The 71,910-nt window shown below is 45.6% G+C and overlaps 1 protein-coding gene across 1 annotated transcript; it reads right to left on the reverse strand.

Annotated features, from left to right (window-relative positions):
- Positions 1–4,980: 4,980 nt before the first annotated feature.
- Positions 4,981–31,815, reverse strand: LOC146400264 (uncharacterized). Its single transcript, XM_084978583.1, has 4 exons — positions 31,682–31,815; positions 14,689–16,437; positions 9,449–9,522; positions 4,981–7,888 (listed from the first exon to the last, which is right to left on the reverse strand). Exons 2-4 carry the CDS (start codon positions 15,186–15,188, stop codon positions 7,860–7,862), a joined length of 603 nt encoding a protein of 200 aa, XP_084834709.1. The 5' UTR covers positions 15,189–16,437; positions 31,682–31,815; the 3' UTR covers positions 4,981–7,859.
- Positions 31,816–71,910: the final 40,095 nt, after the last annotated feature.

Here is a 71,910-nt window from a genome sequence, read left to right on the forward strand (position 1 = left end):
ATTCCAGGGCATGGAAGTTCCGCAATGCATTTAACCGTGCAGCTGTGGATTGGTATTTAATTTGTTTTTTCTATGGCAAATAATATTACAGCGAACATTCTTGTGCATATTTCATTTTACACAAGTTATGATGTATGCAGAAATATATCCTAAAATGTAAATATTAATTACATTTGATAGGGTCTTCCAAACTGGTTCCAGAAGGTTTCTCTCTCTCTCTCTCTCTCCTTTTTTTTCTTTTTTTTTTTTTGCTTTTTAGGGCCACACCCACAGCATATGGAGGTTCCCAGGATAGGGGTCCAATTGGAGCTATAGCTGCCAGCCTACACCACAACCACAGCAATGCCAGATCCAAGCCTCATCTGCGACCTACACCACAGCTCACGGCAACGCTGGATCCTTCACCCACTGAGCGAGGCCAGGGATCGAACCCACCACCTCATGGTTCCTGGTCAGATTGGTTTCCCCTGCGCCGCGACGGGACCTCCCTGGTTCCAGAAGGTTTCTATCGATCTACACTCACGCCAACGACGGATGAGGGTCATCTTTTTCCCACATTATCCTCAAGGCAGCTTATTTTAACTCGTCTTCATTTTTCTCAACTGATGGACAAGAACAACGTCCACTTTTGTTAATTTGCATTCCCATGCTTCCTGTGTAGGAGACTTTTTCTTTTTAGATTCGTATTGCTTATTCACATTTCATCTTCCGTATATTGTGCTTTGAACTCGTTTGAAGTTTCCATGTCTATTTGTCTGTCTTTTGTTGAAGATTAAAATCTTTGCTCTGCTTTATTAAGGGCAGGTACTTTCACCAGATTTTTGTTGCTTTTTGTCTTTTGTTTACAAGTTTTTTTTTTTTTCACCTTTTCTGTAGTCCTAGTTCTCAATGTCATGACTTGCTTGAGTCCCTGTATGCGTGAGATATAAATGCATCCCTACATACTTTTATCCAGGATTCTAAAATTCTGTAATTTGAGTTTAGATATTGCACCAGGTTGAACATGCCTCTGTGCCACGTGTGCACCGGTCATCAGCGAGCTTCTGATTGCCTGTCCCCAGCCCTTCATGAGTTTGCACACCTGTCAGTTTTTTCGCCCACCAGCTTCCACCGAGACCTCCCCACTTCCAAACCCCGGGGCCACACTTGAGTCTCCACGTTCAGCCCGCTGGCTGCCTCTGTTGCGGGCGCCCGTCTCTTTTCCTTGGAGCCTCTGCTCCACTTTGCTGGCTCTCTGGTGCCTCCTATGCCGGAAGGTCCCGGGCTCGTGCTTGGACCTTTTCTCCGTGGGGCCAGTCTCTTCCCATGTGATTTCATCAAGCAAACTGACTCGCCTTGGCTCTGCCCCAAAATATGTTTCTTTTGCCCTCAGGTTTAGACGTAGTGTTCTCTACATCAACGCGTTTCCCTCAAGCCCGACCGCAGCATGGACGCTGGAGCCAGGCTGTCGCTTCGAATCCCTTTGCACCTCTTACCAGGTGTGTGGCCTTAAACAGCGACTGAACTCCCTTCTCCGAAAGGGGGACAGTAACGGGGGCCCACCTCCTCCTCCGAAGATTCCCGGAGAAAAAGCGCAAGACCTTGGACCACAGCCTGTGCCACGTGCATGAACCGTCACTTCTCTTCGATAACCTCGTGCGGCCAAAGAGCCGGCGCTGTTCTCTCTGCATCCGGTTCGTCTGCGACCTTCGCAAGGCCGTCCACTCTGAAGAAGGGGGGGGTCTTCTCTTGGAGCAGGGACCCCACAAGGCTGGCTCCAGGTGACTCTCTCTCCCTCGGCTCTTTCCATCAAAAAGCAGGCGTCTCCTCCGTTCTTGAAAGTTTCCACCCATCAACTCTTTGATTTTTGCATTTTTTTCCATTCTGAAGGCTCTTCCTCCAGAGCTCTTACTAGGGAGAAATTGAAACTTCATGATCAATCTTCCATGTCACTTGTCTCAATTTTCCGTCTCTATCCTTTGTCTTTTCAAACTGTGGTTCAGCTTAATCACCTGAGTCCCTAGTTCTCTGTCAGTGTAGAGGCTGCCTTTGAATCGCATCCCTTTGGCACCTGTCCTTTTCTAAGTAACTTTGGGTTCTTCTTCACATGGCATCCTGCTCATATATCATCTGGAAGGACACTTCTCAAGGATACGAATTATACTGTCATTAAAGTCTTCTCTTTGCTTTTGTCAGAGATAAAGTGCGGCAGACAGTTAGGAAGCCTTTATGTGGGCTGTCGTGATAGGAGAACGGTCGCTAACGACGAGCGTCCCAGGGACAGGACGGGGATCAGGCCGTGGTTCTCTCAGAAGACCAGGTGATCCTCTGAGGGTCAGCCCTTCCTCAGAGCTCAGCCGATGGGCAGGCGAGAGGGTCCTCGGTCTTGGCGGCTCTCCAGGAGCGAGGGACTCAGCTGACCCTCCACGTCGTTCGTCCCATCTAGCGGTTGAATTTAGCACATTGCTTGCACAATTGAGTTGCCACAAATGTAGCGGTGATGCTTTGCTTTATGTCCGTATGTACATGAAAGAAGTACTTCTAGCACTATGCCCTTCAGCTGTTTTCATCAGCCACATAAACCTCCAAAGAGTCTGTCCCACTTTTTCACCCAAGGAATCCGGGAGCAGTGATATCCACCTGTGTTACCGTCTCCTTACGTATTTCCATGGCTCCTCTTGCGGAACCTATTCTGGTGTTTCTGGAACTAGCAGCCCGGGTGGTTCCTCGCTTGCTCTTTCTTTTCATCTGAGTGACTACACGCTGCTAGTGAAGCGGCACCAACACCAAGAACAAAAGGACAACTACTTCCAATGTATGTCCATTTTTTTATGGCCACACCCTCCACATCTGGAAGTTCCCAGGCTAGGGGTCGAATCAGAGCTGCAGCTGCTGGCGTACACCACAGCCACAGCAACATGGGATCCAAGCCACGTCTGTGACCTATACCACAACTCATGGCAATGCCGGATCCTTAACCCACTGAGTGAGGCCGGGTCTCAAACCTGTGTCCTCAGGGATACTATTCAGATTTGTTTCTGCTGCACCACGGTGGGAACTCCCAATGTAAGTTTTTAAAATGCAGTGGAAGGCCATCTGCAGAGCCTTGGTAACACACATCATCAAGAGAGTTGTGGGAACTGAGCTTTGTAATTAACAGTCCAGTTTGGTTCCTGGATTTTTTTTTTTTTTTTTTGGCTGTGCCCACTCCAGGGCCAAGGGTCAACACCTGAGCCACACCAGTGACAATGCCTACCCCTTATCCCACTGTGCCACCAGGGAACTCCTCCAGATCATTTTAATAGGCTAGGAAAGGATACTCAAAGAAATGGAAGTTCCCCTTGTGGCTCATTGGTAATGAAGCCAGCTAGTATCCGTGAGAACACAGGCTCGATCCCTGGCCTCGCTCAGGGGGTTAAGGATCTGCGGTTGCTGTGGCTGTGGTACAGGCCGGCAGCTGCAACTCTGATTCAGCCCCTAGCCTGGGAACCTCCATAGGCCACAGGCGCAGCCCTAAAAAGACAGGAAAGAAAGAAAGGAAAGAAAGGAAGGAAGGAAGAGAAAAAGAAAGGAAATGCAGTTTCTGGGGTCTCATCCTGCCCCTTCCCACACGCTTTCCCTCATGTCAGCATGTGGGCTGCAGAGCGCTCCCGGCGAGGCTCACCCATCGCGGTGCGAGAGCACAGCTTGTCCAAACCACCGTGAGCAGAGCGCTCCGGGGTCCGCGTCCACGGGAGGCGTCCCCAGAGCCAACTTCCACAAGCGAGTTTCAGGAATTACCCGGTTCTCACAGGCCAGCATCTGAGAACCTCCAGGATCAGACCAGCCGTATTTATTTTCAGTCGTGGCAGTCCACTAATCCTGTTAAAAGTCACTTTAAAATACGCAGCAAATACAGAGCGAAGACCTGTTTGAGGGTGTTGGGAAGGTACTGGGGTGCCTGGCAATTAGCAGCACCTGAAGACGGCCCGAGGTGAGCAGACAGCCCTCAGACCTCTTGCCAAGTTCAGGCCAACAGCACAGCGCTGAGAGCTGTGCCGACAGCGAGCACAAAGATCAGAAGAATCAGGCAGGTTTTTTGCAGGCTCCAGACAGGGGCAAAAGATCCAGAGCCCCAGAGCTCTGCCTCAACACTGCAATCTCGCCATCCCTTCCCCAAGTCACACCAGACTCTGACTCTGCCTGGGACGGAAGAGTTAGAAGCCAAAGCAAATGCCCGAGGGTCTCAGGATCTAAAAATCTACAAGGATCTGTATTCGGGACCCAGCTCCTGTCTCCGAGAAAGCAGAATCCAGGCCTCGTCTTCTCTCTCAGAATACCCGAGGGGGCATTAAAAACACTGCTCCATAAAGTGAGGACATCTGAAGACCAGAGGAACTCCTCATTCATGAGCTTTTTCCAACAATTTTTTGAAGTTGCACAGGATCTTATGAAAATGAAATGAAGGAGAACTTTGCATTCCATGAAGGTGGAATAAACTTGACACCGAAAATTAACGAGAACGTAGAAGGAAAGAAGCAGCCCAAGTCAATCTCCCTTATGAACACAGAAGCAAAATAAATATGTGTGACATATCAGAAGTGAAATTCAGAGTAACGCGTCATGAATTAGTTGGGTTTGTTCCAGGAACGCAAATGCTGGCTTCACAGAATGCGAACGTATTCCCTCTGCCTCCAGCTTCTGGAGGAAAATGTAGAGAACTGACATAATTTCGTCGTTAAGAGTTCGGTACAATTAACCAGGAAACACATTTGATGCTGGTGCTTTCTGTTTGGGAAGGTAATTATTGACACATAGCTTGAATCAATATTATGTAACAGATAGAGGGCTACTCAGATTGCCTGTGGCTTCTGTGAGGGTTTTGGCAAGTTATCTTTTAAGGAACTAGTCCATTTCACCTACGCTATCAAATTTGTGGGTATGGAGTTGTTTGCAGTGCTCCTTATTGCCACTTCATAACGTCCCTGGGACCTAGAGCGATGACTCCTTCTTCATTTCTGATTTTAGGAATTGGCGTCTTCTCTTTTTTTTTCTTAGCCTGGCTAGAGGTTTAGCTATTCTGTTGATTGTTTCCAAGGAGCAGCTTTGGGTTTCACTGATGCTCTCTATTGATTTCCTATTGTCAGTTGCATTGATTTCTACTCTAATTCTTATTTCTTTTTTTCTGCTTACTTGGAATTTATTTACTCCTCCTTTTCTAGTGGAAAGGTTTCCTACTGGAAACTTAGATAATTGATTTTAGAGCTTTCTTCTTTCTTCACGTATGCATTTAATGCCATAAATTTCCCTCTAAGTGTTGCTTGAAAGCATTCCACAAATTTTAAATTGGGTTTTCATTTTTAATTCAAATATATTTTAATTTCTCATGAGATTTATTTTTGACCTGTGTATTATTTAGAAGCTTGTTGTTTAATATTCATGTAATTTGGGATTTCTGAATCATCTTTCCGTTATTGATTTCTACTTTATGTTCACTAAGGCCTGAGAGCAGATAATATACAATTTCTATTCTTGTAAATGTGTTGAGGTTAATTTTATGACCCCGACTATGGTCTGTCATGGTGAACATTCTGTGTGAGCTTGAGAATAATGCATATTTTGCTGTTGTTGGATGAAGAGGTCTATAGATTGCTATCATATCCAGGAATTAATGAAGCTGTTGAGTTTCTGATTTTCTGCCTGCTGGATCTGCCCATTTCTTATAGAGAAATGTTGACCTCTCCAGCTGTAACAGTAGATTTATCTATTTCTTCTCGCAGTTCTGTTTGGGCCTCACATATGTTGATGCCCTGTTTGTAGACGTGCACCTGTTCCAGACTGCTGTGTCTTTTTGGAGAATTCACCCCTTTATCACTGTGTAATGCCCCTCTTTACCTCAGAGAACTCCTTGCTCTGGAGTCTGCTCTGTCTGAAATTAATAGAAGCTACTCTTGTTTTGCTTTGATTAATGTTAGCATACCATTTTTCCCCCATCCATTTACTTTTAATCTCCATGAGTCTTTATTTTAATATGGGTTTCCTGTAGACAACATAGAGTCAGTTCTTTGTTTTTGATCCAGTCAGGCAGTCTCTGTCTTCCGACTGCTGCCTTTAGACCATGAATGTTCAAAGTGAGTATTTAGATTGATATCTGCTATATCTGTAAATTTATTTTTTGGTCTTGTTTTGTTCCTTTATTTGTCTTCTACATTTTTTCTGCCTACTGTGGTTTTAATTGAGCATTTTTATATGATTCCTTCTCCCTCTTTTCTTAGCATATCAGTTTTAATTTTCCAGCTTTATTGAGACATAGTGGGGAAACAGAGATGTAATATATTTAAGGTATACATCCTGGTGTTTTAATGTATGTACACATTCTCGAACGATCGCCACAGTCAAGCCAATTAGCATATCCTTCACGTAGGTTATTTACCTTGTGTGTGTGTGTGTGTGTGTGTGATGAGAATGCTTAAGACGAATTTCAAGTACATGATACAAAACTGTTCACTGTAGTCAGCATGCTCTACATTTGATCTCCAGAGCCTATCCATCCTGCATAAGTGAATCTTTGTACCCCTTAGCCGATATCTCCCCATTTCCTCTTCTTTTCCACTGCTGGTAACCACCATTATACTCTCTGCTTCAATGAGTCTGACTATTTTAGATTCCACATAAAGGCGAGATTAGGCAGTACTTGTCTGTCGGTGTCCAGCTTATTTCATTTAAGGTAATGTCCTACATGGTTATCCATTTTTTTGCAAATGACAGGAGTTCCTTCTTTTTCAAGGCTGCATAATATTCCATTGTGTATATATGTACTGTGTGCACATGCAGATTTTCTTTATCAATTCATTTGTTGACAGGCATCTGGGTTGTTTCCATATCTTGGCTGTTGTGACTAATGTTGCAAAAACATAGAGGTGCATATGTCTTTTCTCATTAGTGTTTCTGTTCTCTGCAGCCTTAAGAGCCTAGTGGGCAATATCAGTCCTCAGAAACAAGTCAAAATTCAGAAGCTTCTACAGCAGTTTGAAAAGTTGGCAGTGGTGGCGGGCCAGATGGGTAGCCCAGCCCTTACAGGGAGACTTGGTTTTACTGCTAGGAGAGGAGCCACAGAAAATCTCCACACACCCTTCAAAACCTTTTCTCCACCCTCTGTAGTTCCCAGGGACTAGTGAATGCTGGCCCTGCCACCTCCTGGGGACGGACAATTAGGATCCAGACCCACAGGCAGCCACCGGAGAAGTCAGTGTGCAGTCTGACTTCTTTCATGGAGAAGCTAGAAGCTGGCCTTTATGCCCTGCTTAGTCTGTTTTTAGCGAGGGGCTGAGCCACGGGATTCGCCCACATGCTGATTAAAACGTCTCCTTTGTTCTCTGGAGTCCTTAAGGGACTAGACTTCCAGGCCCAGCAAGTTCCAGAGACGGGGCAGTTTGGAGCCAGTCCTCTGGGAAGTGGCTGGTAAGGCTGGGGTGCAAGATGTGGGCTCCAAGTCCTTTCTCCTCAGGGAGAAGCTGGTAGTTTGGGGTTGATACTGATTTTATGATGTGGTTCAGGGTCAGTTTCTAGCAAAAGGATACCTCAGCTCTTCCTCCCAGTTTCAGTGTGGGTAGTTTCTCACCCACCCAGAATTGTGGAATCTCTCAACCAGTTTCTGGACGTCTCACAAGGAGAACTGCCAGTGTGCAGCTGATGCAGCGGGGCACAGCGAGGGCAGGGAGCAGCAGAGCCTTCCACCCACAGCGTGTCACCTCCCTGATGGCTGCCTCTCAGTCACACTTCCTTGGAACGTTTCCAGCGGTTTCCCTGGAGATGTGACATCCACTAGTTTACAACAGACATTCGTTTCCCCGGTGGCCTGCAGCCTAAGTACGTGGCATTGTCACTGCTTCAGCTCTGGTTCAGTTCCTGGCCCTGGAGCTGCTGCATGCTGTGAGGGAGGCCAACCAAATTTTAGGAAAGATAAAAACTAATTCGAGGTCACTTTCAAATAATGCTACTACACCACTTCACAGGTACTCTACGGATCTTATGGTAACAAACCATCACTAATTCCTCCCTCCTGCTTCTTACATCACTGCTCTCACTCATTAACTTAAACATAAGTATACATAGATACATATATACACACATTATATATAACGAATAATACACAAGTTACATAGAGTGAATAATATGTAACTGTATACATATCTTTGTATAAATACATATGTATGTACTCAAGTGTAAATAATTAAAAACCGTGTCGGTATTATTTTACAAAAACCTATAATCTGTCAGATCAGTTAAGAACAGGAAAAGTAAATACCAGTACCACCAACTCCAGAGACAGGGGGGTTTGAATCCAGGCCCTGGTTTTTGGTTTGACTGTCATTTCCTCCTTCTCTGACCACCTTCCTTCCTTTACATCTGAGTTTGTGGCTTGGCTATTTTTCCTTCTGAGGAACGTCGAAGATTTCTTGTAAGGCAGGCCTACTGGCAAGAGTCTCCTCCATTTTTGTTTGTCTGAGAAAGTTCCTACATCTCCTTCCCATTGCACAGGACACAGAATTCTGGACCGGTGGGTTTTCTCTCTCAACTTTTAAAGTGTTTCGCTCCACTCTCTTCTTGCTCCCATGACGCTTCCTGAGCAGTCAGGGGTAATTCATGTCTTTGCTTTTCTACAGGCAAAGTGTTTGGGGGGAGATTCTCAGTCATTGTAATTTCCAATGTTTCTTCTGTTTAGTCCTCTTTCTTTTCCATCTCATAGTCCTATCACATATATTTTGTCTTTTATAGTTTTCTCACAGTTCTTGGAGATTCTGTTCTACTCTGTTGCCTTTTTCTCTTCTAGTTTCGGAGTTTCTACTGAGACATCGTCAAGCTCAAGATTCTCTCCTCAGCTACTTACAGGCCCATCAAGGCTTTGCTCTTCGTTATGATGGTGTTTTTGATTTCTAGCCTTTCTTCTTGGTTCTTGTTTGGAATTTCCATCTCTCCCCTTACGTTTTCCATGTGTCCCTGCATGCAGTCTACCTTACTCATCAGGGCCCTATCATATTAATCATAGTTGTTTGAAATTCCCAACCTGAGCATTCCAACATTCCTGCCACAACTGAGTTTGGTTCTGAGTCTGAATCTAATGTTTACTCTGTCTCTTCAGACGATGTTTTTTGCCTTTTAGTTGCCTTGCAATTTTTTTTCTGTTTTTCTTTTTTTCATTTAAAGTTTTATTGAAGTATAAAACATTTACAATGTTGTGATAGTTTTTTTCTGTACAACAAATGATTCAGTTATACATGTACACACACATCCATTCTCTTTCAGATTCTTTTCCCGGCCATTTCCAGTGGAAGTTCCTCTTGTGGAGTTCTATTCTGTTAAGTTGTGAGTCTCTGTATGGGCATGTCTGTCTCTCCAATTTCTGGGGCAATCAAATTGCCCGGTGACCTCATGTTCCTTATGGCTATAAGAAGTGTTGATTTTTCTGTTTGTTCAGATTTTTACTTACCAGTGATGATGATCAAATTCCTTACATGCCAGATGGGAAACTGAAGTTCTACACTTTTTATTTTTAAACTTTCTCTACAAAGAAAGATGAAGAATACAAGTTGAATATCAAGCTTACCATTTTTGTAGGGCAATATCAATTTTTATGCAGATTAAAACTAAAAGATTTTATTCTCCTTAATTTTTTTTTTTTTCAACCCTTAGCACATACTTAGAATTTATTTTCTGGGCCTTGTTATTATAGGTCAGCCCCACTCTTTGTGAAAAAGGACAACTTCACTATTCCACCTGGTTAATTACATTATGCCCTGAGTTTGCTTCAGAATTTTACCAGGAAGACTAAATCGAATACTCATGGGCCTTCTATAATTATACCCAGATACCAATTTTTTGTCCATCAGATAAATGCACTTCTAATTAGATATGCAGAGGAGAAAACTAAAAATGTGCACCAATCTTTTTTGCATTTACTGAAAATTTCTTCTGTCTATTCGGAGCACATCATTGTTCTGCAAATGAGCATCCATCTGTTATCGTGGGAAGAAAATGTAATCCTTTGCTCTTTAGTTTCTATTTTCCCATTAGGCCATACAAGGAAAGGAAATGAGTTCTAGGCTATACTTTTGATTGATTGCATAATGGAACACATTTACACAGAGAAAAGTGCTATTTTTATTTTACACACTTCAATAAACACACATACATATGTTCAACCTTTAGATGGAGGCATAAAAGTGACTAACTGAGGATTCTGGAAATAGAGTGAAAACATACATAAAAGTTTTACTTTTAATAGCATTGTTCAGAATCCTATTATCCAAAATTAAGGATAGGTTTCTAGTCTTCTTTTAAGTGCACAGTTTTAAATTTAGTCTTCCAGAACTATTTACCTATTATGTTGTATTATGTAATATCCATTACAGTATGTTCACACTTCTCACACTAGAACATTATGTATGGATTTTTAAAACTTGCTGGTAGTCCTCTGATGCTTTGGAATATGCCTTCATCATTTTTCCTTGTAGTCGTATCTTCGATGTCACTAAGTTTTCCAAATAAATCGTTTTTTCATGAATGCTTTACTTCAGGAAGTGCTGAGTCTTACCATCACAGATGTTTAAGTATATTTTCATGTAATTTATCTCTCGTATTTACCAATTTCTTACGGTTTCAGCTAACACATACATTTTGAGTGATAATTTCCTTATCTGCCCCCCTTCCCACCCCCACCAAGGGACCAAGGTGCGTGTCTAGGTTTGGGTCTCTGAATGTAGTAAGGCGACCGTTGGTGCAGGCCTTCTGAATTTCGGGCTCATAACTCTACCCTTCCTCTGACTTAGTGATATTTTCTTCTCTTGCTGCCTCAAATTCTGATTATCCTCTACCTTTCCTTTCTACCCCTGGGTCACTTTCCATGGCCATTGTGGAGCTCTTGTTCATTGTTTCAGTGACTTGTCTGCTTGCCTATATTTCTTTATTTTTACAGACAAGTTCCCCAATCTATTATCGACTATTATTGCTTTCCATTGCACCCAGCATTCTCTTAAACAACTCCATTACGCTTGCTATTTGTTTGAAAGTAGTATTTTCTAATCTTAGGTTGTCTCCTTAAACTACTGAAAAGTCTGCTTTGATGTGATAGTTGAGGAATGTTCTGTACATGGAAAACTCTGCTTATTTGCATGGACCTCAGAAGCAACGAACGGGAAATCACTTCTGGAATAGCACAGGCCAAACCAATACATATGCCGCCCTCCACCTCTACCGATCACCTTCTGAAAGGGCCCAGGGAGCTGCCGTGTGGACAGCGACTGGGAGGTAGGAGGCAACTGTGCCATCATCAAAGTCCTCCAGGCAGGAGGAGATGGGGCATGCAGTGGGTATGGAATGACCTCCTGGGAACCAGGCACACAGAACTGGAAGACCTGGTGATGGGCTGGACGAGGCCGAAAGAAAAACCCTGTGAGGAATCAGCTTCTTGGATCTTAACCCTGGTTACCTTTTAGTGAAATGTAGAAAAGTGAAAGGGGGAGCAGGTGGGTGAGAGACCAGGGGTTCAATTATGAGCATTTTTTCTTAGGCCCACACCTGCAGCATGTGGAAGCTCCGAGGCTAGGGGGCTGAATCGCAGCTGCAGCTGCAGCCTACACCACAGCCACCGCAATGTGGGATCCAAGTCACGTCTGTGACCTACTCCACAGCTCACGGCAACACCAGATCCTTACCCCCCTGAGCGAGGCCACATCCTCATGGATACTAGGCAGGTGCATTTCTGCTGAGCCACAGTGGGAGCTCCCCGAACAACTTGTGCTTGAGGAGCACACAGAGATGAATTGGATGTGTCAAGGTGGGAGTGAGACAGGAGAGTTCAGATCTCAAAAAATGAAATTTGGGCAGGAGTTATAAAACTTCAAGTTATTAGTATATGGAGGACAGAGAGTAATAAAAATAATTGCTAAAATTTATGGAGTACTAAGTCACCTTGCTAAGCATTTATGTGTTATCCCAATTAATATTCAAAACACCCTTTAACCTAAATATCATCAACCCTGTTTCACAGGTGATGAATCTGAGACACAGAAAATGAAGCAACTTGCCAAAGAGTATAAAACCTGTGAGTGTCAGAATCCAAAACCTTACAGTCTCCTAAAGACCACGCACTCATAACCAGGATGTCACATTCATGACAGACTATGAGGGAGGGAGAAACACAGAACAAGACGTAATGCAAAGTAACTGGATTTTAGAAGACAGGTAAATAAAAATACGGGGTGAAGGCAACGAAGAATTCCTGACCAGGAGTGCAGGCTGGAAACCAGCCTAACATATCATGGACACCAAGGGAAAATAACTTCACGAAGGAGGAGACAGTTGAGCTATTTCCAGCAGGGCTGTGCTGAGGGGTCAGATGAGGTGAACTTGTGCATAGGACCCTGCAGTCAGGACACCCGTCTTTGTCCTTGCAAGAAGCGTGCGGGTGTGCCGGCAGAATCCAGAATGAAGGGGACCAGAGTCAACAAAGCTGACTGTGTCCACTTCCCCAACACAGTCTTCAAGCAACAAGGACAGCAGCAGAACCAGAAAACAGTGTCGTGCGCAGGAGCAAGACTAGAACAGAAATGCAAACCTCAGTGCGAAAGCTGTGAGCCTTCTGTTTTCTCATCTCTGGGACCCAAACTCTCGCCCTGAGATGGAGAAAAAACAGGAGCAAGACTTGAAACCAGGGCTTGGGGTTTCCCTGCCTGCCTGCTCTCAGAGCGAGAGAAATGTCTGCATCCAGTCTAGACCAGGAGCTAAAGGACCTCGAAAGTGAGCCTTAGGAAGAGGGCAGCCCTCACCGGGAGCTCCGCTGGCTCCAGGGCTGGACCTGCACGGGCAACACTCACGTCTGCTTTGAAGACACGGTCGACGGGGACCTGGCAGAAGAGGCCCTGAAAACACAGTTAGGAAGAGATGAGCCCAAAGTGAACCGAAAGAGAGAGGAGAAATTAAAGACAGGTTCTACAAATAACCAATCCCAGAGAGGGTGTGGAGAAAAGGGAACTCTCCTACACTTTTGGTGGGAATGTAAGTTGGTAAAACCACTGTGGAAAACAGTATGGAGTTTTTTGAAACCTGACACAGAACCACCGTACGATCCAGTAAGCCCATTCCTTGGCATACATCCAGAGAAAACTCTAATTTGAAAAGACGCGTGCACCCCTATGTTCACAGCAGCACTATATCCACAGCAGCAAAGGCATGGACGCCGCCGAAATGACCATCGACAGACAGATGGATTAAGAAGATGTGGTGCATGTACACAGGGCAATACGACTCAGCCATGAAAAGGAACGGAAGACTCTGCCATTGGCAGCAACGCGGATGGACCTGGAAACGTCCCACTAAGCGAAGTTAGTCACACAGTGACAGGCTAATGTCATATGATGTTATTTACACGTGGAATCTAAAGAATCAAACTCGAGACAAATGAATTTGTATCTTAGCAATTGCTCTTGCACTTTTCTCTCATTCCATCCTCCCACTTAGCAATTATGTTATGTTCACTCAAGTTTGCTGTTTATTTTTGCCTGAACAGTTTGGCAGGGAATGAACGTCGTGTTAAATAATTTCATATATATTATCTTTCCTTCCAGTCCTTTGTATATTGTAAGTTTTTATGTTTTATAATGTTACACAGGTAAATCATTATTAAAGATTTTGTAGGAGGTTAAACTTTTTAAAAACGTACAGAGAAAAACAGAATGATCCTCCTTAAATATTCAAAAATCATTTCCCTTCTGGGAAGCGATTACCTTCCAGAGGTCGTTTGCAGATGCTGTCTTCATTATATGTTTCTTTGCTACGTATTTACACAACCTATATGCCTACGTATAAAGACATGTTTTAAAAATATATGTAAGTGTTCTTCCGATGAAAAGTATAGGTGGGGGCTTGTTTCATACTAAAATATTTCTCACTCTATTTAGGGACACACCTCATAAACATCCCTCTTAAACTGTGTTCTCCCACAACAGACACGCCAAAGCTTCAGGAACAATTTTCCTATTGATGTGTGTGTAACAGTAACTCCAATGTTTTGCTATTACAATAAATTCTTAAAAGAATATTCCAGTTCATGCCTCTTTTCAAATATCTATGCGGAACGTAGTTTCTATAAGACGGAAACCTAAAAGCAGAAGTTTTATTCCAGTTAGAATGAGAACTTATTCATGTAAACGTTACTCCTTGTACTTCTAATTCTGGGCATTGCAATTTGTTTACGTGACAACATTGGCTTTCTTTGTTTTGTCTTACTAACCCCGGAAGTTCTTCATACCTTCTGCGTGTTAATCTTGTCCAGAAGGAGCTTCAATTTCTATGCTGTCACAACTTTTTCATTTGTTAGTGCTATCTTTTTGCTATTGCAGTGTCAATTTTCTTATTACTTCTGAGCTTTGTTGTGTTTAAAATAAGCCTTCTGGCAGTTCCCGTCATGGCTCAGCAGAAACAAATCCGACGAGGAACCATGGGGTTGCAGGTTCACTCCCTGGCCTAGCTCAGTGGGTTAAGGATCCGGCATTGCCACAAACTGTGGTGCAGGTTCGCAGATGCAGCTCAGATCTGGCGATGCTGTGGCTCCAATTTGACGCCTCGCCTGGGAACCTCCATACGCTGCCAGTGTGGCCCTAGAAAGATAATAAACAAATAAATAAGCCTCCATTCCTCAAGACTGAATCCATCTCTCCCGTGTTTTCTTACCGTAAGTTTCCTTGCAATGTAGTCATTCTCCCTCGGTCATTGTTACTGATGTGTTTGGACCTCACTGCTTTCATTTGTCTCTGGACCTTCCTGCGCTTCCTTCCTGCTGCCTGTTTATTGCTCACTTGGACTTTCATCTGGTTCATTAAGCGTCTGGCCAGTTCCTCTTGCCTGGGACTGAAGAGTCCCCCACACTGTCTCATCACGCCCACGGGCTGTGGCTCCGAAGGCGGCTCCGGAGCAACTCTCCCTCGCGTGTCCGAGCCGCGTACCTCTGCCTGCAGGACGGCCCGGACCTGGGCCTGCTTTCCCCAGGCTGCTGCTTCTGGGGCTGCGGCTTTGGCAACCTGACAGGCGTCTGCTCTGCATCTCGGTCTCTCTCGCCATCCGCCTCTTCTCCCTTGCAGCAGGTGCTCGAGCCTTGGGGAGAAGAGGGCCGGCCAGCCCCACAGGCCCCGCTGCTGCGGGTGCTGCTGACACTCCATCCCTCGAAAGCGCATCAAAGCGGTGGACGGCGCCTCCCTGGTTGCAGAGGTGATACGCGGGAAACACCCCCCACCTCCTGTGTCCCCAGCAGGCGGTTCTTTCAGGTGGAACGTCGGTCCTCACACAGCCACGTGCCTCGCAGATCCTCTCGGGTGCTTTTTATAATATTGCCTCGTTTTCACACTGCGTGCAGGAGAATGCCATCACAGAGACGGACGCTGGAACTCTTCCTTCAGACTCACACACGTATTAGTCTCAACGTGTTATTGCTGCACTTCATTCTCAACGTCTATGTAGTCATTGACACGTTTAATGGTGGACTCTTCGGCTTCTTTCTGCACAAAATGGGAAAGCGGCCGGTGCCTAAATAGGACCAAGTGATTTTTAGAAGGATTTACTCATCTACAAAGAAGGATATGGAAATTGCTTTTCTAAGTGGGTTCCAGGAAGCCATCAGCGTCCAGGTGTGGGAGAAAAGAAACACGGAAACAATCACAGGAAGCCTTTCTTTCCACGCGGAAGTTCCCAGGCCAGAGGTCAAATCTGCGTCACGCGGTGACCCGAGCCTCTGCAGTGACACCGTGGATCCATAACTTGCTGTGCCCCCAGGGAACTCAGAAGTATTGTTGAAAAACAGAAGTTGCAAGAGTTTTTACTTCCTCTGTGTTTTGCTTTCTTTGTTGGAATTTTGTTTTAGATTCCAACTGTCCTTTAAATGTTGTGCTAAATGTTAACACACAGTTTCAAGATAAACAAAGTATCAGGTCCGCTGGTGGATGACATGCTGAGGCAGAAAAGAAAAGAAAGGGCTGGAAGTACGACACGAGCTATGCAAGCCAAGGGCAGTCTGAGAGCACCTGCTCTAAGATGATGGAAGGAAGGCAGAGGGCCCAGGCCCCGGAAGACAGACCCCGCGCTTGGAATGTCTGCGAAGTGACAGGCAGGTGAAAAATTGGGGTTTTCCTGGCTTGATTTCAATTTCCATGTGCAGTCTGTGAGGCTTATTTAACCACATGTTAGAGTTTGAATGACGAGACAGTGCTTGCATTCTTTATCCCCCTTTCTGTAATTCTGTCTCCAGGTGGCACTCGCGGGAGGATCGTGTGATTTCAATCCACTGGGCATTCCTGGGCGTCGGTGCCAACTGAGGACAAGAGGCGAGGGTTCGTCATACCCAGATCACTGGGCTCCATGACGGAGCGTTGCTGCCAGCAGAGCCCAGTCTTGGCTCAAATGCTCAGACGTCTTATGTACCTGCTCCTGCTGGGCAAGGAAAGAAAGCACTGAGAGATCTGAGCCGGTGCTCCAGAGGAGAGCCGTGAGTGGTAGCACCACATTCGTTATTTCTAAGCGAATAGCTATGCATGTGGAATCAATACGAGATAGTTTCATATCATGAGGAGTAAAGATTTGCAGTGGCAAAGGAAAATAAAAATGCAAACTCAAAGCAATTAAGTAAATTTCCTACAATCTTAACTTTGAGTCAAACTATTGATACAAATTCAAATTTATTTTTGTTTCCAAAATAATGCATGTATTTAGCTCTGTGCCCTGAACATGGTTAGAAGAAATGACAGCCTGGAGCAGTAAACACCCGCAACACCCCAAGTGTGGACTTCAAACGCGGACCCCAGGAAAGAGACCCAGGGGCAGCAGCAGCATTCCGACAGCCTGAGTCGTCCTTTCTCCTGCCCTTTGATTTTCAACTAACTGGACTCCATAACCAAACAAAAGCATCTCTACACGGCCTACCAGCTCACCCTCGAGATCCATCCATCCTCGCCCTTGGGCCTCGGGGGCTGGGCAGTGAGGGGAGCAGTGCAGAGAAGGTACTGGCTCAGGCAGAGGAGGAGGAGGGAGGGAAGGGGAGGGTCTGTGCTGCAGGCGGAGGGACCTGCTGTCTGGGGGAGCCTCACTGATGGAGGGAAAGGGGAGGGACGACAGACGAAGATCTGAGGAAGCTTCCCCGCCTCCTCGTCTCCCCGGATTCTGGCCCGCAGACCCCCAGGACCCCTCACGAGGGTCCCTGACCAGCTGTGGGACCCCCTGGAGCCCCACATGCTAAGCACAGACCTCCCGTCGCGCCACCACCAAGCTTTCCTTTTACCCTGTCCTGGCCTTAGTTTCAAGTCGGCTCCTGTAAGAGAAACCAAAAGCTTTTGGTCTGTACCACCTTCTGGAAAACAAAAGGAAGCCTCCTAACCATCAGCCTGTGAACTGTGAGAATCAAGTAAACAAATCTTTGCCCAAATAAGAAAGACTTTCGTCACTTCAAATGCAGCAGTAAAGAAAAACTCATCAAACACCATGAAAAATCATGGTAATATGGTTTCATAAGAAAATAACTTTTCAGCAACCAATCACAAAGACATGGACTATTGGGATTTAACTGATAAAGAATTCAAAAAAGAAAGCTGTTATGACAAAATTCAGTGAGCTACAGGAAAACTCATAAAATTAATACAATGACCTCAGGCATGAAATTCAGGAAGAGGCGCACCTACCAAAGAGACTGAACCTCTAGAGAAGACCAAATAGAAAGTCTGGGGTTGAAGAACTCAACACATGAGATGAAGAAGGCACTAGAACACATCCGAAAAATCAGATCCAGTGGAGGAGAGTTAGTGAGCTGGAAGGTGGAGCTGAGAAAATTCAGGTGAAAGAGGAGAAAGAACTAATATTTTTAAAAGTGAAAAACCCTAAGAGAATTATCTGACTCCATTAGATAAGCCAATGTAAAATAACAGGTATTCCAGGAGAGGAAGAGAGGAGAAGGGAGCAGAGGGTGTAGTTTAAGAAAGAATAGCAGGACTTCCCCACCCTGAGCAAGGAACAGAGCAGACAGTCCATGAAGCCAATAGAAAACTTTATTATTTCAATTCAAAAAACCTTCTCCAAGACGCATTATATTAAAACTGTCAAAGTCAGTGATAAAGAAATAGTTTTAAAGGAGGCTGGGGGATGAAAGAGAGTAAGCTCCAAGGGACCCCCATGAGGCTATCAGTAGATTTCCAACAGGCCAGGAGAGAGTAGAATGACATATTCAAAATACTGAAATGTAAAAACCATCAGCCAAGAATACTCTACCCAGCAAAGATGTCCATCATATATGAAGGAGAAATAAAGGCTTTCCCATCAAACAAAAGTGAGAGAGTTCACCACTGCCTGACCTGCTGAACAAGAAATGTTGAAAGAAGCTCTTCAAGCTGAAACAAAACTCTATTCAAGTTTTGAATATCAAGGTGATAAATAGACAGTCAGAATTAGAAGACTATAACTCTTTTTTAGAGTGTATATTAAACTCAACTACGGCATCAAGTTTAAAGGAAAAGGATCATTAAATAAAACTGTAGTAGTATTTTAGCTACTACAACTTGGTAATGAAATCACAGCATAAAAAGAGAATCTGTGACATCAAAAATATAAAGAGGTAGGAGTAAAATGATGGGACTTTTATAGGTAAATGAAGACAAGTTGCTACCAGCAAATTTTATCTATGAGGTAATTTATGTAAAACTCACGGTAACAAGGAAGCAAAAATCAAGAGCAGCAATAAGAAACATAAAAACGGAGGATGGAGCAAATCCCCGTGGAAACCCACCACCTCCCAAAGGCTGATAGAAACAGAAGGAAAAAGAAACCATGGGGACAAAATAACGAGCAGGCAAAAGCTTCAATGGCAGCACCTCATCCACAATCCCCTGAAATGTAAATGGATCGGACTCGCCTATCAAAAGGCACAAGGTGGCTGGATGGATTGGAAGAAAACGAGACTCAACTGTGCACTGCCCAGGGCAGACTCAGCTCCGCTCTAAAGACACACATGTGCTCAAAGTGAAGGGCGGGAAAGCGAGAGTCCAAGAAAGTGGAAAACAAAGCAAGCAGCATAGACTTCAAACCAAAAAGGGTAACAGGAGAGAAAGAAGGTCGTTATGCAACACAAGCGGTCAGTACGTCAAGGAGATGGAACAACAGTAGATATGTACACGCACCCAACACCTGCACCAAAACACGCTGACTCGGTTCAAGGCACAAACTTTGTAATCAGTAAACAAGGCATGGAGCTGGATTGCACAGCATAATGGATGCAGACAACAATATTGTCCTATAATTGTGTAATATGATCGACTTCACCATATCGGCCTTAATTGCAAGAGAGAAGGTATCACAGTAACACACCGTACACACCTTCAACCCACACGATGTTCTGAGGCAGAGTCACTCAATAAAAATAAACTTTTACAGATCGTAAGACGAAAAGCACTGAATAAAAGCCTTTGATGCCATTATCTTCCCCAATCTAGCTTGACTACTATGCATTTCATTGTAGGTTTGTTGAGAGAAACAAAAGTGAGACCCCTCCAAAGCAAAATGTTTTCCTGAAAAAAAAAGTAGAGCTCTCAGATCATGTTTGATTCTAAGGCTGAAAAATAAATACATAAGACGATGGGAAAAAGGGGGACGATCAGATGGACAGACAGACAGGTCCAGGAGACATGGCAGACTCTCCCACTTTCTGGTCCAACATGAAGAGAGCCTGGAAGAGTCGTCAGGACAAGGAACGCGCTGTCTAGACAGCACAGGTGGGATTCACGCGTAAGAGGGAGGAATGGCTGGAGGCTTAGCGTGAACCATCTGTGAGTTAAACGCACAGGGGTGGTCTTCGGGACCCTCGGGAAGCTCTTCAAGGCTCCCAGGGTGAAGACTGCAGAAAAGTCCCCTGTGCTTGTGCTTCCAGCAGGAAAAGGGAAAAAAGAACCCTCTGAAACGTCGCCAGAGCTCTCTGTTCTCCTAAACAAATAACTGCCTTCCAAAGAAAATTTCACCAGAGCCCAACTGACCTGGAGGAAAGAAATACCTGAATCAAACCCCTGGAGACTTTAATATTGGGGAGGGGGATGTCCTCAACTCCAGCCCTGGCCTTGGGTCCCACCTACCGAGGAGGGGCTCTGAAAAGCATTTGCGGAGTCACAGCCCATGGGCACAGCCTCACTAACACATCAAAACCTGTTAGAACCTCAGAGGCCAATAAAACCTTGTAAGAGTTTTATCTGCGCAAACATCAGCAGTGGATATGAGTTCCCCGGGGATCTGAGAGAGAAAAGGAGAGCAAAGGAGTGAAATAATTGACTGGCTCTCGCTTAAAGCCTCATTGGCTGTTGGTGACCATTTGTCCTTAGGTTTCATTCTATCACCCCCAGGCTCAGGTTCTGGTTTGCTGCCTCAGCCCTGGGGCATCAGAGCCTCTTCAGTCTAAGGGCCTCATTGTTTACTGAATTGAATAAACCTGATCGCAGCAGTTGTGTGTAAATGCATGCAAATCCACACACGCTCATAGTTGGCAGAAAAAAAATCCGTAAGCTACTATTTGTTGTCTCAAGATGCTCATTGTAAAAAAAATCATTCCGTTGCTTTTTCTTTTTTAACGGCCACACTTGCAGCATGTGGAAGATCCCAGGTCAGGGATGGAATCTGAGCCACACCTGTGGCCTACCCTGCAGCTGCAGCAGAACCAGAACCTTTAACCCACTGGGCTGGGCTGGGGACCAAACTCTCGTCCTTCTGCAGGCAACCGAGCTGCTGCAGTTGGAGTCTTAACCCACTGTGCCATAGTGGAAACTCCTTCATTTCTTAATTTTTTCCTGTGTGTGTCTAGACCAAAGCGGCCGTTTGAAGTAACAGCCCCAGATTAGGCAGGCGAGGAGGAGCCGTCAGCATCGCAGCCCTGACTCTGCGGTATAACGCGGGTTAAATATCAGAGGCTGCTGAGGAGGGGATTTTCTCATCTGTAGTGAGGATACAATGCCAGTATCTTCATGGGATTTTTATTCGTTTCCTCTGGCTGCTGTAAAAAAAATTGCTACAAACTTGGTGGTTTAAAATAACACAAACGCATTACCTTACAGTTTGGAAGGTCAGAAGCTCAAAATAGTTCTCAATGGGCTAAAAACCAAGGGGTCCAGGGCTGCGTTCATTCTGGAGTCTCCGTGGAGAACCCACTTCGGTGTTTTCCAGCCTCTGGGGGCTGCTGTGTTCCTTGGCGGGTGGCCCTTCCCGCATCTCCGAGCCAGCCCGTCAGGCCAAGTCCTTCTCACACTGTGCGGCTCTGACCTGGCCCTCCTCCCTGGCTCGTTGCCTTTAAGGACCCTGGCGACCCCGCTGGGTCCGCTCAGGTAACCCAGCATCATCTCAAGATCGCTAACTCAACTATATCTGCAAATTCCCGTCTGCCGTATAATCCACCATAAATCCGGGTCCCTAAAATCAGACTGCGGTCACCTTGGAGGCCAGCAGTCTATCCTCCCCGCCACAGCATCGCCAGCAGCTGCGAGGAGGAATGCGCAAACGAGGTTTGAATGACGATGATGAAACGTTCTGTTTTGTTCTCACTCCCTCCCCCCCTCCCCCGCTTCCCCCTTCTCCCCCCTCCTCCCCCCTCCCTCCCTCCCCCTTCCTCCTCCCCCCTCCCTCCCCCCTTCCTCCTCCCCCCCTCTCCCTCCCCCCTTCCTCCTCCCCCCTCCCTCCCCCCTTCCTCCTCCCCCCCTCTCCCTCCCCCCTTCCTCCTCCCCCCTCCCTCCCCTCCTCCTCCCCCCTTTCCTGAGGCTATGTGTGGTCACACTGACTTTTTCTGTCTCTTTCATTTGAGAATGTAACCTTCACTGCATTTTCCCCTCATGTGATCTTCTGCGCTCTCCTTTTCAGTGTTTATTTCCGCATCCTTGAGTCTCACACCAAGTAATCCTCCCCGACAGCCAGCTCCCGCCTGCCTCCCCCTGTGACGGGCGATCCGCGTGTCTTCTGTGGTCTCACCTCCGCTGCATGCTTGCTCTCGGCCGCTGCTAGGTCACCCCTCAGGATGCATCATTTATGAACCGTTTTCTCAATGGTTTGACGGCTATGTTTCCACCAGATGAGCCGTTCTTCTCTTAAGGTACTACCTGCTTTGACACTTCACGCTTGTGCAAAACTCAGGACACCACCTTGGTTTTCAGTTTTTTTTTTTTTTTTTTTTTTTTTTGGTCTTTTTGCCATTTCTTGGGCTGCTCCCGCGGCATATGGAGGTTCCCAGGCCAGGGGTCCAATCGGAGCTGCAGCCACCAGCCTGCACCAGAGCCACAGCAACGCGGGATCCAAGCCGCGTCTGCAACCTACACCACAGCTCACGGCAACGCCAGATCGTTAACCCACTGAGCAAGGCCAGGGACCGAACCCGCAACCTCATGGTTCCTAATCGGATTCATTAACCACTGCGCCACGACGGGAACTCCGGTTTTCAGTTTTAAGGGAAGCGCTTCATGGTAGGTTTTCATCTTCTGAAGTTTCCCACACCTCCGAAGGACTGTTAACGGGGGAGAAACGTCGTCACTGCGTCTGAGCAATAGAGCAAAGTCGAACTTGAGGGAGTGTCTCATCTGCAGGAGCCATGCAGACAAGCAACACAATTACCCACGACACAAAGGGACAGTGACGCAAAACCGAGTTTTAGAAGGGCACGCAGTGTGCAACCAAGTGACGCGGAGGTGGGCAATCGCCTAGAGCACTGGATGGCCCCAGGATGCCAGAGTGAGTGGTCTGAGGTTGAAAACACATGTTTTGAGGCAGGAATCATCTTGGTGTACACTCCTGTGTGTTCACATCATTAAATGATGTGCTTTGGGGTTTTTTCTTTTTAAAAAATTTTATTGGAGTATAGTTGCCTTACGTTGCTGTGTTAGTTACAGGTGTACAGCAAAGTGGACCAGCCATCCATTTGAACACATCCATTCCATTTCCCATGTAGCTCAGTGCAAACCACTGAGTAGATTTTGCTGAGCTGTGCAGTGAGGCCTTGTGGATCATCCGTTTTGTACAGCCGTGTGTGTGTGTGTTATTCCCGCCCTCGCAATTAACCGCTTAATGTAATGTTGCTTTCATGGATGCAAAACAAAGAATTGACTCTTATTAATCATTAATGGTAATAGTAATAACTGAAGTGTATGCTTGATCTAAAGATATTCCGGAGCATATACTAGTTACCAAAAATGTTTCAAATGACCGGTAATATGTTATGCTATAATATAAACACAATCTATGTCTAAATAATGACAAGAATCCAGAAGAAACCAGAAAATGTCCAATGTGACCAACAACTGGTTGAATAAGTATTTGAAACTATCTGGTTAACATACGGAATGTTTTCTATTTTATCTCCGTATTTGTCATTATAGAAAGACATTTTCCAGAAAATGAGTTGTTTTTGTCCCTTTGCACCTGTCGTTTGCTGACTAGACAGTATTCTGCTCAGATAGAACACCATAGCTACCTCATGAAAATGTGTATTTTCTTGGTAAAGACAGGGCACATCAACCCTCCATTCGCCGTGAGGGAATATCAATGATAGTCAAAATTCCATGCATACTTTGCATAATATTATGAAAGAGTAGAATTAGGATAAAACTGATTTTGTTTGACCAGAACTCAAAAATATCACTGCTGTTCATGTGTAAGGCCCTGAATTCAATCTCCGTGCCCTGGACCAAAAATAGCTTTAGTAACATGGTTTTAAATTTTCAATGTTCTACTTGAAATTTGAGCCTCATTGATTGGAGCTTCTGTCACCTGGACCAAGTTGAGCCAAGACTGGGCCATACAAAATATACTGACAACAGCAATCTATGGTTCTAATAGCCAATATAAGGCCTGACTTAGGTTACAGCATCTAGCTGAACCTGAGGACATGTGGCTTGCCAAGGTGTGAGAAAATGTTGGCTTGTGAGAAATGTTGGCTGAGGTTTGCTAGGAGAAGCTGGACAATATGGAGAAAATGAGGTACTCTGAAGTCACGGAAGAGACGAGTGGGTATGAAAACACTGGGTGCTACACTGCCTGGCACCTGAAGCAAACAGGTGACATCTGGAAGGGGTTGTGGCAGAATGAGTTGAAAGCCGGGAACGAACGTCACCACATCTCCCCCCGGACTTAGACGGTGGTGTCCAGGCAACAGTGTACACTGGCTCTAGACGAATGTGGCGGTGATCACACCGGCCAGTTCAAGGTGGCATCACTGACTCAGGATGACAGAATGGGGCTGTGCAGAAAGCGACAACGGGCTGGTTGTATGTCTGTGGTCTATGAGACCAAGAAATAAAAGAGAAAATACAGAGAAAAATGGCTCTCAGGGAAATACATTTGCAACCCCTTTGACTCTAGAGACACAGAAGGTGCAAACAACATTCCAAGAACCTCGCTGCAACCCCATTAAAGGCTGGCCTCTGGAATCAATCACAGGAGCACCCCCGGCTTACACGGAGAACTGCACCTCCAAATGCAGCAAGCACGATGCAAAACACCTTGTGTCTTTACATCATGCGAATGACTCCACATTGTCGAACGTAATGCCGCAATCCTAAAAAAGAATACTCTTTCAGCTCTACAGATGAGAAAACTGAGGCATTGTACAAACTTACTCCTTCAATAAGCAGCTAAGCAGGAAGTCAAACCAAATACATCCATTTCCATCACTGCTCTATTAAACACATCGATTCAATTTTTGAGGAACCTCCATACTGTTTTCCATAGTGGTTACACCAATTTACATTCCCACCAACAGTCTCAGAGGGTTCCCTTTTCGCTACACCCTCTCCAGCATTTATTGTTTCTAGAAAGTTTGATGATGGTCATTCTGGCTGCTGTAAAGTGGTACCTCACTGTAGTTTTGATTTGCATTTCTCTAACAATTAATGATGTTAAGCATCTTTTCATCGGTTTTTTGGCCAGCTGTATGCCTTCTTTGGAGAAATGTCTATTTAGATCTTCGGTCCATTTTTTAATTGGGTCTTTTTTTTGATATTGAGTTGTACGAGTTATTTGTATGTTTTGGAGATTAATCCCTTGTCAGTCACTTCATTTGCAAATATTTTCTCCCACTCTATGGGTTGTCTTTTTGTTATGATTGAGCAATCCCACTCCTGGGCATATATCCAGAAAAAAAACATAATTCAAAAAGATACATGCACTCCAGTGTTTATTGCAGCACTATTTATGAGAGCCAAGACATGGACACATCCTAAACGTCCATCAACAGAGGAATGTATAAAGAAAATATGGTACATATATACCATGGAATATTACTCAGCCATAAAACAGAATGAAATGATGCCATTTGCAGCAATATGGATGGACTTGGAAATCATCATACTACGTGAAGGGAGACAGTGGAAGACAAACATCATATGATGTCACTTATATGTGGAATCTAAAAAAAAGTGTAAAAATGAATTCATTTGCATAACAGAACAGACTCGAAGACTTTTTGAAAATCTGTGGTTACCAAGGAGGGCAACTGGGCAGGGGAGGAAGGACTGGGGTTTGGGATGGGCATATGCACACTGAGGTATATGGAATGCTTGGCCAGCGGAGACCTGATGTATAGCACAGAGAATTCTACCTAATATTCCATGATCATGTATGTGGGAAAAGGATCTGAAAGAGACTGGACGTGTGAACATGTATAACTGAATCACTTTGTTGTACAGCAGAAATTATCACAACATTGTAAATCAACTAGACTTCAATAAAACTTTAAAAATGAAAAAAAAAGAAATAACATGAAAAAAAATACCAACTCACAACACATAGAGTAAGCTGAGTGATAAATATACAGCAGGACTTCTTTAAAAGTCCTCCAGGAAGTTCCCAGCATGGCTCAGCAGAAACAAATCTGACCAGTAATCGTGAGGACGCAGGTGCACTCAGTGGGTTCAGATCCCACGGCCCTGCCGTGAGCTGTGGCGTAGGTCACAGACAGGCTCGGATCTGGCGTCGATGTGGCTGTGGCACAGGCCAGCAGCTACAGCTCTGATTGAGCCCCTAGCCTGGGAATCTCCATATGTCACAGGTGCGGCCCTAAAAAGACAAAAACGTAAAAGTCTCCTCCAGTGTTTTGAGAATACATATCGCCAGTAAATAAATGTGTACTAATTCTTGGTTTCAGTAGTAGCCATGAAAAGTAGTAGAATACCTTTCTAATCAAGGTACCTCTAATCAAGCTTACGTCTTCTGTAGCACACTTGGAGTTGAAGAGCAGGTAATGCATTCTATTTGTTTTATCTGATTTTGGCAAAACTTAATCCCAATAAGATGAAAGATGACGTATTACAAGGTACAACTTTTCACGTGAATTCTACTTATGTGTAAAATCATGCAGAAGAGGACTTGAGTCATAAAGAGCGTGTGTGTGTGTGCGTGTGTGTGTCTGTGTGTGTGTGTGTGTGTGTGTGTACCAGTAGCTGGGGGCGAGAAGGGAGACAGACTTCAGGATAGGACAGTGTTCTATCTTTTTCTCCTTCTGTGGGTGAATTTATCCTCCTTCTGATTCTATGAGGATCAGTCATAGGGTCCTTCTACCTTATCTCTCTTTTTCCCCTAATTTCCTTAAATGTAACTGTTCTATCTTCACTCGCCCGTTTAGCCTCTCTTGCTTCCCCCAAAAGAGGAAGTGCATAGAGTTAGCAAAGCTGGAGGAGAATAGATATATTGCAGTTCTTTATTTTTCCTCTTCAAGCCTTGGTGGAGACAAGTAATGACTTAGTCAAATTGCAAATTATTGCATTTGGCGTAAATAGTATTTTAAAATGTTGAGTTACTACTGTAATTTGTTTTTTATTTCATTCTTTTATATATTTTGGATGAAATACCTACTGAAATATGTAAAAATTATAGTGCGTCAACTTTGTATTTTGTAGAGTGAATTATTTAGTCTAACAAATTTAATTGTCTTAGTTGATTTAATTTCATTAAGTAATAGTCTCGAGACATCTAAATAAATGTATTGACTTTAAAAGAGTTTTATAAGGAGTTCCCGTCATGGCGCAGTGGTTGACGAATCCGACTAGGAACCACGAGGTTGCCGGTTCAGTCCCTGCCCTTGCTCAGTGGGTTAACGATCCGCGTTGCCGTGAGCTGTGGTGTAGGTTGCAGACACGGCTCGGATCCCGCGTTGCTGTGGCTCTGGTGTAGGCCGGCGGCTACAGCTCCGATTGGACCCCTAGCCTGGGAACCTCCATATGCCGCAGGAGTGGCCCAAGAAATGGCAAAAAGACAAAAAAAAAAAAAGAGTTTTATAAATTAAAGGATGATTGTCAATTGACGTAAAATGGAGCAATTGGTTAATCCATGGAAATTAACTGTTTAAGTTAACGAATTGTGAAATTATAATACAGTTGTCTTGGTCATCACAAATGAATTTTTTTGGCATCTGTTAAAGCCTACAAGGAAAGCAATTATAAATGTCTTCCCAACACTATTTAGTAAACCAAGGCTCGCTTTTCCTTCCTAGTGCACTTAATTTGTATGTTTAAAAAAAAAAAAAACCCGTCTATAGAGGCTGAAGTGCTGGGAGGGTCAGTTCCGCACCAAGGGTGGTGTTTTTCAGCATTTTCTTTAGTTGATGATTTATAAGGTGCCAGAAACGCTAATGGAATCTTTAACTCTTTGTCAGGTTTCTATTTGCTCTAATTATCCACATTTTAATTATGGCCAAGTCTTATACAAATTAAATAATGCCTCTGGAAATTTTGTAAACGTATTCTCAACTGAATTACGGTGTCCAGGACCTCATTCTAGCCAGTCTAGAAGGGAGTAAAGATTACAGAGAAATAGTTACCAAATTTAATGGCTATTCACATTTAAATCATTTTATGTATACCATTTCACAGAACTTACCAAACTATAGTATAAAATAAAATTTCAAAATTTAAAAAACCTCCTGAATGGTGTTAAAGAATTCAAACACTCTACTTAATTTAAGTTGTTTTAATAACCAATGAGAAAAATGCTAAAACAACATAAAGTCATCATTTTCCACATCTGAACAAATACAAGTGCCGTATGATGCCAATATTTAAACTAAGTAGTAGAACACATCATTCCAAAAACCACAGCGGCAAAAGTGAAAGTGGGCACAGTGCATCAAGCCACTCAACTGTACAAATTAAATGTGACATGATTCCGATACGTTTTGTATTCATCAAGATGAATGGAGTCAGAAAAATAATTCCCTGTGGGAAAAATCAATTTGATTCTGAACGCACTCCATTCAACAAAACACTAAGCCAAAGAGTATTTTGAGCAACAAACGTCTGAATTATCAAAGATTTAATATTTCATTAGAATTAATTTCTGTGACACAATCTGTTTAGAAATAAAAGACGGTGATGAAAATACACTACTGACTTATCCCACTGTAGTCCTGTCTGTTTTCAGAAACGGGACGGGCATTTGCAGGTATGAGGGCCAAAAAGCTGCTGGGGTTGAACAGGGAAAGCGAAGGCGTCCTGGGAACACGCACGCTGACCCTGCTCTGGGCCGGAGGGGCACCCAGGTTCTGCAGGGAAAAGGACCGCTCTGTGGGCAGGAAGGGCATGGCATCCTTATACGGGCTCCTTTGACGAGGATTTTGTTTTTATTTTCATTCTGTTCCTTTATTTTTGCGGTGGGACCCAAGAGATGCCGATTGGGACGAAGAAAACATAGATGTCAACGGTGAGAAAATGACCAGAAAACCCCCCAAAGATGAACCTGCGAGGTAGAGGGCACTTAACGACTTCAAAACTGTTCCCATGATGTTTGATCGCGAGTCGGGCATGTCTCCGTTTGACTGAGGAGTCTAGCGTAGGCTCAGGACGCGTAGGCGACACATCCGAAGGCACAGGGCCAGGACGGGGGACGCGGAACACTCAGGCCTCGGGCGCCAACCCCAACACACGCTTCGTTCTCTCTCCTCTGGGTTCCATCCACCACCAAGCAACTCTCTGGTCAAGGACTGACCAGAACACTCACAGCAGCCACTGTCCTGCCCTGGGTGCCAGGCCACGTTATAGCACATATTTAATGTGTGAAGAAGCTACCAACCCCTTTTCCACAGTGTCTGCAGCCCTTCGCACTCCTACAAGCAATGGACAGAGCACCTCGCCTCCTCAGGGCTTCACCATCAACCGACGGCACCATTACTGCCTCCAAAGCCAACCTTTCTAGTGGGTTTGTGGTATAGCTCACTGTGGTTTAATTTAAGTTTCCCTGATAAATAACGATGTTGAGTATAGGTCAATACACTAAATTTCCGTTTGTAGTTCTTTGGGAAAGTATCTGTGTAGATACTTTTCCCAGTTTAAAAATGAGGTTATTTAACCTTTTTTTTTTTCCCCTTCTTTTTTTACAGCCACACCTGCAGCATATGGAGGTTCCCAGGCTAGGAGTCTAATTGGAGCTGCAGCTGCCGGCCTCCACCACAGCCACAGCCACAGCAGATCTGAGGTGTATCTACGACCTGTGCTGTGGCGCTTGTGGCAAAGCTGGATCCTTAACCTGCTGAGTGAGGCCAGGATCAAACGAGCATCTTCATGGACATGAGGTCAGATTCTCAACCCACTGAGTCACCACGAGAACGCCTAAGCCTTTTTCCTTTTCTTTCTTTCTTTCTTTTTTTTCTTTTTTCTTTTTCTTTTTCTTTTCTTTTTTTTGTTTGAATTTTGAGAGTCCTGTTTATATTCTGGATGTAGGTCCTTTGTCAAAAATTTGATTTCCAAATGTTTTCTCCCAATCTGAAGTTTGTCTTTTCATTCTCTTAACATTGTCTTTAGCAGAGAAAGTATTTTAAATTTTGAGGAAGTCAAATTTTTCACTTTTCTCCTTTTGTAAGCTGTGCCTCTGGTGTGGTATCTAAAAATCTCCTTGCGTAATTCAAGGTCAGATTTTTCTCCTATAATTTCTTCAAGAACTTCTATAGTTTTACACTTTATATTTAGGTATATGATTTATTTTTACTTAATTTTTGTATAACGTGTGAGGTTTCATTTGCGGGGCTTAGGGTTTTTTTTGGTTTTTTTGTGTTGCAGACAGATATAAAATTGTTCAACTCCAGAGCTATCCTTTTTACTGAATTGTCTTTGTAACCTGCATCAGAAATCAGTTGACGGTATTTGCACCGGTCTCTCTCTGGATTTCTTATGTTGTTCTATTGATCGTTTACTCTTTCATCAAAACTACACTGTGATCACTAGGGCTTTCTCGTACATTCTGAACCAGGCCGTATGTTTGCTCTGACTTTGTTCTTCTTCGCCTTCGTTGTGCCTTCCCGAGCAGCCTGCTTTCCTCCTGACCTGTCCCTCTGCTCCTGCCGAACACAGGCTGCTCTTGGAGAGGTTTCGACTCTGCTTGCGTAAAAGGTGACTGTCCCTGGGAGGTGTCTGGAAATGCGACGTGGTGGTCCACAGCTGCTCAGAGGCAAACTTTGTCCTTCTCCTAGCGCAGGTCTTTTAAACGACCGTCTTATTCTCAATTATGAATTTGCATTGTTATTTTTCATAACAACTTTGAACAACATCCAGGGTGGTTGATCCCTGAAGAAAGATGCAAGACGGCAGGTGCTTGGCCTCTGCTCCCTGGTCAGTCCCTCTGGTGGGTGGCGTGATCCACCTACAGTATGTGCCAGGCTGGAGGAGCCCTTCCCCAGACTCCCGCAGACATTCTACTTCCCTCGAAGTGGTCTTTTTTAAGAATCTCTTTGACAGTGGCTCAGAAACTGAGAGAGTAGCCACTGTGTCAAACAAAAAAGTCATCAATGCTAGGAAATGAATTAAACCTTAAAAATGGGTTATTATTGAGCAAATTACATTAAAGGATAAACAGATAATAGTATCAAGAATATTTGATGGGGAACTGGAATTGTCCTGTGTAACCACCCCAAATATTCAGATTCCCATCCCCCCAAGATTTAATGTCTTCATAGAGTGGCTTTATGAAAACATTTCTAAAAATTTCCCTGACAAAGAAGAATCCCAGGAAAGTCATATAACTATGTGAGAAGACAAGTAAGTAATACATGCATAATTTTGAAGAAAAAGAATTATAAACAGACAATGCCAAGCCCTGTTATTCAAGTAGTAAACAGGAAAAAATAAATTCTGGTATTGGTAACAACAAAGCACACATCCTGCCAAAGAGGAGAAAACGTGCTGGAGAAGACGCTACTCCAGTTAAACGCCACACAACACAAAATGTAAACCTCTCACAGCAGAATCCCAGGACTTCAGAGCTATACTAATACTCTTCCATAATACGTGATTCTCCAGTAGAATCGAAACGTTATTAGTCAATGTTGAAAGAGAAGGAAAAAGCTCAGCGTTATGAAAAGGTAACCTATACGGAAACAGGATCTAAAAAACCATAGATTAAAAACATAAAAAAGCTATAACGTGCTCTTAAAAACAGGGAAGTCAGAAAATGGCAGGGTGGAAGTAAAAGTGCACTTTCTTCATATTTACTCGCAAAGGGCACTCGAGGGTATTATTGGTGTTGTAGAAAGAAATGCAGAGCAGGCCCGCTCTGGTTTCCCCCATTCCTGTAGGAAAAGAGCCCAGAGAGGGTTCCTTTCATCTCCTTAGAGCAGCTAACGGTTTTGGTGGATCCGGGTTTCCACATAGACCTGTAAATGTGTGTTTATTCTAAATAAGCTGTTTATTCTTTTTACCTGACCGTTTTGGGCTCTGTGGTGTTGTCTTTGGCCTGTGGTCTGGTGTTTGACTCCATAACCCGATTCATACAGAAGACTGATTCCCACACTCCTTTGATAAACAGATGTGTGGGGTCTCTCCATATAATGACGAGGAAAAATTCCAGAATGTTAAAAAGCAGAGTCTTCCGTTAATAGAGGAGGCATAATGAACAGTGCTAATAAAGTGTGGCAGAGCGGAGAACCTAGTGGGTCTTCAGTAATTTTCAGATAAAAATCTTTCCGAATTAACTAAGCAAATGGACGTTGTTAATATGACTGAAAAGGCCTTCTCTTAGAATAGTAAATAGTCCCTCTAAAATCTTGTTTAGACTTAGCTTACTTGCAAAAATGGTTTATCTATAAATTGCCCAAATAGCACTCTTGCTTTTCAAATTATCTCGAATATAGTATTAATAGACTCTAAATTGGTAAAGCTATGCTATATTTCAGCCATTTCATAATTAAACTAGTAATTTTTAGCAGCTTCGAATGAAAATCTTTCAATCGTGAAGGAAATTATACAATTTAAACTATGCTAGGGCATCCCTTTCCAGATGTTTTGGAAGAGAAATGGATCAAAAGAGATTTATATCTTTCTGTTATATGAGTAAAATGTTCAATTTTGAGTTCTTTCCCAGCAAAAACATTTTCAAATGAACGTTCAAGGTAATGAAATAAAGAAATGCCTGAAATCGTTTTTCTAAATTATCCTTTCCGTGTTCCAGATTGTAGACACTAACTATATAAAGTGGCATGGAGCAGCAGTGATGTGAGATCTTCCAAAAGATGGTAAAAGTCTTAGGGACGCACTTGGGAATGAATGGAAAGCTTTTCGATGCATTGCCTTCTTTCAGTCTGGAATATGTGTGTGTCATTTTGGAAATGCTGCTAATCACAATCTCAAGTGAAAATAGAAACTCTCAGGCTTTATTTCACCCCATATATGCTTCTGTTTGTTTACACGAGTGGGTTTCTGAAGAGCTGCTTGCAGACTCTTCGAATTCACAGCAACAAAGCAAAGGCAATCCCAGCGACGCACCTGCACATGTGAACGTGCCGGGCTGTGTGCGCGGCCACGTTCACGGCTGGATCCTCGCAACGAAGCAAGTGAGGATATTTGAAGAATTTGGATGCAGATGGAATTTTTCGCAGACTATTCAGACCTGGTCAAGATTGTTGACCTGGGGTCCACAAGTAGGCCTTCTCCTCCACTTCCCTAAAATGACACTTAAATTGGGGGTTTCTGCGTCTTCCTCCTTTTTATTCCTTTTAAAAGAGAAACAGAGCTCTCACCAGAGTCTGAGTGGCTCTGATAAGCAGGTGCAAGCTCAGCTTGGCTAGGCCAAGGCAACACTCTCTATCTAGGTGACAACCTCCGAGTTTGGGGAGAAAGCCCACTTTCATTAGGGTCCGGGAAAATAATGGAAGTTTTATCCAAACAGAAAAGGGAAGCGTCTTCCCCTGTCTTGTCAAACCCTCTCCCATCTTAATACTGCTCGTTTGTTCCGTGTGTTTGGCAGAGCACAGCAATTTCCCAAAAGAACACATCAAATGATGGCTCTTTCTTTACTGACAAATTTAACCATGAAGACGTGAACATCCTTTATTAACGCGAATGTCCAGAGTGAAAATTCCTTAACTATTTAAAGCTATGCCTATTTTAAATGTCTGATTTCTTAAAAACAATCACGCGTTAGCTTTCAGATGACTCTTGCATTAACGATGGTGGCACGACTTTTTTCAAAATGAAAGGGAAGATCTGCTTCTAGTATCAGCAGGACAGGGGATTTGAACGGGCCTCACAAACAGAACAACTGGAAAAGCGAATGAAAATATTTGAAATGTATGTATTAAAGCCTCGTAGAGCTGGAGTTGGTGAAGGACTGTGTAATCAAGACTCCCAGGCAGAAGAACATCCAGAGAGATGAACTTGGCTTCTCAGCTTTTCCCCAGGGCATCCGCTCCTCACAGAGGGGGATACAGAGAGGCTGAGAAGGGGACCAGGTGTTCGAAGACTCACAAGGCTCAGAAGGAAACAGCCAGGATCCAGAGAAGGGAGAGCTGCCTGGGATGCGGAAGCCGCCGTAGGAGAGCAGCCTTCAAAGGACGCTTCATGCCTCCAGGGTGATTGCTTCTCACCCACGGACAAAGCACATGAGAAAGGCAGGAAAGACCTAATACACAGAAACTGGAGTCCTGGAGTCAGACAATGAGGCTGGAATGGAAGCAATATTTGAAAAGATCGCCAATGATAGCATACCACATAGTCAACAAACTCAACAGACCATGTGCAGGATAAATAAAAAGAAAAGCATGCAAGCAGATGCAGAAGACGTGTGCTCAAGGAGCAACAAAGACTGGCAGCAGAACCGCTCAGCTAGTCGGGGAGAAGACAGACTGGCAGCTTTCCGTTACTTAAAAAATACAATGAAGACAGCAAAGAAATGGGAAGATAGAACGAGTGGTATAAACAGCAAACCAGCAGTAACATGGTAAATTGCAATATTTGAGTAAATGCATTGACTGGAAATGATTTCTATACTCTAATTAAAAGCCAAAGACGGTCAGGCTGGAAGTGAAATCTTTCCAAAAGCAAAGATTGGCTTTGTAGAAACACACCTAAAATAAAAGAATGGAGAAATTAAAAGGGCAAAAGAAGATATATCGAGGGGAAATCCAATAAGCTCTAGACGGAAAGAGAGAGATTACAATGAGATTTCAGCTTGTCCTAAGACAGAGCTGGGACTGGGACGCAATGAGGCATCGAGGCACAACATCTAAGAAGGGGCTCAGGCTCAGGGGCCAAGGCCACGACTGCATGACTCTGAGCTTGAGGACCTTAAATTTCTACCCCATGTGCCTCAAGTGATGCTTCCCAGTCCTATAGCCCTGTCAGAAGATAAAGCGATTTTAAATGTCTAGGCGTCTCAAAACTTGATAGAATTAAACGAGAAAACGTCTTATGCACAATTATGGTTGCAAATATCGATATGTTTTTCTATAAATCAATTAAACAAGCAAAAATAATCAAGAAAATGCAAAAACTGTGACTACCCTATCATATCTGGAAACTAAGTTTAACCTATTATATGTGGAAACGACACTAACATATAAAGGTGTTCATTCAAGGAAACACAGAACATTTAAAAATTCGCCATATGCTGAGTCATCAAGCAACTCTCAACAGCTTTAAAGAATTCGAAACATACAAAGTACGCTCTCCAGCTATAGGGCAACTAAGCAAATAATCAACATATAAAAGTGAACTAAAAATCCTGACATGTTTGGAAATAAAGGAGTGTACAGAAGGGCAAATGACCCAGGAGAAAAACAAGAAATCAGCAGGGAATGAGAGAATATACGCTGATCTGAATGGCAATGAAAAGCACTCCTATTTAAGCGTGTGGAATGCAACTCACCCCGCGATTAAAGGAAATTTGTTAAGCACATTGCAAATGTCAAAAGTATATTAAAAATTATAGGATTGTTTTCAGGAAACTACCCTAGGGAAAGAAAGAGTCCAAGATTAAGATACAATTTTAATAACAGTTCCCCAAGATAGTGATATAGTTAAAGTAAATGGAATCTATTGTTTGCAATAATACACAGTCTTCGAAAATGTTAAAATTTTCTCACATACATGACATAAAATTAATTGGAAAACAGACTACAAAATTGCGTGAAGTTGTATAATCCCAGCCATCATGAGTATGTCACCAAAATGTTAATCACGCTTTTTCTCTCAAACGTCTGAATTAAAGTTAAGGGGTTGATGATGACTTTCTGCCTCTTGCTGGTTTCAGCAGGTGGTGGTGGTGGTGTGGGGCCACACCTCCTGGCATATGGGAGTTCCCAGGTTGCCGTGGAATCGCAGCCGCTGCTGCCAGCCTACACCACAGCCACAGCAACACCGGACCTGCTGCCGCATCTGCTGCGCTTGTGGCAACTTGGGATCCTTAACCCACTGAGCAAGGCTAGGGATCGAACCCACCTCTCACGGGCAATATGTTAGGTTTTTCACCTGCTGAGCCGAAGCCAGAACTCCGAAATAGATTTTGTAATCAGATCAAACAAGAAGCTTCTTCTCCACGGCGGCGTATTTCAGCTCCCGGCTGTAAGGGGAGAGCACGCGCCCCGCTCTGGCTTTGGGCGCTCAGAGCAGGGACCTGGGACAAGAGCATCTTCGCTCCAGGTGGGGCGCGGGCAGGCCCCGCCCCGACGCAGTCAGGCTGGGGGCCTTTACGGTGGAAACAGAGTCCACGGGCCTCCCACTCACAGCCTCCTGGAAAAAACAACCACGCCGATGGCACCGAGAGGCCCGAGGGCTGGGAACGGCACCGGGTCAGCGGCCGGCAGATCCGCGGGGCTTCCTTAGCCCCTCTCAGGCAGAAGGGGGCAAAGCCCACCGCACAGGGCTCCCTTTCCGGCCCAAATGCACCCGCCCGAGGAGGGGGGGGGCTTCGCAAGGGCCCACCAGCTTCGGGGATTTGGCCGGCTGAGTGCTAAATTCACCTTAAAACGCTAGGCTTTCCTGCTCTGTGGCCCCGGGATTTGTCCACCCCTTGCCTACAATTTATGGACCAAAGCTGCTGTGGGCACGAGGGACCAAAAAGACAGAAATTCCTGCTTGACAAAGTTTACCGTCTGGTGGGAAAGACAGAGAATCAACACTGCGCATTAAAAAATAAGTAAAAATTGTAAGTCTTTGAAGGAGACTAGCGGTGGGGGGAGTTACCATAAGAGGATGGGGCAAAGGGGGGGTGAAATAGGAATTATATAAGCGGTGGTTCAGCGGCTTAAGGATCTTGAGTTGTCACTGCGGTGGCTCAGGTCCCTGCTGTGGAGCAAGATCCCTGGCCTGGGAACTTCTGCCTGCCACGGGCATAGAAGGAAAGAGAGAGAGAGAGACAGAGAAAGGAAGGGAGGGAGGAAAGAAGAACGAAATGATTTAAATTAGCATGTGGGGTGAAAACGTAGGTAGCAGATGATGAGAACCCTTGGCTTCTCAGTTTCCTGGAGAGGGCAGCTGTCCTCCCTGGGGCTAGACGGGGCTTCTGGGAGGAGACAGGGCGTGTGCACCTCAAAGGCCCTGAGAAGCTGAGATCCCAAATTTGTTGAAGCCGTTATTTCAGAGTCTTAGGGTAGATATAAGCGAACCCCTGTGTGGTTTCTGTTCCTCGAGTGTCCTTTGCAACAGGTTTACGTCTCAGACACCTGCTTGCGTCAGTCAGACAGACCAGCGCCTTCCCTTCCACCCTCCGACGGCTCTGCATTTGCCGTTTGTAAGAGGTGCGGGCGCAGGCAGTTGCATCCGACACCAGCACCGCAGCCCTAGACGCCCACGGGCACTCCAGCCACCGACACATCTTCCCAAAGTAAAGTTTCTGGATCTGGAAATAAATGCAGGTGAACAGAAAAATACTTAGAAAATCTAGTGCACACTCTACTCTATCAGCTAAATTGTTCCACAACTTAATAAAAATGAACTGGTATTCGCTTTTAGCATCCCTCATACAGCGCTTTCTTGCAGACAGCCTTTGGAATCACATTAAAACCACAGGGCTGGAGCTGCCATGAGTTGCATTTTATCAGCACCAATGAGGCTGCCTTTTTTGCCGCACAAATTAGAGCAATTATTTCAACTCAAGCTGTGATGGTTCTGGGGAGAATGAGTGCACATATATTATTCAAAAGAAAAGAAAGAAGGGAAGGAAAGGGGAAAAATATCGCAGTGGGATTCTGCAACACAGGGCTTGGTTTTGTTTGTGTGTTTTTAATCCAGCTACTTAGTAGTGATTTATTGCCCTATACCTTCACACTTGGCTGAATTCAGAAAGTCTACACTTGTCATGCTCACATCTAAAGGTACTTAGCATCCTTTTTCTGTACTGACACTTTAAAAATGCCATAAAAAACCTACCTAGATATCAATTAAAAGCTGCTGATTGCAAATTAAGACATTAAAGGAAATTTTCTAAAAACTATTCTCTAAGGTTTCATATGGTTCAACACCATGCATTCAATAAGTCCTTTAACGCGAGCCCACCCGAGGTGCACACACCTCATGCTCTGCACAGAAACGTGTCCTAAGGAAACGGAGGCAGGGCCTCTTGTGAAACTGCCTTTGCTCACCGGCTTCCCTGGGAGGATTTTTCACAAGGAGACCCAATGAAAGGGAGGTTGGGGAAGACCTGCAGCCGGTGCTGAACTATTTGAGAGTCAGACGGAATGTGTCAAATGAAATTCCCTGTACTTCTACGTATAAAAATAAATTTCAAATTCTTACAAACCTCAATAATTAGAACTATTTTGTGCTCAAAATTTTGCAGTTCACCTTTCCTTCATATTAATTACATTTAAAAATTCAAATGAAAGAAATGAACATTACACCCTTCAAAAGTCATTTGCACCTTTGCTTCAGACCCCCTGACAAAACCGAGGCTGAACCAGGACAGCAGATGGAGAAATCTGTGCAAAGCTTTGCCAAGATTTGAAGGATGCAGTGGGCGCTGCTCGTGAGTCACAAGAGGCTCAGGGTTAGGGTAGGAAAAACACAAAGCAGCGGCCCCTTGGGGAGTGGTGCTGTGCCTCCCGTTTGGGCTTCCCGGCGCTCAGAAGTGCAGAGATGAGCTCACTCAGGCAAGGCTGCAAGAGAGTTCTTGAGTCTTCCGAAAGCAGTATTTTTCTGGGCACTGCTGGAGATTTACTTCAGAGGTAAACCCACAGCTGTATGTGTCCAGGGACCAAAAAGGGAAAAACATGCTCCAATTGCTGGTGAAATGAATAGAATGAGTATACAAATGTCATTCAGAAACCATCGATTTATGCAGATGAGCCTTCCATCGTTGGCGTGGGTGGTTAATTGTGAGTTGATGCCAACTAATTATAACTTGGTGGAGGACGGGTTTGTATTAATAGTGTGACCAGCCGCGATTAGAAAGGGGACAGGCTACCACCAATCAACAACCCTGGGAAATAATTCCTATAGGAATTGATGAAAAGTTCATCACGGAGTTCCCCCAAGTGTGATTCTGTTAAAATCTAGAGTCACTTTTCCAGAGGCTTATAGTTGTTCACTGGCAGTTTTTAAAGCCACACCGCGTACCGCAACACTTGATCATTTTGCCATGTGCAAGAATTCCTTACGCTGCTAGACATATAAATCAAGCTTAGACATGAATTTTAAAACTCCTCACATGAGAGTCTCTCTTATTTGAGAAGAATGTCGGAGGTATCAATGCTGGATATTTTACCTCTCCCTCTCCAATTCCAGTTTGCTCCCTTCGATTTGGGTATATCGATGCTTTTTAAGATGAAAAAAATGATTGAACCTTGAGATCAAAGCATGAAGTCTTAGTGGCATTCTAATGGAGCAGAGAGGTAATATCAAAATTAGAGATAAACTTTGTGAATATCTTTTGTATGATCAACTAAACAGCTATCTTTTTTAAAATGTAAAATACTTGAACTTAGACCTTCATATTTGAGTGTCAGGAAGTGGCCACCTCAACGGAGAAGTGGCAAAAGCATCCATATTATTTCACCTGAGGCATCAATGTTGGAAGGTGCCCTTCAACCAGATGCCATGAATTACACTGTGATACCAGAAGGAAACTGCAATGTGAATATACATAAATCATTAAAAATGCAGTCTGTCTTCTCAAGCTATGTATGAAATGAAATAAGATAAACTATATGACCATATTTGAAGACTGGAACAAAACCCAGAATAATTCCCATTGGCTGGAGAACCGTGACATGTTATTACGATAAAAATTTTCCCAATCTGCCATTAATGTCTAGTACAGAGAAAAGATAGCAATTATTATTATTAGACTAAATAATAGAAATTTTAAAAGGACTCAGTGTGTGAGGCAGAAAGGCTAGATTAAACATAAGGAAATATATTTTAATTATAAGGCAAATCATCAATGAAGCAGTTGGCAAGGAAAATTTCCTTTCATCTCTATCAAAGCCGGTTTCAACACCCTTAAGATATTCTTCCGTGAAGCTCTTTCTTAATGACATGTTTACTAATTTGCCAATTTTCCTGTAAAAAGAAAACCGGCCTCTGAATGTTCCTTATACTCTAACAAAAGATACCATAATCTAATTAAATATGATTTGATATTAAACTTTGGTAATCTTAAGGTTTTTCCAGCTTAGTTCCAATATCTCTCACAGCTCTAGAAAACAAGAGTTTAATGAGGGGAAAAAGATGACCTTTTGAAATAACATTTTTGGTACAGAGCAGACATGAAATGCCTGCAAATCTTCTACAGAAGCCATGAAAGTGCTTCTGCATGAGCCCAGAGCTCAATGTGTGATGACAAAACTGCCTGCACAGGGGAATGAAGAGATGGGCTCATTCAATCTATTGCTAAAATAAAGGATTTTTTATCTGGAGAATAATCTTAGATGGAAAAAAATTGTGTATTTAGCCATGAGGTAAATATAAAGAAAATAATTACTACTAGAGAAAAAATGACTTATGCTTATTTTAAGCCTTAGGAGCTGGGTCATTCCCCATAAAATTTTTGAAGGTTTTTCGCCTCTATTTTAATTTTCTTCTGTTATTTCAATTGAAATTACAAAAAAAGAAAAAAAAAAAAAGAACCTCGCTTAGTGGCTGGCATATTGGGACATCAGGATGTGATAATGAGAGCAGAACTTGGAGCCTTGGGATGGAAAGGAATGGAAGGCAGTGTCTTTCAGGGATACATCTCGTGACCTGGGTCGAGCCCACATCAGCTTAAAGTTTCAGTGACAGAGGACACGCAGAAAGAGATATATGACCTGGGATCAATGCCCCGAAGGAAAAAAGAGAAAAGACTAGAGCATCTAATGCTTGAATAATGATGGAAATCTTTCCTCCGAAAATCGACGTGTAAAGGAGTAAACCAGGAAGAATGAAGACGTTCCAGTCAGGGGAACAGCATGTGTGAAGGCCCTGAGTTGAGAGGTCTTAGCACCTGGAAGTAAAGAAAGAGGTCGGTGTGGTTGGTGCATAGAAAGCCACAGAGGGTGGGAGCCCAGTGGGGCTGAAGAGCCTGGCAGGACCTGATCACACCAACTTTTAAGGTTCTGCTAAAAATGTGGCAATTTAGGAGTTCCCATTGTGGCTCAATGGGTTAAGGGTCCAGCATTGCCACCAGCTGCAGCATAGGTCACAGATACGGCTCGGATCCGGTGTTGCTGTGGCTGTGGCATAGGCCCCAGCTGCAGCTCTAACTCTGCAGTTCCTGGCCCGGGAACTTCCGTATGCCACAGGTGTGGTCATAACAAAACAAACAAACAAACAAACAAAAAAAAAAAAAAAAAAACTGCAGTTTATCCTAGAACAATGCAAAACGATCCAAGGGTGACACGGAAAGTGACATGATGATTTTATACTTTAGCTCAAGGAGATATTTACCATCAAAACCATCAGGGAGCTGCCCAGAAGTCAGACTTCCAGTGACAAGAGAAACAGGACAGACCCAGACTTAATTACAACCTGATGCTCAGGGCGCCGTGACCCTAGCGATGCTATGTGCTAACGGGCAGGTGCGTGGGTGCTGCTGGTGTTCAGGCCGAGTCCAGGACAGGCACAGACTCTGGGTCTGGTTCCCTGTGAATCAAGACCTGGGTTAATGAATGGGGGACAGACAAACACGATCTGTCAGGTCCTGGGACGGAGGGTTACAAAGGACAGGGGTGGCCCCCCAAACTGGGTTAGCTTCTGGGCGGGTATCAGGACCATTGCAGCAACTAAGGAGTGTCGCCCTGGACAGCAGAGCTGGGATCTAAGCTGAGGGCACGTGCACATTCAGGAAGGGGCCTGGAGGAGAGGCAGCGAGAATTGGGGCAAAGGTCGACAGAGTGCAGGCTCTCCTCGGCATACGAGAGTCCCCAGGCCAAGGACCGAACCCACACCCCAGCAGTGACCAGAGCCACAACGGTGACAATGCCAAATCCTTAACCTGCTGAGCCACATGGGAACTCCTGATATGAATCTGCTATTATGTATGGGTCTAGATGACTGTATTAGGTTTATACTGCTGCCATCACAAGGTATTATGAGTTGCTTGGCTTAAAACAACACCAATTTATTATCTTAAAGTCTGGAGCCCAGAAGCCTGAGACAGGTTCCACTGGGCTGACGTCGCTGTGCTGGCCAGGCTGAGTTCCCTCCGGGGGCACCAGGAGAATGCACCGCCCCACCTCACCCGGTCTCTGCTGACGTGCCCTGGCTCAGCCCCTCCCACAGGTCCCTGCACCCTCTGCGCTGGCCCCCACTCTCCTGCCCCGCCTCCTCTTGTGAAGACCTTGTGGCTGCACTGGGCCCACCCCAATCACCCAGAACACTTCCCCTTCCCAAGATTCTTAACTTGCTCACATCTGCAAAATCTCTTTTGCCATGTTGTGACAATTAAAAAAACAAAACAAAACAGCTCTTTGTCTTCAGGTCCTGAGTGCAGCTCCTGGAACCCTTGGAATCTCTAAGGTGAATGAAGCCTCTTGTGAGCTAAGAAGACGAGTGGATGGAGGCCCAAATAGACCCAGGCACCCAGGAAAATGGAGCCAGAAGGACACACGGAGATATGCATCCGAACAGACTTATCCTAGGAGTTGACTTGCGCAGCTGTGGAGGCCAGGAAGCTCCCCGTCTGTCATCTGCAGCCTGGAGAGCCGGGAAAGCTGGTGGCAGATTTCAGTCCTGTGAACCCGGGGCTCTGGTGCCCCAGGTCAGGAGAAGGCGGGCGTCCGGTTCAGGGAGAGAGTTCCCTTCTTTCGCCTTTCTGCTCAGTCTTGCCGTCGGTGTGTTGGGTTATTCTCACCACGTTGGTCAGGGCTGACCTCTTTACTCAGTCTCCCGGGTCACAGGCTAATCTCTTCTAGAAGCACCCAACAGACACGCCCAGGAGCAGTGATTTACCAGCTGGCCGGGCACCCCGTGTCAGTCCAGGTGAGGTGAAGTGAGCCATCCCAGCATGATTGGGGGGTGACTCTTCCAGTGTCCCTCCTCTGAGCCTCCAGGGAGCGACGACAGGCTCGAGGCTGGGTTGATGGCCAATGCCAGTGATTAATCCATCACACCTACGGAACGGAAGCTCCGCTAAAACTCCTAGACAGCAGGGTTCGGAGGGCTTCAAGCTGCTGAATGCACCGAGGCCCGGGGAGGGCAGCCCACCCAGAGAGGGCCTGGAAGCCCTGCTCCTGCCCACACCTTGCCCCAGGCGCCTCGTCCCCCTGGCCGTCCCTGGGTTATACCCTCTTCACAATAAACCAGTGGACATAAGTGAGGAGAACCCTGGGCTCGGTGAGCGAATGATCAAACCTGAGAAGGAGAGGGGTTTTGTGAGAAACCCACCGCTGTGGCCGAATCAGACACAACCCAGTACTGATGACCCGTGTTTTGTGAGCCTGAGTCCTTGCACCCGTGGGATCGGACCTAACTCGTGGAGCCAGGGTCAGACTGGACCGAACTGTGGGACATCCAGCTGGTCTCTGGAGAGTTGGCGAACGGGTTATCGCTGTGGAAAAAGACCCTCACATTTGCTGTCAGAAGGGTGAGTCAAAACCGTTCCCAGCGTCCCAGGGCTGGCAATTAAAACATAGTCATCTTTGAGAGTCCATTGTTCTGCCTATCACGGTGCCCTCTGTGGAGCCCGGGAACTGGTGCCCACCCCACATGCAAAATCTATGCCTCTCGCTCCAACATCCCCAAACATTTCCAGCCATCACAGCAGTCGACTTAAAGTCCAAAAGACCTAAATCTCAAGAGCTCAGAAGCCCCAATCTCGGCATCCAAGTCATTGAAACCTGGGGCGGCTGAGGGGCTGGGTAAAGATGTATCCTGAACAACAACAACCAAAAAACTAACAACAACAATGCATCCTAAGGCACACGCCTTGCCACGTCTCTGACCCTGTGTGACTCCAGAAATAAGTCGTACGTCCCCAGAGCGGAGTTCTGAGACCGGTGTAGGATAACAGTAACAGACACTCCCATTCGGAAGCACACTGAGAAAAAGAAAGCAGTTTTTCGCAGTTGTTCTGTGGTGCAGGAGCTTAAGGATCTGGCGTGCGGCTGCTGTGGCCCAGGTTCAAATCCCTGGCCCAGGAACTTCCACATGCCATGAGTGTGGCCAAAAAAGAAAAAAAGCGTTTTTTTTTTTTTCCTGCAGACCAGACCAAGTAATTTTGAAATCCACCTGAGCTGAGGAAGGTGCCCATGCTGAGGCTCACCTGTCCGCAGTCGGCAGCATCATGCATCTGTAGGCCAGTGGCTCTGTCCGCCTCTTTCCTCCCCAGAGAATTTGGGGACCTGACAGTCCCCTTTCTTTTCACCCCTTTCAGATGAAACAGGCGGTGTTTCTACTGGTATAAGATTCTCAAAACCTTGTGAGTTTCCTTTGTGTGTCACAGGGATTCACTTCATTAGGTAAGCTCCATTTCAGGCTTTTCACAAATAATCACATCCTGCTTTTACCATCTGCACATGTGGCTGAAGGGGGTGTGTGAAGACAGGCCTAATCTCTCCAAGGGGCCCTCTGTGCTTTGCTTGCTTGCTTGCTTGCTTTTTTTTTTTTTTTTTTTCCTTTTAGACCTGCACATCACAGCATGTAGAGGTGCCCAGGCTAGGGGTCCAATCAGAGCTGCAGCTGCAGGCCTACACCACAGCCACAGCAATGCAGGATCCAAGCTGCATCTGTGACCTACACCACAGCTCATGGCAACACCAGATCCTCAACCCACTGAGCGAGGTCAGGGATCAAACCCACGTCCTCATGGATGCTAGTTGGGCTCGTTAACCACTGAGCCACGATGGGAAGGCCACTGCCCTGCCCTTGTGGTCTTGCTGAGGCGCTGGAAAATGAAAGGGCACCAGCCACACACGTGGCTTTCTCTCCAGACATGCTCTTCTCGTGGGAAATTTCCCAATCCGAGCATTTTTTGCCATCTAGATAGGCTGGCAACTTCCAAAATCATCACGTCTTGGTTCCTTTTTGCTAAACAGCTTTATCCTCAGTTGTCTTTTTCCATTCATGGATTATTATAAGCGATTAAAAAAAGAACACAGGCCAGGAGTTCCCATTGTGGTGCAGTGGTTAACGAATCCAACTAGGAACCATGAGGTTGCAGGTTCGATCCCTGGCCTTGCTCAGCAGGTTAAGGATCCAGCGTTGCTGTGAGCTGTGGTGTAGGTCACAGATGAGGCTTGGATCCCATGTTGCTGTGGCTGTGGTGTAGGCGGGCGGCTACAGCTCCAATTCGACCCCTAGCCTGGGAACCTCCATATGCCGCGGGTTCAGCCCTGGAAAAGGCAAACAAACAAACAAACGAAAAGAACACAGGCCCTCAGTTCAGCACTTTGCTTGAAAATCTTTGGAGCTACATGTCCACGTTCATCGTTGGCAGGTTCTGCTTCGGGTGGAGGGATGGGCGCCAAGCTTTCTGCCCCTGCCTCGCGAGGCACCCCACTCCATCTGCCTCCCGTGTGACACCTTCCTCGTTGCGTCCTGAGCTCTCTCCTCGGCAGCACTTTTAAAGGCCAGGTTTCTACCTGCCGAGCATTTGCGATGACGGACGTATTACCTACGGCGACATCGGTTTCCTCCGCTGACTCGCTTCCCTTCCATCTGCGTCACCAGCGGGAGTTGGTAAGATTCGTATTTCCACCACTCGTCTTATTAAAGGCCATTTAGGCTATTTTTATCGTGCTCCTCCCAATTCTTCCACCCTCTGCTCACACCCCATCCCGAAGCTGCCCCACAGATTTAGGTATCAGTATCCCATTTCTGGTAACAAAATGTGCATTAATTTCTGACTGGCTCTGTCACAAATGACTGCCAATGTAGTGGCATAAAACAATACCAGTCTATTGTCTTACAGTTCTGAAGGCCAGAGGTTCAGCGTGGGTTTGGCTGGGATAAAGTCAGCCTGTGGAAGATTAGTTCCCTCTCAGGCCCTAGTGGGGGGTCCACTTCCCTGCCCTTTTCAGCCTCTGGAGGTACCTGTGCTCGAGGCCTACGGTTTCTTTCTCAAAGATGTCAGCCTCTCCTTATGTCATATCTCCTTCCCTGGTCATGATTCTCTTGACTCTTTTACTTTATAAAAGTCTTTGTGACTAAGTTAAGCCCATCTAATAATGAGAAACAACCTCCCTACCTCGAGATGTGTCTCTGAACTCGTCTTTGCCCTCAGGTAATAAAGTCATAGGTTCTGGGCATCAGGACACGGCCACTCCTGGAGGACTAGCGTTCTGACCGCCACAGTGACACAGCCAAACCTGGAAGAATAAGGGAAACCTTCTCCTAAGCAGCCAAGCCCCATCCCAGAAACTAATTGCAATGAAAACTGCCTACAGGGACATGGATCCATTGCGCTTCCTTTCAAAGAGGATGGGGGCGTGGGGGGGACAGATTGAGGAGAGACTCCAGGAGCCAACTCAGATTTCATCTTCTTAAAGCACAGACTGATTTCAAGGAGTCAATAGAAAGATCTAGGTAGGGAGTTCCCGTTGTGGCTCCATGGGTTATGAACCCAACTCATAACCAGGAAAACACAGGTTCAATCTCTAGCCTTGCTTAGTGAGCTATGGATCCAGCATTGTCACAAGCCGTAGTGTGGATCCCAGATGCGGCTCAGCTCCCCGTTGCTGTGGCTGTGGTGTAGGTCAGCAGCGGCAGCTCCGTTTTGACCCCAAGTCTAGGAACTCCCATATGCTGTGGGCCTGGCCCTAAAAAAAAAAAAAAAAAAAAAAAAAGAAGAAGAAGAAGAAGGAAAGATCTAGGCAGAACACCCCTAAGACAGCCTGCACCAGAAGAGCAGAGATGGCCAGAAAGGGCTGACCTTGAGAGAGGAGGGATCTCGCTTCCTGCTCGTCATCGTGTGGCCGGGTGTTCTAGGCTGCCTGAGGGAACCAGAGTCACCAGAACGGAAAGCTTCTCCCCAGTGTGTAATCACCCTGATGCACCGAAACTCTTTTTCTGCAATTCATTCATGCTCTCATCCGTTTGCTCATCCCACAGTATCTAAAGGGTACCTGTGCACCCACGACTGGCTCCTGGCACAGAGCAATGACTAACACAGCCTCTCCTCTCATGAAAGTCCGCTCTAGTCGGCAAAGGAACCAGAAAACAGCCGTTACCGCCTCAGGCCGCACCAAGTCCTAGGAAGGAAAGCGGTGCTGGTCGAGGTAACGGGCAGGGAGGAAGGGGCTCAGACATCTGAGCAGAGGCTCCAAGAGAGAAAGGTCATTATCTGAATGGGTATTCGGAGGGTAGGCAGAGGGAAGAGCAAGAACCTGAAGCTGCTCTGGGACATGCTCTAAAGACAGTGAAGAGCCAGCGTGGGCCAGGGGGAGAGCACGAGGGGGCTTTAGGGAGGTGAGGGTAGCAAGGTGTCTAGGACGGGATCCTGTAAGTCAAACATCCGGATTTCATTCTAAGGCTGTCGGACTGGGAGTACAGAGCTCTAATTTACATTTTAAAAGGTAGGCAGCTGCTTACCAGCTACCAGGAGGCATAAGAGCCAGTAAAAATAACAAGGAGTATAGTTTGCTGTTGCAGTGAGTAAGTAGGGCAGCTTTAATTTGAATGCCTCTCGAGCACAGTAACATCGAGAGGAAGAAGGAGGTGGCTGCGAGCGGCTGGACAGACGGCGCCATCCCTCTCCCTCTCTGGCCACCACTTGGAGAACTCTGTGCATCAGCAGTGAGCCTCCTAAGCAGACCGACAGGCATCCGTGAACATACTGGCCAGAAATCGGGCTTCTCCAGCAATGCTTCTTCATCTGCTGCAGAGGCTCTACCCCCAAAAAACAGAGCGAGTCAAACTAAAATGCAGCCGGTGTCCACGTGTAAAAGCCAGGCTGAGCGTCGAAAGCTGGCTGGCATCAAGCTGACCACAGCAAACTCAGTAAAGGCTGCCTAGGCCTAGATCCCTTCCTGCAGCGCTACCGATCTTCCTGGCCTTCCTGGAGCACCTGCACAAACAAGCTGATAACAAAAACTGGCCCTCCTCAATAATCATGCCGAAAACTGGGAAGGGACTCTGGCAGTATCCAGATGAGCAGTCTTGGTACCAGGGATGATGCACCCATAATTCTTTGGGTTAACTTCACAAATAGAGGTAGAATCTCTTCTCTTCCATAAATGAGTGAAAGAAAGCAGGAAAGGAAAGGAAAGGGAAGGGAAGGGAAAGGAAGGGAAAGAAAGAAGAAAGAGAGAGAGGGAAGGAAGGAAGGATAGTTTATGATTTAATTTGCCTCAGAAAAGAAGAAGAGTTCCCGCTACAACCCAGTGGGTTAGGAATCTGACTGCAGGGGCTCAGGTCACTGTGGAGGCACAGGTTCAAGCCCTGGCCCAGTGCAGTGAGTTAGGAGATCTGACATTGTGGCCAATGCAGGGTAGGTCTCATCTGCAGCTCGGATTCAATCCCAAGCCTGGCGAATTCCCATGTGCTGCAGGTGCAGCCACAAAAAATAAAACAAGAAAAGAATGTCATATGAGGCACAGGTGAATTTAAGACGCATCTTTGTGCCACCCTCACGATGCCTTGAGGACATGCGGATAGCTTCCCAGAAAACATGCTCAGAAAAGTTCAACTTCTGTTTCAAACAAAGGACTATTTATTCTCATATATAGATTTAACCATTGTGATATTCATAAAATAAAGCGATAAGCTCTCATTTGAAAAGATCATGAAAACTTAGCTAAACTGTGCTACCGCTGAACTAAAATGAAAGTGATTTAAAATTCTATGACTAAATAAGAAGGTTGGAAAAATTAACACTGTGTCAACAATGATGTCTGCAAAGAGCAACGGCCAAATATAAAGGCAGTCGAAGGAAGACCTTGGCCCGGAAAACCATCAGGTTAGAAAAGAGAAACCGAAAAGAACAAACGTTTCAAAAAGAGGTGTTTGTCATGACATTTTCGTTGTCTGTTTTAGCCCAAATTGAACCAGACAAGGGAGGTTTAGAAGGTGGCTGGGACAGCATGCACCTGGCACACAATAGGATTGGGAGCTGGCAGGTCCCCCCAGAGTCACACGTTAATCACGAGGTCCCGGTAGTGCCGTGGCGGTGGCGGAGGCCTTGGCTGCGGCTCAGATGCGACCCCTCGCCCTGGGACGTGCATATGCCACACATGCGCCTAAACGAACACCAGATCCCAGTACGACTGACCAGCTCAGCCAAAGCCCACAGCACGGACCCCACCAAATGCTGAGGAGGTGGCGCCGCAGGAGCTCGGGTGACTGCTGGGGGAGCACCAGGGCGCAGCCGCTTGGAAAGATGGTTTGGAAGCGTCTCACAAGACTCGACACGTCCTCACCGTGCCGTCCAGGGGTCCCTCTCCTGCGGATTTCCCCCCACGAAGACCTGAGCAGGATGTTTCCGGGAGCTTTACTCGTCCTTGCCAAACCCGGAGGCAACCGAGCTGTCCCTCGGTGGGTAAATGCATGAGCACACGAGGGTCCATCCAGACAATGGGCTGTCATGCAGTGGTCGAGACAAGGAAAGCTCCATCCCGTCGTGAAGAGATGCGGAGAAAGCGTAACGGCTGCCGCGGAGGGAAAGCGGCCGGTGGGAAGGGCGGCCCGGGGTAGAACTCCGACCCCCTCGCACCCTGGAAAAGGCAAAGCTATAGAGACAGAAAAACTCAGGGGTTTGTGCGGGAGGCTCAAGGAGAGGGATGAGCGGGCGGAGCCCAAGGGTTTTTAGGGCTGCGAGACTGTTCTGCGGGACCCGCCGCGGGAATACACGTCCACGCCGCCGACGCTGCCTCCAGAGTGAACCTGAGGGTGAGTCTGCACGGGCTTCGGGTGATGATGATGGGTCAGTGCAGGTGCATCGGGGGTGACAAAGGAACCGCGTGGTGGGGGTGCCGCTGGTGTGGGCAGAGGGGCTGTGGGATTGCAGGGCAGGAGTGCCTGGGAACGCGCCTACTTCTGCTCAGTTTCACTGTGAGCCTAGAACGGCTCTAAAAAATGAATATATTTTAACAACTATGCTTCCTGCTCTCTCTGTACACACACACACACACACACACACACACACACACACACACACACACACACATCCATAAGCATCGCACCTTCCACCTGGGTGCTCCTGTCTGATCGGCACAGACCTCTGAGCCACAGCGGCAGGAGGACGCATCCTTGGGAAGCTCCTTGTCTCCACTCAGGTGTGGGAACCCTCCAGGTACTGCAGTCTGGGCTCCTCACCCTGGGACCACACCGGCACCTCTGCCGCTCCTGACTCCTGACACGCAGGGCAGGTATGGGTTCAGACATGTCCCCCACTTTCAGGTATGTCATGTTTGTATCTTTTTTCTTGCTCCTGGCTCCACACTAGCATGATTGTTCCTCCCCACAGCCTCAGATTCCTCTGAAATCTGCCTCCTCACCTGTCTCTGGCATGATCGCTCTATTTCACTTTAGCTATCCTGATAGGTGCAAAGCGATATGTATCACTTCACCTGCATGTCTCTGATCCCCAAAGATGCTCTCGTGTGCTCACGTGCTGCTCATGTCATCTTTGGTAAAAGTCTCTCCATGACTTTTATTCATTTTCTAATCAGATTGTTCACGTTTACTTCTGGGTTTTGAGGTTTCTTTACATGTCCTAAACTTGAGTCTTTCTTTTTGTTTCTTTGTCAGTTTTGCAGAAATCTGTAGGCTCAGGCATTTACTTACCCACTTTTTTTTTCTTTCTCTTTTTGGCTGCACTGCGGTTTGCAGAAGTGCCTGGGCCAAGGATCAAACCCTCACCACAGCAGCAACAATGCCAGATCCTTAACCCACTGAGCCACCAGGGAACTCCTAGTTCCCCACTTTTATGTAAATTAAGTCTGCTTCACTCCCTTTCTCGTGGCTCTGGTACTTTTTTCATATCCTCCCTACTGATCTCTTTAACTTTCCGAGCATCTCTGGACAGATCCTACCCTTCTCTTATAAAGATCAGGTATTTTACTTCCCTCAGGCTTAATTCCTCTGAACCCAAGTTCATCTGAAATCATTGAATCTAGTAATTTCATTTCTATGAAGTAAAGCTAAAGAAAAGTATGGAATTCAAATAAAAGTTTATGTGCACTGGCACTAATAAAAATAATCATGATAGTAACAAACAGAAACAAATACAGTGTCCAAATAAATGAAAAAACCTCAGTTACAACCATAGTTTAGAATATGTTTTAGCCTTTATAAATTATGTTTATGAAGAATAATCAACAATATGGGAAAACACTCTTGTTAATTGGAAAATTAGAGCTCTAACTTAACTTCGCTTTTGGTATTTATGCATCTTTATACACAGATAAAAGCAAGAGAAAAATAATACATAAGCAATGGGGGATGGTGGGTGATTATGTTTATTTATATGTTTCTATAAAGTGTTAGAATTCCCTCAATAAGCATATGTTTTTACACTGTTTTTGCACTTGAAAAAGTGTATAATGTTTGATTTTTCTAGAAAACAAAAAATTTCAGAAAGACAACATAACGAAATGTTGTTATGGTTAAGAAACAGAAAAGAATGAGAAGCAGAAATGGGAACACCAATAAAAAAAAATTTTCATAAACCAAATACAATCCATTAGAATCCAATGGAGGAACAAATCTTGTTTACAGCAGCAAGTAAAAGCCTCCTGAAACCAAGCAATAAAGCCGACTGGACTCATCTATTACCAAAAATTACAAAACTTTACTGTGGGGCATAAAGAAATATGTAAATTTTGAATAACTGAATTTATTTACTACATTTATAGCTAAAATTTCAAAATTACAAATGTGCATGTCTTTCCAAATTCATCCATAAATATTTTGCAATCACATTTATATATGGGTTTACATCCATAAAGTGAAAGTAACAAATGGAAGATTCCGTAAGAGTGTACGTTTTGGAAAACTAAGAACCCTGAAAACCACCTGTGCCCTTTCTGATAGCACGTTCTGTAGCTTCGATAATTTAAAATACTGTTGGGGTAAATGAGCCCTGATAGGAAAAAAGGTAAATCAAACAAGAAAAGAATACAAGGAAAATTCTATCACCTAAACATGGGGAAAGTGTGGAGAAACGCTCGAGCGCCTGGAAACGCATGGACATTTATGCAGAAAGGGAACTAATGTAGGTGTGTTACAGGACCTCCGGTTTCTGAGTAGTGGAGGAAAGCCCCTGAGGACACTTCCTTCTTGGAAATTTCCACTTGGGGAAAAAAAAATGAGAAACAGGAACCAGACTCTAGCTTCAGTGATACAGGCAGGGTCCTTACCAATGTCGACCTGCAAAGCAGGAGAACGTGCTGCCAGGTGCAGCACAGGTCAACGAGCAATGTGGGGGGACTCTGCAGTCCTTCGCGCAGGCTGCAGGAGGGGCTGGCCAGTCAGCAGGCTCTGTCTGGGTCAGAGGGAATGCAGGTGGAGCGGGAGATGGCCGTGGGGAGTTAGCAGGGGTCCCCATCCTCACAAATATCTCCCTTCTCTCTCTCTCTTTCTTCCTTCCTTCCTTTCTTTCGTTCTTTCGTTCTTTCCTTCTTTCGTTCTTTCTTTCTTTCTTTTGGCTGCACCCCAGGCATGTGGAAATTCTTAGGCCAGAGACTGACTCCACACCAGAGCAGTGACCAGAGCCACAGCAGTGACCAGAGCCACAGACGTGACAATGCTGAGTCCTTAACCTCCTGAGCCGCCAGGGAACTCCCAGCATTTTCTTGGTTATTAAGAAAAGTCACTGCAGGTGGCAGGAGTGTGTCTTCTGGTTCGTAGGTGCTGCTGTGCACTTAGGAGGGACTACGACAGGCCTCAAACCCAGGCCACTCCCAGCAGAGCCAGACTCCACCAGCTCCCTCAACAAGGGAGTTGGGGGGTATCTCTCCAAGATGGAGAGATATGGACACTCATGAAATCCCCGAGGCAGTGCCAGGCCTTCCCTGATGAGGGATAGAGAGCCAGGTCCCCGAGGGACTCCAGCGTCCCACACGACTGCCCCTCCCAGCCCTGGAGTCCTGGCCTCACCTTTCCCTCCCACTCGGCAAGTGGCCCTCCCTCCACATCCCACCGGAGGACAGCCCCCAGTTACATCACCTGCTCCAAGAGAAAGGGCGAGGCAAGAGGTCAAATCTCTTCAGTTAAAAGGAAATCTTTAAAAATAATGTCGTAAACACATATGCCCAAGAAAGATATTTTCCCTTAAATATAATTATGTTACATTTTTAAACTCTCATTTGGAAATTTAAAAGAATAGGTCACAAGTCTTTTGCTTGTGTTCTTTTTTCTTTATTCTTTTGAAAATTAAATCCTGGCAAAACGTAATGTGTGTAATTATCTTAAAAATAAGATGCAACAGTATTACAACATATGTATATATATGACTGAGAAAGAGAAAACTGCCAATTAAGGAATGGCACAATGATTTCTAAAACCTCAGAGTTTTTATATTTACTGAAAATGCTTTTTTCAATAAGATTTTATTGTAAATCACCCTTGTACATGCGTAAGAAGAAAACATAGGCAAAATGAACTGACTGATGCATTTCTAATATTTTTCATCTTCAAATGTTAACTCTTCCAAATAATTTTCCTGTAATACTTGTCGCATTTGCATAGCAGTGTCTTTTGTACCATCCGAAGCTTTGGTTGTGCAGCATTTCACAAAAGTGCTTCACTATTTTCTCTGGGAATTTTGTCAAGCCCTCGTACCTTCTGCAAGTTTTGATGGCGTCACCCTAACTCTAACCCTAACCCTAACCCTAACATAACACCCGGGACTTAAATTCCTTCCGCAACAGTTAAATGTTTTTACCAACTGAAACACTGCAGCGGACTGGTCACGTCACCCAGGGAAAGAACAGGCTCTGGTCCTGTGGTCAGTGCTTCCTATGGCAAACGGGCACTGGGAGATCCTTCACCCGCTTCTAGAGATGCAGAAACACCACGAACCGAGCAGCTCACAGAAAGTGCTATGCTTCCCTCTTCCTCTCATTGCTCTTTCTTCCCTCCCTCCTCCCTCGCCCCTCTGCCTTCCTTCCTTTTTTCTTTTTTCCTCATTATTTCCTTCTGAAATTTATCTCCCTCTCACTTAACTTTGCACAGAAACCAGCTGAATGACAAAGACGTCAAAGACGAAAGGAATTGCAATGTATACATGTAAGGATAACCTGACCCCCTTGCTGTACAGTGGGAAAATAAAAAATAAAATAAAATAAAATAAAATAAATAAAAAATAAAAAAAAATAAAAGAAGAAAGGAAAACTGGCACCATTTTTTAAATTTGCTTTGTATTTTTATAGAATAGAAATAATATGGACAACACAGCAAGCCTCTTGTTCCTAGAGAGTATGGCTGCACTTCTGAGTCTTCTAGAACATTTGTCAACTACATTATTTAAAATCTCTAGGAGTTCCCGTCGTGGCTCAGTGGTTAATGAATCCAACTAGGAACCATGAGGTTGCGGGTTCGATCCCTGGCCTTGCTCAGTGAGATAAGGATCCGGTGTTGCCATGAGCTGTGGTGTAGGTCACAGACGTGGCTTGGATCCTGCTTTGCCTATGGCTGTGGCGTAGGCCAGCGACTACAGCTCTGATTGGACCCCTATCCTGGGAACCTCCATACGCTGTGGGTGTGGCCCTAGAAAAGGCAAAAAGACAAGAAAAAAGAAAAAAGAAAAAAAAATCTCTAGGTGCTTACGAATGCGTGAAAGGAAAGAACTGTATTCAAATAGCCCTTCTTCCAAATAGAGGACGCCTGGGTTTATTCTTCATCTTTACAATTGCGGACAATGGCACATAATGGGCATATTACGAGACCACTAGAACTTGAGAAATTGTTTATGTATATGCTGTTTGACATAACGAGAGAAGAGACATAGTTTTGACAATGAAAGAAAAAAAAAAAAAAACAGAGCCAGTTTTTCATTTCCTTATTGTATAGCCCAACTTTCTATCCCTTTAGCATACTAAATACTAAAAGCCCCAGTCCTGGTAAATTCCCTGCATACACAAGTAGAATCATAACACATATAAATACGAGACAAGGAGCTTCAAATCAGACTTAATATGCAGTTTGATTTCTTTATGTTAAAAATGTATATATTGACATCTTTGGCATTACAAAACCTGAAGATGGAAAATGATGAAGAAAATACTTCTAATTTGACTTGTTAAACACTTTAATGCACAAATTAAAATTTAAATATTGTATCTTAAAGTTCTTTAAAATAGATGCCATGTTTCTTATTTCACAGATGGAATAAAAGCATGTGAAATGTGGAGTTCCCTCCGTGGCTCAGCGGTTAATGAACCTGACTAGGACCCATAAGGATGTGGGTTCAATCCCGGGCCTCCATCAGCGGGTTAAGGATCCGGCGTTGCCGTGAGCTGTGGTGTAGGTCGCAGACGCGACTCGGAGGATCCCTGTGGCTGTGGCTGTGGTGTAGGCCGGCAGGTGCGGCTCGATTTGACCCCCAGTCTGGGAACTTCCATACGCCATGGGTGTGGCCCTAAAAAGCAAAAAAAGGAAAAAAAAAAGGCAAGGTACATTTCAATTGTTTTTATTTGTGTGTGTGTGTCTGTGGGCACGCACATCAGTGGCTGAACGGGTATTTGTTCCTGTGGTTGGCACACGGGAGGGAGGAAGTAACTTACATCTTTGGAAGTTTTAGCCTTTAGTTTTCTTCCAATTCATGAAGCTACATGTAACGGCTACGTTTTTTAAGCATTTGAATGCTCTGCTTATTCTCTTGGGCCAGTCCGAACCCCCCCTTCAGCTCTTCTTTCATTGCAAAGCTTTCAAGCCTCCCTACGGTCCTTAGAAGGTCCCCCACTGGCTGAATCCTCTGTAGAGAAGAGCATTAAGAAAGAGCGCCAGGGGAGTCCCTGCCGGGCACGGCACAGCGGGCCAAGCAGCCCACTGCAGGGGGGTCGCGGAGGAGGGGCCGCGTGGGTCCCTGCCCGGTACTGCGGGTCAGGCTCCAGCATCGCCCCCGCCAAGGCACAGGCTGCAGCTGCAGCGTGGACTGGAATTTCCTGATGTCGTGGCACGGGCATCAAAACCAAAACACCAAGTGGCACCAGCAAAGTGCGTAAGGAGAGCAGGACGGGGGGCCCTGTCCCTTTCTCCTCTCCATCAGCCTTTCACGGCCAGGCTGTGTGCGGCCAGGGCCGTGCAGCAGGGCACAGGCCACGCGCTTCAGCCCCGGGCTGGGCTGCATTTCTTTGCTCCAAGAGCGACAGGGTCTGTGGGCTGGTCCCTGCTGAGCGCTGACAAGAGCTTCTCAGAGGGGGTGACGTGGGACTGTCTTCTCAAAGACGAGAAAACCGCGGCGTCCTTGGCCGGGGGGAGCACAGGCCGAGGGCTGCGGCGGGAGGTGTCAGAGGCAAAGCCAGTCCAGGGACAGAAGGCGGACGGGCTGCTGCTCACGGATCGGGGCCACACAGAGGCCCCCTGAGTGGAGGCAGGACGTGGGGGTCCTGCTGGCTCACAAACCACCAGGTGACAGGTCCAGTGTGTGTGCAGAGAAGACGGTGAAAAGTCCCTGAGAGGGACCAGAGGGTCGTCAGAGGGACTCTGGAGCAGCCCTGCTGACACACAGACTCGGGTGGGACTTGCCCTGAGCTAGCAGCAGAATTTACTGAACTTAGGGCTTGAGTGACAGGGAGGCCAGAGGCTGTGTTCAGTGAAAATTCTGTTTCTGCCTCAAATAACTGAAAAACCAGAGACAGGAAACAGGAGGAGAAGCAGCTCAGAATGAGAGGAGAGATTCAGTTTCAGATGAAAAGAAGGAAACTCTTCTGAAAAAAATCAAGTCTATTTTAGAAGATAGGTTTTGTTTTTGTTTTTGTTTTTGTTTTTGTTTTTGGCCACGCAGTGACATTTGGAAGCTCTTGGGCCAGAGATCAAACCCTCACCACAGCTGCAACCAGAGCCACTGCAGGGACAACACCGGATCCCCCCCCCTTTTTTTTTTTTTGCTTTTTAGGGTCACACCCACAGCATACGGAGGTTCCCAGGCTAAGGGTTGAATTGGACCTACAGCTCAGGACTATACCACAGCCACAGCAACACAGGATCTAAGCCACTTCTGTGACCTATACCACAGCTCATGGCAACGCCGGATCCTTAACCCACAGAGCAAGGCCAGGGATCGAACCTGAAACCTCATGGTTACTAGTCAGATTTGTTTCCTCGGCACCACAACAGGAACTCCAACACCAGATCCCTAACCCACTGTGCCACCAGGGAACTCCTAAAAGAAAAGTTTTAGAGGTTCCCGTCATGGTGCAATGGAAAAGAATCTGAGTAGGAACCATGAAGTTGTGGGTTCGATCCCTGGCCTCGCTCCGTGGGTTAAGGATTCGGTGTTGCTGTGAGCTGTGCTGTAGGTCGCAGATGCAGCTTGGATCTGGCATTACTGGGGCTCTGGCATAGGCTGGCAGCTGCAGCTCCAATTACATCCCGGCCTGAGAATCTCCATATGCCACATGTGCAGCCCTAAAAAGACCAAAAAAAAGAAAGGAAGTTTTAAAGACAGTTTTAATAACATAGATCTTATTTGTTTAGACCTTCTATATGGCATATAATGAGTATCGAGTACCTTAAATGTATAAATTTAATTTCTATTCCAACAACTTAAGAGTCTTCTAAATGTTTAAGTTTGAATATTTTCATACAGATTTTTCTCTAAGTAGGTTTCCTCTCAATCGTGACTAATTTGGGGGAAAATAATATTTGAACATATTAATAATTAATAACAGCCCTGTAGGGTTTTTTCTCATATGGGAGCTGAATTAATGAGGTCCCAACATATCTGATAAGCATCCTTGAGTGTCCTGGTTGCAATTACCTCTTCTTTAGCAAGTGCTGCTTCGTTTACACTCTCCCGTTCTCTGTAATTTCAACTGCTTAGCTCTGTGAAAGAAAAAAGTTTGATCTTGTCATTTCCAACTCAGGGTACACGCAGGGACCGTTAACAGGGCTCCTCCAGTAAAGTGAGCCTGTGTGCTTTTGCTCTCAGATGACAGTGGAACCCAAACGGCTGACTGTTTCATGTCCGTTATCATCCTGACACGAATGGGAGGGAGGACTCCCCCCAGACATAAGCGAGCCGCCAACTAGAAAGAAGGGGACCCGTGGCGACCAAGAGTGAGCCCGCGTTCCCCCCGAGAGGGACGCTCGCGGTGGGTTTGTCATCTGTGGCCTTTACGGTGTTGAGGGAGGTTCCCTCCACGCCCACTTTCTGAAGGCTTTTTATCAGAAACGGGTGTGGGGTTTTGTCCAAGGCTTTTCCCACGTCTATGGAGGGGATCACGTGGTCTTTGTTCTTCACTTGGTCCGTGCGCTCCGCTCTATCGCGCTGAAGGATTTGCGGATGTTGAAGACCCCTTGCATCCCCGGGATAAATCCCACTTGATCATGATGTTCAATCCTTTTCATGTCGTGTCGGATGCGGTTTGCTAGTGTTTTGTTGAGGATTTTTGCATCTCAAAAAGCAACATCCAATGCTTTCACTGACATGTGGGATCTGAAAAAAGGACAGAATGAACTGTGCAGAACAGGTACTGACTCACAGACTTTGAAAAACATATGGTTTCCAAAGGAGACCGTTCGGGGGGTGGGGGAGATGTGCTGGGGGTGTGGGATGGAAATCCTATAAAACTGGATTGTGATGATCACTGCACAACTATACATGTAATAAAGTCCTTGAGTAATAATAAAAAAAAAATTTTAATAGAATGGATAAGCAATAAGGCCCTGCTGTGCAGCACAGGGAACCATATCCAGTCTCTTGGGACAGAACATGATGGAAAATAGTCTAAGAAAGGGAATGTATATGTACGTATGACTGGGTCCTTCCACCGAGCAGCAGAAATGGGCACAACATTGTAAATCAATTATACTTTAATTTTAGAAAAAAAGTAAAATAAATAAATAAAATTTTAAAAAATAAAAATAATACTACAACCGACAAAAAAAAAAAAAAGCTGGCAGAGCAGCGGGGCCAGGCTCCTGGGTGTGCAAGCACCCTCAGGACAGGACAGACCGAGCCCAGGCTCCCAGCCCCGGATGCCAAGGCAGGCGACAAGGACAGTGAGACTTCTTTCCGCAAAGGGCCAGGTATGCGGTGCATGAAGAGGATGCTAAGAGGGGAGCAGGGGCCTTACCATTATTTCTCATTTCCGGCGTTACTGGGACACAAAGAAGCATCTGACCAGCGGGTGGTAGAAGGCAACGCACAGTTTGAGAAGTCTCTCAAGCTTCCCCGGGCACGTCCTGGAGAACCGTGGCCTCCTGGCACCCAGCAAAGCCAAGCTGCGTGCCAAGTGCTGCCCCAGGCCCACGGAAGTTCCGCCCCCATCTGAGGCAGAGCTCCCATCTTCCCCGGGGAAGAACCACTTCTTCAGTGTAGACGTTTACGCCCAAGAAAACGCTGTGGGTGGGTCGGCGCCCCGCCCAGGGCATGAGGAGGGTCCCTGGTCCAGAGAGCCAACCATGCCACAGCTGCAGTGACAACCCCAGATCCTTAACCTCTTGCACCACCAGCAGATTCCCAAAGCCCTGCTGGCAGTTCTGAGACACACTTAAGCGTGGGTGCCAGGAGGGTGGAGGTTCTCCAGGTCTTCAGAAATTCTAGAGCCTCACCCTCGCCCCCGAATTAGAATCTCTAAGTCTGAAGACCAGGAAACCGAGGCAGAGCCAGCTCTCCAGGTGGTTCTATGCCCACGAAGGTATGGGAACCGCTTCTCTAGGTCCCTGGGCCCTGGAGGCATCTGTCCCCACAGCCCTATGTCTTGTGGCTGGTCTGCCTCATGCATGGAATAGTTCAACTGGGGACTGTGATTCCCTGTGTGGCCACCTGCTAGGATACACAAAACGCGGGGCCCGCCCTCCTGCCCGGGCTGCGACGCTGTCTGAAGGCCACAGGTGCACAAAACCTGGGCCCTTGCGTCCCAGCCACCGCGCTGATGAGCTTCTGTGCTCTTACCACGAAAACAGTAAAGTGCGGGAAACCTCCAGGGCTTTTCAGATCACCCACATAGACCAGGAGTTTGGTTTGGGTTTGGGTTTGGGTTTGGCTTCTCTTCCAGTCCAATTCCCGCGTCAAGGGCACTTGTCATGCCTGCGGTGGCCGTGGAGCCCCCCCGGGTCCCCCCGGGTGACAGCACCCCGCTGTGTCTCCCTGCGCAAAGCCCCTCTGCCGGGCACATTCCCAGAATCATCTTTCGCTTTCTGTTTTCTGTTCTTGCCTCGCCAACAATTCTGCCACGCGTCCAGCTGGTCCCCGCGTCCCCGACCGCGGGGGCTCAGCGCGCAGCCCTCCACCTGCCAGTCGCTGTCTCCACGCTTCCCCGCTGAGTCTGCTCTGCAGCCGGACACGTCGCCACATCTTCCGGCCACAAAACACCTCAACAGGCTCCTCTCCGGCCTCATGTGCTGGAGCTCTGAGATGCTCTCCAGGGTCACCTGTGAGCGGAGGTAGGCACCACCCATATCCGAGGATGCAGCAGGAAAGGGACTTTCATCCAGTCTAGACGTGCGGCTCTCGACTCTCATTCTCCTTGTACAAAGGAGCTTTGAAAGATAGCATTTGAGGCTGCCTGGGACGTCAATCTCCAGCCCTATTTTGTCTCTTTAGGGCATTCCCATATCCACTGCCTTCTAAAATAGCAGAGCACCTTAGCAGCAATGAAACCCAACCCACCAAGCGCTGAAGGTGTTTGCATTTTTTAAAACCAAGGAATACCTTCCTAGCTTATTCTCCTGCAACAGAGCTCATTCTGGTTTTGGACAGTCCTTGTGATAAAAACAAGTTCTGTCTGAAATCTGTCTGCTTTTCAGGACTTGAGACAGGGAAATGTATCAGGAATTACACCTTGGTGGATGTGTCTAGAAGCTAGAAGAAAAAAAAATAGGCTACTTCTTCTTTGAAAATTAAAGTTTTAATCATTTCCAATCAATAAAATTTGTGATTTTGTCCATCTTCATAACCACTCATATTTTCAAGTTTGAAATTTTTAATTAAAAATGTTTAATTTTTAATGAGGAAGCACTTTAAAAATAACTAGGGAGAAATATGGCTATTTAATGAAATAGAGAAGCTGAAAAGATTTGCTGCCTCAAACTTCACGACTATTGAGTTTTATCCCTTTGAGGGAAATATCAAACGGAGAAGGGTATTTATTGTTCAGTATGCACAGTGGTAGCATTTTTATTATTCTAACTATACTTCATTCATTTACTCGTTTTTGAAAAATACTAATTTCTCTTTTTGCAGATGGTATATTATGATTATATTTATCTAAGTATGGTTGGAACGTCCCAAGAAGAAGATCTAAAGGACAAAGAATTCAGTGTTTCTCAATGGAACAATCTAAGTAGCATATTTCTTTTGGGTAAATGCGTGTTTATATCAATGCATTTCTTACCCTCAAAATAAAAATACCCTGATTGACTCACCTACACAATATTCCCAAAATAGTTTGAAAGTGGTGAACTAGACTTAACACTGCACCTCATCTCACGGCTCTCTAAGTATTCCGTGAACACTCGCGTGAATAAATGAATGCATCGACTAAAATGTTTAATCGATAGCTCCCTCTTTTGTACGTAAAACGGGAGGTGGTTCAGCAGTAAGAAGATACTAATTTAATTTGACTCTTCCCCACCCTTGCTTTGAAACTTGCTTCCTGGCTCCCTGGTTAGTAAGCTAATTATCAGGCCCGGAAAACTGGCCCTTCCCAAGGGAAGCACAGCCTCTTTGCAGAGAAGAGTGAAACGGTCACACACCGTGTACTTGGCCCATTCTCTGCCCGGGTTTGGAGGCACAGGCTGCTGAGCTCTTGGTGAGTTTGAGAAGCCAGGAAAGCTGGCCATGAACAAAATGTTTATGAGTAAGATAATGCTCCCACAGAAACTTTGTTTCATGTTCCCTTTATTTTTTGATATGGAAAGCTATTATTGTCTCATTAAAACCAAGAACATTTTACAATTAGTATCACACCAAGTTGAATACATTTGGAGGCAATGAAAAGGGTAGGTACTAAGGGACATATTGAAGGTGGTAACAGAGGGGAGATGAAAATAAGTCACTTCCATCACTAAGATAGCATTTATCTAGGAATACATCAAGTAAATAAATAAGAAATATTCTTGGACCGTGGGTAGAAAACTGAGTTAGGAATTAAATTTATTTTATCTCGGTTAAATACTGTAAAACATTTTCATTGACTTGAGAATGAGGAGTCATAAATAATCAGTATAGTAAATATACTACATGTAAGATTATATGTAATAATTTATACATTCTGTCGAAACAGAATCGCAACCCGAGAAACTTCCATCCAACTTTCTTCAGAACATCAGCACACAATGGCCTGTGATTAGGTCAGTTTCCTGCACTCTCTGGAATGATGAACTTATAGCTTGACTGGGCAGCATCTTCATCTATTCACCATGATTAGGTCAAATGTCCTTGATTGGATCTTGCTTTTGTAAAGCTGAGCTTCACTCACTTGGATGCCCCGTGACGTGACCCCGTGACCCTCGCTGAAGGTCCTTGACCATCAGATAAACAACTTCCCTCGAGATCACTTGCAGGTTTCTTCTTTTATTTATTTATTTTGGTATAAACATGATATATGCTTATTGTAAACAATTAATTAAATGTAGAAATACACAGAAGAGAAAATAAACTCTACAGGCATCTATACCAAGGAAAAAAAAACCATTCTAAACACATTGCTGCATTCTTGCCCAGGGTTCCTATCAAGTTGGGCTCCCAGTGCAGTCTCTTCGTTGCACGTCATGGTCCATCAGAATCATTTCCGACTCCACTACACTCTCCCCATACCTGTAACATGCTCCACACAAAATGAGAAAACATGTTTGTTTTGTAACTCAGACTTCAAGTCGATGAGTATTTATCGAGCTGCTGCTATGGGTTGAGTTGCTACTATGCCCCAAGCACTGTGTTAGGCTCCAGGCTTACATCTGGGAACAAAAGACCACACTGTACGGAGCATACTTTCTGGAGGTTGGTGGGAAACAGGAAAAGACTCAGATACGGAAATATATAATGTGACAGGTGGGCGATAAGCGCTGCAGAAAGCACAGAGTGGAGAAGGTGGTGTGAGCAAGTGAGGCTGAGTGAGGGTGATTACACCCTGCAATGGAATTTTAGGCCGTCGCAGCTTCCTTCTTTGGCTTACATGTGCTTAATAAGTAGGCTTTCAGCTCACCAGCTTTATAAAGCATCTATTTGTTCTGCGTGTATCTTTTTAGTATTCGTCACTGAAACTCAGTTTAACCTTTAGGCGCCCTTCTGCTCAGAGGTGATGGTTTAGGGTCCATCGCCCAATCCCTCCCCTCAGCATGTCATTCTCCCAGCACGAAAACCAGTCTAGGGACCTCACGGGGTGTCAAGTCTTCATCACAGGAATTGTGTTGTTTCTTTTCCACAATCAATTTACAGGCATGCTGGCCCCCCTAAAACAAGGGGTTACCATGGTACCATCTGTCGAAGGAGCACTCTCTTTGAGCACCTGGCAGGGTTCGATTTCTTCACCTGAGCGGTGGTTGCGTATTTTTGCTGCATTTGGTAAGTCACTGACCCTTATTTAGGGATGTGGTTCTCTTGGGTATTGAGTTTCAAGAGACGAATTCCCCGCGTGTTCTACTGCGGCTGATATTTCAGTCATGGTGCTGGGGCTCAGGCCGGGAGTCAAAGACAGTACTTCTTTCTCAACTTTCTCTCTCCTGGAAAAAAATCACATCACCCCTGATAATACCCAGGTTATTCAAATGGACATGATATAATAGCCAGGAGCTGAAGAGGACAGGGATGGTCCTGTCCCCGCCAGGATCTTCCTTCCAGAGGCAGCACAGTGACGGAATTGGTGAGGTCCTGGGGCACCTCCATTATCACTGCGTGTCCTGGCAAAGGAGGGAGAGAAGACACAAGACACCTGGCCCTTTCTGCCCAGGACACATCTCAGGGGCCCTTACATCCCCAACACGAGGGGGGAGTAATTAACTCCTTTTTACTTTTTAATTCCAGTGGCCACTTTTTTTGCAAAAAATTTCTATCTTTTGGCTCCAGATCACAAGAAAACAGAAGAATAAGCTGGAAAGCTTTATGAAGTCAGGAATTTTTGATTTGGGGATGTACCTCAAGTGCCTCGAATGGTGGCTGGCTCATAGCAAATGCTTATTAAATATGTGCAGATTGACTGAATAAATGACTCAGGAAAAGAGAAACCTGTTACATGAGTGTGGTACAAAAGGCTTTGAATTCTGACTGAGAGTCGTTTGGGCCCATCCTATATGTCGAAATTTTGTAACGGCCAATACTCTGGTATTTTTTCATGTTCTGTTTCACAGGTGAGTTGTTACTTGTAGAAAAAATGTGAAAGAATGGCATTTTTATACAGTTTTCTTACGTTAATCAATATGATCTAGTTCCCTCACCTGCACATTTGAAAAACTGTCGTTGGCCTTTTACTCCGTGTCTCCGTCCTTGAGTGATTTGGGAAGAAAGCTGAGCCATTACGGACGCTAAGACCATGTCCAGCATTTATGCTGCAATTAGTTCTAAAGATTTTGGGTAGACGGTCTTTTAGCTTTATTTGTGGCATTTTTGTCATATTTAAAAATACATGTGTTCACACCTATCTTTTATTTTAAATAGTTGCGGATTTTGCCTTTTGTGCCTTGCTTTAAATACTCTCCCTTAGCCGAATGACGATGTGAAACCTCCATGGTGAGTGGTTCCATTTTTGTTTTCTTTTTATGTCTGCATCTACAGCAGGGGGAAGTTCCCAGGCTAAGGGCTAAATTGCAGCTGCAGCTGCAGGCCTCTGCCACAGCCACAGCAACGCCAGCTCCGAGCTGCATCTGAAACCTACACTGAAGTTTGTGGCCACACCAGACACTTAACCCACTGGGTGAGGCCAGGGATTGAACCCACATCCTCACAGACACTATGTCAGGTTCTTAATGCACTGAGCCACAACAGAAACAGGAACGCCCTGCTTCCATTTTTATAGTAAGATTATTAGCTTTTATCTACAGACTAGTAGAATCGGGTTCTATCATTTTACAATTGGTTTTTTCCATTATCACACTCTCATTGAGCCTACCATTCTGTCTTCACCCAAGTTTATTTGTGCCTAGAATTATCTCTACAAGTTCTATTCTGCTAAATTCATCTGTCTGTTTATTGCTGATCAAGAAACACATTATTCCAAGTATTTTAGTTTTATTACACATTTTAATGTCTGATTAGAAAATAATACCCCAGCGTTGTCGCATTTAAGATGTTCTGTCCTTTCTTTTGTGTTTATTCATCCAGAGGAAACTTGGAGACTTTTTTCAATTCCATAATCTATTTTGTAGTTTTGAATAGTTGTCTTTGTTACACAAGCAAACTTGAACAAGCAGGATATCTTCTCATTCAGACAGAGAATGTGTTCCAATTATTCACATCTTCCATTGTATTGCTTAGATAATCCTGTAGTTTTAATTGTCCTCATTTCTTTGTCACTACATATTTTTCTCAAAAGACATTAAGAACCTATTGTATGCGAGGCTCTGGATGAGCCACTGGTGTACTTCTGTGAGCCTGAATAACAACTTGACTTTCTTGTCTCAAGTGCCTGAGTTCCTGGGCAGAAGATGCGCTAACTAGTGCATTACAAGAAAATGACCTGAGTCTTAAAGGGAGAACATAGAAGATGCTAGAAGATCAAGGACAAGCTAGGAACTGAGCATGCTCAGCGCAAAGGGGGTGGCGTGAGGGTGGCGCCAGGGGACGTGGGGGATGGGGCCGGGGGGCCCTTGGGCGAGCGGGCAGGGACCAACGTTAAAAACTGTCTGAACGGTGCGGCCCTGAGGAAGTTGGAGGGGGTTTTGAGGGCAACGATGGAGAACTAGGGCTTTAAGTGGAGAAAGGGCACAATCATATTTGCATTTTTTACACATTTTCTCTAGTTATGAAGTTGACAATTAATTGGCATGGAGTAGGAACAGAGATAAAAGGCCTTTGAAGAGACTGATGCAAGGGACGGGGGGCTGGAATAGAGCGGGGCCAGTGGGGTCTGGGAGAGGCAGGGCTTAGGCTCCAAGGCTGGTTCCCTTGACACAGACTCGAAGTCTGAGGATATATCAGTAAAAACATGTTTATCCACCCAGGGTAAGAAACTAGACGATGATGTAGCTGCACCAAAGCCGCCTGTTCCCTGGATATGATTAGCCTGGAAAGCCCCGATCTGCACTTTATCAGACGGGACTTTGGAAAAAACTTTAATGGAGCATTTTGTCATTTAATAGGTCTCTTTAATTGTGGGGACTAGAAAATGAGAAGGAATGTATTCTGACATGAAGCAGAGCAGCTCACACCCACTGGTTTAAAGCAAATCCGTACCAGTCTTCGTGTGCCTATTGGTGAAATTTCTTAATTTCAACTTTTTGGAACTACAAAATTACACCTGACTACTTTTTTTACCCTAAGCATTTGAATTGTCTGTACATATATGAAAATACAATAAACAAAGCTGGTCATCGTAAGAATAAAAACCTTGAATGAACTAATAGCCACCAACACATGTTTTAATTTGTTTTGTGTTTATTTATTTATTTATTTTTAGGACCATGTCTGCAGCATATGGCAGTTCCCAGGCTAGGGTCAAATCCGAACTGCAGCTGCCGGCCAACACCACAGCCACAGCCATGCAGGATCTGAGTGGCATCTTCCACCTGCACCCCAGCTGGAGGCAACCCTCGGTCCTTAACCCAGTAATTGAGGCCAGGGATCAAACCCACATCCTCAGGGATACTAAGCACGTGCTTAACCTACTGAGCCAAAACAGGAACTCCCCATTTTTTTAAAGTTTGTAAGTTTTAATGGCTTTGTTGCTACATCCTTCACACAAAAAAAGTTGGCCTACATAATGAAAGTTCACACAAAGAAACCCTTGCCAAGTTAGATGCATAAATCTTAAGGAAAATACTGGTAAGTTCCCCATAGGATTACGGTTTAAAAAAAAAAGATGAAAGGAAAGCAAACTGTTAAGATCAAAAACATGTTTTAAGAATGGACGGATGTGAGGAAATCAGAGTTCCACGTGTGGCTCTTCGAGTTAAAGCACCCAGTGCCTCATCGAGGATTCGGGTTCCATCCCTGGCCTCATTCAGTGGGTGAAGGATTCCCTTTTGCTGGAAGCGTAGGTCGAAGACGTCGCTGGATCCAGCATCGCTGTGGCTGTGGTGTATGTAGGCCTGCAGCTGCCGTTCTGATGGGACCCCTGGCCTGGGAACTTCCACGTGCTGCGAGTGCAGCAGTTAAAAGAAATTATAGGACATCTGCGAGCACGATTTATACGATCAGCGAAGCAGACGTCAGCTGCGGAAAGTAGGCCCTCGCGAGGTCAGGCACTAACACAGGGTAGTTTATCCAAAGGTACAGTGAGTGGGGCGAAATGAAACCCAGGACGTCAGCCAGACCTTTTTCGAAAGACTTTGGCCAGCGCGGTGCTCACATCTTGGTCGGACACCGTCCGGTCGGCCCGGTGTCATCAGACGTGTCCCTGCCCTGATTAAGGGCTGTTTTTCACGGCGCGGGTCTCCTCCAGCAACACCACGTTTTCGGGATGGGGGCGCGGTGGGGAGCCGGAGGCTCAGAAACTGCAGGCTCAGCACCCGGGCTTGCGGCGGCTCTCAATCACGCCTGTCACTCCGAGGGGGCTCCCAGGCCCTGCTAAGGAGGCCTGGCACCAGGCAGCGACAGATGAGTGGGCTCTGGAGTGGCCGTCAGGTGGCGAGAGGCAGAAGGCATTGGAGTCAGGCGCGCCTAAAGCGAGCGTGTCCTGGCTGCGCGATGAGGCCCGTTTCTCAGAGCCGGACGTCCCGGGTACCGCGCGCCTCCCGCAGCATCTCCATCCAGAGTCTCCATCCACAGTCCCTCCCGCCCGGTATTCGCCTTCCGCTAGGTCCGGCAGCACCCACAGGGTGGAGCAGCCTTTCAAAACACATTGGAGATTTCCCTTCAGTTTAATTTTGTATTAAAAGTAGATCCTACTTTGAAATATGAAGAAGCCGAAGTAACTAATTTTCAGTGCTTCAGTGAAAAGTTTGCCAACCCTAATTAACTCCTCCAGTCTGGCAAGACGTGTTCAACAGGGCCCAGAAATACATCTCTAAGAATTGTGCAGAGAAATGAAGCCCTATTAGTGCCACAGCTGGTAGCAAAGAGGCAGGTAGCAAAGAATCAGAGCCTTACCCCGAGTGGATGTTAACCCAGAGGCCGAGATGAAGGCTGTGCGCCCGCAGTGGCCCGTGGTCTGCAGTTTTTCAGCCCGTGCAGGTATATGTGACTCCCCTTTTACGGCACATTTTCCATGCTGAGTTTTCCAAAAGGTTGAACAGTAAAGATAACTTCATTTCTTAAAGCCTTTTAAGGAGTTTTACTCATCAGATGGTGACGTGACATGAGGCAGGAATCTGTTTGCGCACCTTCCTCCTCAAGGTGCTATGAAAATAAAAACGGAAGGGAGACAAAAAGACTTAATAAGATTAAAAAATCTTATAAATAAAATAAGATTCTGTGTTTAGTTCTGAATTGGTTACTCCTCCTCCCCCCTTTAGCTACATGCTCTCCCCCAGGTCAGAAAGGCTTCATATTTGATTTCTCTACCAATGAATTGAAGAGCGTGTAGTTGGCTTCACAGCCCTGAAAGATGCAGAGAGGGGGAAATTACTTCACCCTATGTTCTTAGAGTCGCCCACGTTTCACTGTAAACCTCTTTTTCTTCCTCGTAGCGGGTCGTGCTCCATGTATGTAGCACATAATAACACGATGTGCAACGAATGTCTTTACAAAATGATTGAAACGACGGGGAAAGCCTAGCAAAAGTCAACCTTTCAGTGTTGGATCTGGAAGCACAAGAGATGGTCTTTCAACAGAGACACAAGCGGCCCTAACGTTCTGTGGGGGCCCCATTACCTGCCGTGGTGGAGCTTCCTAAGTCCTCCAAGGTCTGGAATGTTCTCCTTGTCTGGACGCCGAGCAGCCCCCAGATTACAGAGGCATTTGCCACGCTTCTCTTCAAGGATGACGGTACTGTCTCCACTCCTGTGTTTTGGTTCACCTGCTGTACATTCTGCTGTGTGTGTAGTGTTTTGCATTTGAGTCTGAGACGGAGAGAGATGCGGTCCTCATTTCGGTGGAACAAGTTGTCCCCCAGTCTATTTTCCAGGTGCTTAACACCAAAGGTAAAAAGCAGTACGTCTCGGCTCCCTGCTGTAAATGAAAGGACTTGGCTTCCCACCCACCTCCTCAACCTTGACTTTTCTCTGCAGTAAAGTCACACTCCTCACCCACTCTTCAAAAAACGTGTGCAGACAAGGACATTTGCTCGGAGACCACAGGTCTCTGCTCCTGATTTGGTGCCTCGGTCTTTCTCCCAACTGGCTCTGCTTCGGTTTTTCCAAAAAAGGTGATGGCACATCACAGGTGGCGACGCTTACCCCTTCAAAGGCTCCAGCAAAACACTAACAATGTGCAAAAGCAGTAGAAAATATATCAATCGCGGAAACCGAGTGTTTCCTGTGATTTTCAGGACTGTGTTTGTGCGGCTCACGCACGTGGACAGCCTCAAGGTCTGTCCTCATCACTTGCACAAAAGTGAAATAAGGTTTCATCGGAGAGACTGAAGCCCACGCACAGCAAGCAGCATTAGTCACCCGTGGGGGCGCATCCAGAGTCTATCTGCTGAGACACCCAAACCCATCACCGCCACCGGGGGCTAACCTCAGAAAATTTGACTGGGTTGGGAGTGAGTCATCCGCACAGACCTGGTGGATTATGGCACCTCATGGTGTGATGCCACGGAGCCCATGGATGAGGTCGCCCTGCAGGAGCCCGAGCAGAGGCAGCGGGCGCCCTGGGGATGTGCGCGTGGTCTCAGGAGGGAGAGGACGTCTTTGCAAGGCGGGGCCTGGAGGACCTGGCCATGTGGGGCACGTGGCTCCCGTGGACCCTAAAGGGCAGCCCTTCCCTCACTGCGTGTCACAGGCAAATGTCCTGCAGTGTCAGCTTCAGCCCTCGGGGAGTCTGCGCTGCTGGCAGGTGCACTTCTCACCAGAGCTCACAAGTGGCCTTTTCAGGTGGCACACCTGCAGCCTGGTTTAAGGTGAGCCTCCCGGTGAAAAAGGAATCTTCCCTGAGCTGACTGACAAAACCTGGATTCCGGGACCCCAAGGGCAGAGGGCAAGGGCGGGAGCCCCAGTGGTGACCCCTCTCTGAAAATTTAAGACCTCGAGGGGCAAGGTCTTTGTGTTTATCCTTTATCTATTGCCTCTCTGCCACCAAATAATGCCCTTTGGACTGTAAGGTAGATCCGAAACCTGAAGGGCTGTCTACTGTCTACAGTGGCAGTTGGGTAAGATTAGGAATATGTTTCAGAGTTTAATGCTACCAAGAGAAATCCGAGCAGATCTTAAAGTGAGAAATGTTTACTGAGCTGTGGTAACCAAACTGCTCTACCCTGTTTGGGCAAACATGTGTGGTTTGTTTTTTTGTTTTGTTTTGTTTTGCTTTTTTGCTTTGTGTTGTTTGTAGGTGATTTTTTTTTTCATTTTTCTCATTTAGATGTGGTTGACATATAATGTTGTATTAGTTTCAGATATGCAACAGGTACATCTTGCAAAACTATCACCCCAGCGGGTCTATTAGCATCCACCTCTGCACTTAGTTACTAAGTTTCTTTTCTTATAATGAGGACTTTTAAGGTCTGCTCTCTTAGCAACCTTTAAATGTACAGTAGCGTATACAAAATAGAAATCATTTGTTTTATGAGTTTTGTAAAAATTACTTTAAAAAACATATGAATCCCCTAATAAAGCACATGCATGTCAAATATTCATGTTGTCCACGTTACATGTATTATGATTTTATTCGTTAATTATGCCTTAATGAAGTTGTAAAAGTGGATACAATAAACCCTCCTAAAATTTGGGAAACATGGGAAAGGAGAAAGAAGAAAAGTCAGTCAACAAACCAACCCCGAGGGTTAAGCCCTGGCAGTGTTCACTGCATCTCCCGCGGGGCTCTTAGATCTTTGCCATATTCACCCCTTTGAAAACCTTCTCTGGGAGGTGAGCGGATGCTGCGCCCAGTGCCTGGCCAGGGGTGCCCTGAGGCCAAGACGAAAGGGGCCCCTGCTGGCAGAGCCCACTGCAGGCGACAGAGGCCGACTGAGCAGGGTCTCGGGGAGGCTGTGCTGAGGGCAGGTTCGGGGCGTGAGGACAGGGCCCTGAGCGGGCCGAGGGTCCAGGGAAGTGCGGCCGAGGTGGAAGAGGAGGTCCCGGCTGGGGGAGGCGGCCTGGACCCCACAGGCCAGCAGCAGCCCGGGCGAAGGGGCTCAAGTGGGGAAGGAGGCAGAGAAGGGAGGGGACCGGGAGGCCTCCCTCGGCAGGACTCTGGGGCCCTTCAGGAGCAGCGGGAAGCCGGTCCAGGGCCTTCTGAGCAGCCTGCTTCCTTCCGCATCGCCAAGCCTGCGGGCGGCGGGGGAGGGGGGCGGAAGAAAGAAAGGGGGGGCGGGGGCGAGAAAGTGGGGGGCTGGCAGAGGTGGGATTGAAGGGGGCGTGGGATGAGGCCGTTTTAGGAGTGAGAGAAACGCTGATTACTGGTTCAATTTCTTCAGTGTAGTTTGATCCAATCAATCAATTTTGGCGCGATTTGTGCCACTTTACTCTCTCAGATTTTCCAGGAAGGTATCCGTTTCTCCTGGGTTCTTGACTTGACTACAGTATTTTTCATAATATTCTATTTTTAAAAAAAGTTCATCGTTTTTATTTGCTACTTTTCATTCTGTATTTTATTTCTTGTCTCCCTTTTTTGGGGGTCAGTCTTTCTAGAGACCTTCTTTTATATGTTTTTAAACAATCAGCTTTCATTTCCTGTTATAGCCTTATCAGATTTTGCCTTTAAGCTTATAAAACCACTTGAGAAGTATTCAATTTTTCTTTTTAGTTTCTTGAAGAATGTATGTGATATTGGTTTTTATTCTTCTTCTAATGCTTAAAGGAATTCATTCATATTCTATCCTTCTATTTTGTGAAGGTTTAATTATTAAGACTCAATTTATTTACTAGGTAATAGGGCTACATTGCCTATTCCGCTTTCAGTTTTGCCAAGCTCTATTTTTCTGGTAGTTCGGCCCATTTCATC

This window comes from Sus scrofa, chromosome 9 (genome assembly GCF_054392235.1).
Source record: "Sus scrofa isolate SSC_HxYL_T2T_F1_AM1 chromosome 9, Sscrofa_HxYL_maternal_Yorkshire_Landrace_v2.0, whole genome shotgun sequence".
NCBI lineage: Eukaryota > Metazoa > Chordata > Mammalia > Artiodactyla > Suidae > Sus > Sus scrofa.

Excerpts from the sequence above, each read along its gene's own strand:
- LOC146400264 (XM_084978583.1), bottom strand. The coding sequence starts at position 15,188 with ATGCGCTTTCGAGGGATGGAGTGTCAGCAGCACCCGCAGCAGCGGGGC. Across the intron at positions 9,523-14,688 it reads ACATTGCAAGGAAACTTACG|AGAAAGTTTAAAAATAAAAA; the intron begins GTAAGAAAACAC and ends CTTTCTTTGTAG. Across the intron at positions 7,889-9,448 it reads GAATTTGATCATCATCACTG|CATGCAGCAGCTCCAGGGCC; the intron begins GTAAGTAAAAAT and ends CCTCCCTCACAG.